This window comes from Pecten maximus, chromosome 17 (genome assembly GCF_902652985.1).
Source record: "Pecten maximus chromosome 17, xPecMax1.1, whole genome shotgun sequence".
Lineage (NCBI taxonomy): Eukaryota > Metazoa > Mollusca > Bivalvia > Pectinida > Pectinidae > Pecten > Pecten maximus.
Genome location: NC_047031.1, coordinates 33,224,801 through 33,296,889, shown reverse-complemented (window position 1 = coordinate 33,296,889; position 72,089 = coordinate 33,224,801). Strand labels below are relative to the sequence as shown.

General features: G+C 37.5%; 3 protein-coding genes across 5 annotated transcripts; all 3 read right to left on the bottom strand.

Annotated features, from left to right (window-relative positions):
* Positions 1-4,002: 4,002 nt before the first annotated feature.
* On the bottom strand, positions 4,003-11,300 carry LOC117315987 (dermatopontin-like). Its single transcript, XM_033870466.1, has 5 exons — positions 10,908-11,300; positions 9,595-9,805; positions 5,601-5,732; positions 4,543-4,666; positions 4,003-4,104 (listed from the first exon to the last, which is right to left on the bottom strand). Exons 1-5 carry the CDS (start codon positions 10,920-10,922, stop codon positions 4,053-4,055), a joined length of 534 nt encoding a protein of 177 aa, XP_033726357.1. The 5' UTR covers positions 10,923-11,300; the 3' UTR covers positions 4,003-4,052.
* A 15,793-nt stretch (positions 11,301-27,093) lies between these two features.
* On the bottom strand, positions 27,094-33,462 carry LOC117315876. 3 transcript variants are annotated; one of them, XM_033870284.1, is made up of 11 exons: positions 33,325-33,462; positions 32,682-32,717; positions 32,256-32,338; positions 31,827-31,898; positions 30,674-30,806; positions 29,857-29,957; positions 29,305-29,376; positions 28,641-28,833; positions 28,140-28,334; positions 27,345-27,555; positions 27,094-27,298 (listed from the first exon to the last, which is right to left on the bottom strand). In XM_033870284.1, the coding sequence occupies exons 1-11, from the start codon at positions 33,344-33,346 to the stop codon at positions 27,277-27,279; spliced, it is 1,140 nt and encodes a 379-aa protein (XP_033726175.1). In that variant the 5' UTR covers positions 33,347-33,462; the 3' UTR covers positions 27,094-27,276. The 3 variants fall into 3 exon arrangements, with proteins under 3 accessions (XP_033726175.1, XP_033726174.1, XP_033726176.1); XM_033870283.1 differs by having other exon boundaries at positions 27,094-27,555; positions 33,325-33,461; XM_033870285.1 differs by having other exon boundaries at positions 27,094-27,555; positions 32,678-32,717; positions 33,325-33,395.
* A 2,991-nt stretch (positions 33,463-36,453) lies between these two features.
* LOC117315915 (WAP, Kazal, immunoglobulin, Kunitz and NTR domain-containing protein 1-like) lies at positions 36,454-53,469 on the bottom strand. The gene is made up of 13 exons (XM_033870337.1): positions 53,407-53,469; positions 51,334-51,379; positions 49,804-49,892; positions 48,960-49,031; positions 48,473-48,593; positions 47,789-47,889; positions 46,558-46,617; positions 44,919-45,069; positions 43,474-43,565; positions 43,010-43,081; positions 42,111-42,252; positions 41,795-41,919; positions 36,454-36,675 (listed from the first exon to the last, which is right to left on the bottom strand). The coding sequence occupies exons 1-13, from the start codon at positions 53,434-53,436 to the stop codon at positions 36,523-36,525; spliced, it is 1,254 nt and encodes a 417-aa protein (XP_033726228.1). The 5' UTR covers positions 53,437-53,469; the 3' UTR covers positions 36,454-36,522.
* Positions 53,470-72,089: the final 18,620 nt, after the last annotated feature.

Genomic DNA, 72,089 nt, shown 5'->3' with positions numbered 1-72,089 from the left:
TTGTGTGTGGATGACCTCGCTTTGATACCCGACATTGGTTTGTGTGTGGATGACCTCACTTTGATACCCGACATTGGTTTGTGTGTAGATGACCTCGCTATGATACCCGACATTAGTTTGTGTGTGGATGACATCGCTATGATACCCGACATTAGTTTGTGTGTGGATGACCTCGCTTTGATACCCGACATTGGTTTGTGTGTGGATGACCACGCTATGATACCAGACATTGGTTTGTGTGCGGATGACCTCGCTATGATACTCGACATTGGTTTGTGTGTGGGTGACCTCGCTATGATACCCAACATTAGTTTGTTTGTTGATGACCTCGCTTTGATACCCGACATTAGTTTGTGTGTGGATGACCTCGCTATGATACCAGATATTAGTTTGTGTGTGGATAACCTCGCTATGGTACCCGATATTGGTTTGTGTGTGGATGACCTCGCTATGATACCCGACATTGGTTTGTGTGCGAATGCCCTCGCTATGATACCCGACATTAGTTTGTGTGGATGACATCGCTATGATACCCGACATTAGTTTGTGTGGATGACCTCGCTATGATACCCGACATCAGTTTGTGTGTGGATGGCCTCGCTATGATACCAGACATTAGTTTGTGTGTGGATGACCTCGCTATGATACCCGACATTGGTTTGTGTGTGGATGACCTCGTTATGATACCCGAAATTGGTTTGTGTGTGGATGACCTCGCTATGATACCCGACATTGGTTTGTGTGTGGATGACCTCGCTATGATACCCGACATTGGTTTGTGTGTGGATAACCTCGGTATGATACCCGACATTAGCTTGTGTGTGGATGACCTCGCTATGATACCCGAAATTGGTTTGTGTGTGGATGACATCGCTATGATACCGACATTTGTTTGTGTGTAGATGACCTCGCTATGATACCCGACATTAGTTTGTGTGTGGATGACCTCGCTATGATACCCGACATTAGTTTGTGTGTGGATGACCTCGCTATGATACCCGAAATTAGTTTGTGTGTGGATGACATCGCTATGATACCGACATTGGTTTGTGTGTGGATGACCTCGCTATGATACCCGACATTGGTTTGTGTGTAAATGACCTCGCTATGATACCCGACATTAGTTTGTGTGTGGATGACCTCGCTATGATACCCGACATTAGTTTGTGTGTGGATGACCTCGCTATGATACCCGAAATTGGTTTGTGTGTGGATGACATCGCTATGATACCGACATTGGTTTGTGTGTGGATGACCTCGCTATGATACCCGACATTAGTTTGTGTGTGGATGACCTCGCTATGATACCCGACATTGGTTTGTGTGTGGATGGCCTCGCTATGATACCCGATATTGATTTGTGTGTGGATGACCTCGGTATGATACCCGACATTGGTTTGTGTGTGGATGACCTCGCTATGATACCCGACATTGATTTGTGTGTGGATGACCTCGCTATGATACCCGACATTGGTTTGTGTGTGGATGACCTCGCTATGATACCCGGCATTAGTTTGTGTGTTGATGACCTCGCTTTGATACCAGACATTGGTTTGTGTGTGGATGACCTCGCTATGATACCAGACATTGGTTTGTGTGTGGATGACCTCGCTATGATACCCGAAATTAGTTTGTGTGTTGATGACCTCGCTATGGTACCCGACATTTGTTTGTGTGTGGATGACCTCTCTATGATACCCGACATTGGTTTGTGTGTGTATGACCTCGCTATGATACCCGACATTGGTTTCTGTGTAGATGACTCGCTATGATACCCGACATTGGTTTGTGTGTGGATGACCTCTCTATGATACCCGACATTGGTTTGTGTGTGGATGACCTCGCTATGATACCGACATTGGTTTGTGTGTATGGGGGGATGGCCTGGCCTCTCTAAATACCAACATTAATGTATGTTGATGACCTTGCCGATACCCGACATTAGTTTGTGTGTAGATGACCTCGCTATGATACCCGACATTGGTTTGTGTGTGGATGACCTCGCTATTATACCCGACATTGGTTTGTGTGTGGATGACCTCGCTATGATACCCGACATTGGTTTATGTGTGGATGACCTCGCTATGATACCCGACATTGGTTTGTGTGTAGATGACCTCGCTATGATACCCGACATTAGTTTGTGTGTGGATGACCTCGCTATGATACCCGACATTAGTTTGTGTGTGGATGACCTCGCTATGATACTCGAAATTGGTTTGTGTGTGGATGACATCGCTATGATACCGACATTGGTTTGTGTGTGGATGACCTCGCTATGATACCCGACATTGGTTTGTGTGTGGATGGACTCGCTATGATAACCGATATTGATTTGTGTGTGGATGACCTCGGTATGATACCCGACATTGGTTTGTGTGTGGATGACCTCGCTATGATACCGACATTGATTTGTGTGTGGATGACCTCGCTATGATACCCGACATTGGTTTGTGTGTGGATGACCTCGCTATGATACCCGGCATTGGTTTGTGTGTGGATGACCTTGCTATGATACCCGACGTTGGTTTGTGTGTGGATGACCTCGCAATGATACCCGACATTAGTTTGTGTGTGGATGACCTCGCTATGATACCCGACATTAGTTTGTGTGTGGATGACCTCGCTATGATACCCGACATTGGTTTGTGTGTGGATGACCTCGCTATGATACCCGACATTAGTTTGTGTGTGGTGACCTCGCTATGATACCCGACATTAGTTTGTGTGTGGATGACATCGCTATGATACCCGACATTAGTTTGTGTCTGGATGACCTCGCTATGATTGGCCTAGCCTCTCTATAATACCAACATTAATGTATGCATGTTGATGACCTTGCCGATACCCGATATTGGTGTACGTGTGTGTGGCTGACGTAACTCTGATACCCGGATTTCATTTTTTGTTGCTATGTTAGACAGGCGAAATCTGGCTCGGATGGGACGTTTCCATTTACCCAGTCAATGTGACTTGATATATTTATTATGGCGCAAAATATACGTAATGACGTAAAGATTAGTGTGATGACATGACTGAACGACATGGCAGAACGGGCCAATTATTTAATCTTACTGATTTCGTATACAATTACATAGCCATGTTGAAATATTCTAACTTGAATAACCAACCATATTCTTATTGCTTTTAATTTTTTTACGGAATGACACGCAAACGCAATGTTTCACAAGTACGGTCGTCGCTAGATCACCTCGATGAGTCGTGCCTTCAGTTTTGAAAACACTCATAATTTAGGTTTCTCGCTGAAAGTTATAATATCTACAAGAAGGTTCAGCTTTTTCCTGGAAATCTTTCTTCAAATGACATCTAAATCGAGTCATATCTTATGTTCACACATTAAAATAAGACAAACCTGAGTTCTGGAAACACTGTAGGTAACGTATTTGTTAGGTTAGACGTTTTAACCTGACGAGTTCAGTTGTTAAAACCAATATATCTTGACAAGCACCACTATATATATGCACTCCATGTCCAGAGCCTTAACCATCAAACCGTATTTGTATCGCCGCCCCTTTGTATTCAAGTTAACTAAATTATATGCAAGTGTAAAAGTTAAAACTTCAAGAATTTTTTTGTGTACCTAATGCATGCCAAAGAATATCTTTACTCAATAATTGAACTGTAATTCCTATATGTGTTACATTTGGAAACAAACTAAACTAAACTGAAACCATAAATGGTCTTTAAATATATGTTTTAAAACATCGTTTACCTCGGATGATGTTTGTGAAAACAAATGCTACAAGACAAAGCCTAGAGTCACGAGGGTTGCGAGTGACGATTCCGCACAGCGTTTTGAGTTCTGTTGTAAGAATCCTTGTAGGACATACCGACTGTAATGATATGGTGTTGGACAGATTTAGGTTACGGATACTTTCGATTGTCGTTAGTAATTACAAATTTGTTGTAAATATTGACCCCGATAACATTTTCTAACATTTTTACAGTTAAAGTTGCTTTAAAGAAACACAAACAAATTGCTAACATCAATCTTAGATTTATTCTGAATGTTGCCTTTTATGTATTTCCTTTTACATTCCTCCCTCCACAAAATGGCAAACTTCAAAGGCAAATATGCGGTCTCTGAAAAATAAAAATTCATAAGCTTAGCCCAATGACAAAATATGTTTCTTCTACCACAACACATTGTCTAGTCACAATACCGTACATGTCCCTTACCACAACACATTGTCTAGTCACAATACCGTACATGTCCCTTACCACAACACATTGTCTAGGCATGATACAAAACATGTCCTCTACCACAACACATTGTCTAGTCATGATACAATACATGTCCCCTACCACAACACATTGTCTAGTCATGATACCGTACCGTTTATGTACGATATTTTGAAGTAATGGACTTATTTCAAAATATCGTATATAAACGGTTTAATATATCTCTACCACACACTGTGTTTATACAATAATTTTAACATCCAGAAGAAAATTAACACACGATACACCAATGGTTAAAATCTGAGCATGCTATAAATAAGTTTTATTTCGATCACTTACTCAGGGCCGTTGTCATGGATACTATTGGTGCCATGTATCAGCTGGTCGTCAGGTACGGTGTATGACAGCGGGCCGTCATACTGGTTGACATACCCTGTGAAATGGCACTTGTCTCTCACGTGACCTATGAAATAACGACGATATTTATTTTTGAACAATTATTGTTCGACGTCATCTCAACAGCTAATTAAAGGTCATTAAAAGACCGGCCTTTCGTTTATGCGACATGCGTGTGTGAAGTGAGTGGGTTATTGTGTTTTGGGAGACAGAGTTGTTGTATTTAAAATTGTTGAGGATATCTAAAAACATTTTAGGAGTTGCCTTCCCTACTACACCAGTTGGAAGCAGTTCACATTCCAATAATAGTAATATGAGATAATGTTTAAAGTACACGTATATTAGCTACTCAGTGTATTTACGATTTCGGCAAACGACCTTGACATTGACAAGAAAAGGAAGAAAGACTGTGAACTGTAACAATCAGAGTTAGTAAGTAAGCAGGGAAAGGACGTTTGAGATCTTCAGTAGATTTGATGTAGTCCTGTCATACCTTTACCTGAACGGTAGGAAACGTAATGGAAGGGTTTAGGGCTTATACAAGGGTCGTCGATGTACCATTAGGATTTACAAATGTATACAAAGGTCCTCGGGTGTACCAGAAGGGGTTATACAAAGGTCGTGGGTGTACCAGAAGGGGTTATACAAAGGTCCTCGGTGCACCAGAAGGGGTTATACAAAGGTCAGGGTGTACCAGAAGGGGTTATACAAAGGTCGTGGGTGTACCAGAAGGGGTTATACAAAGGTCAGGGGTGTACCAGAAGGGATTATACAAAGGTCAGGGGTGTACCATTAGGGGTCCTTATTTAGACTTGCTTATATTATAGTTGTAAATATCATCCCATATATTTGATTTGCTTTAGATATACAGATTTGTTCGCTCTTTTGAAAATCTTTGACCCTTACTAACTCGAATTGTCAAGAAGCCGTTTGAAAATACAAATAACAAATGTGTTGTTGGTGGTAATAAGGGATATATAAATAAAGTAAAAGGTACTCACCTCTAAGCGAACAACATTGGAAGGACCAACGTCTGTCCTCTTTACCGTTGTCATGGACACTACGAATACCGTTAATGAAATCATCTCCTGGACACTCGTACAGAACAGGACCATCAAAGTCGTTTACGTAGCCTGAAATTCGATGATTTGGTATTATTAAAATATATCATCATGCTAAACGAAAACTTAACCTCGTCTGATTAAAACAGTATATTTAACGTTCTCGTGTATTTGTAACAGCGCGTCTAACAAAATGTCGAGGGTCCAGCGAGATTCCAAAACAGAACAAAAGTATACGGTCAGGTTTTGTTTTACATACTTTAACCAAAGGCAACACTACCTTGAAAAACCAACTAGTGGCCGAGCTGTCTGATTTATACATACAATCTAATTTTCAGTTTTTAATATCTGATCATTTTTATTAAAAATACAGATCTAATGCATGTCAAATATCAGCAACATATCTTTATTGCCCACTACGTAAAGGGGGTAAGTAAGTACTTTGGTGGGATCAGTGAGTTTCAGAAAATTAAGCAATTATATATATTAAGCATTAACAGATTGAAAAGAGGAAGAGAAAAATACAAAAAAAAAGCACATCACAATCACTTTTATTATGCTATTGTAAGAGTGTATTTCACACAATAATTTTGAAAGTATAGCTGTGAAGAAATTCACAAATCACATTGTATGAAATTTAAAACCATTATGGGCTTGTATTCGTGTATTAATGTATCAACCAAGAATCAGAGACATGAGTATTCGGTGTTTTCTGTGACATGGGGTTATGGATGCTTACTATTGATGAATGTATGTTGCTCTTTCTGAACAACTTTCTTCTTCCTAGTGTCTCCCTTGACAATGCCTCACTTTTGGCCTTTAGTTGAGCGTTCGCCCCTGTGAGGAAGGCTATTGGGTTCTGTCCCCTAGCCAAGAAATGCCAGGGTCTTAAATAAATGGTAGTTGCTGCTCCTGCTTAGCGTTCAGCATATAAGGAGTGGGACGACTGGTTCGGCCGTTGTCAGTATAATGTGACCGGGTGGGGTGTCCTGCTCGGTGTTTTCGGCAGTATGCTTCAGTGAGGTAGCACTAATAATCGGCAAACGTTCTGGCCTATCACAAGGAGACCTAACACGAACATATCGCAGCCTCCCAAAATACACCAATCTAATTAAAATCTAGCTGATCATTCTCACTACGTTACATGAACATGTAACGTAGTGATAATCACCATCTAGATTTTAATTAGATTGAAAATACACATACGCACTCGCCACACGCATGCATTTCGTACGCACGGGAGGCCGTCCTTAAATGCCCTTAGCCATTAATAGGACGTTAAACAAAATAAACCAAACCAAACGTTAACAAATATTTGCATGACTGCGATTGTATTTAAGCTTTACACTAATCTTGACTGTTACAATTTTAAAAACAAATATGAATACCCTAGAACGTCTGCAAACAATAATAATGTATGTACTTGGACAGGTTCACATACACCGAGAGTAGACTAACAAAATATCAGGCCTCTGGCTTATGTGGACGAAACCATTTCGTTGTTTTTAGTGTGTGACAATATGTTACCAAACATGTCTTTATGGCTTTCAATCAAAGTTTTATGATTGTCGGGTGACATGTATATGTTATCTCTAATGACAAACATGTGGGTAAGGCTAGACGGTTACAGCGCGATATCGGGCGTGACATTACTGCCATTAGAATATACATATGGGGCAAAGAAGTATTTCTGACAGTGTGGACAAGAAAAATGTCAAATTGTCGAGGAAATTCGCCCAGTATTTTTGGTAGCCTTTGAAATAACAACCATGAACCCTTCGACTGGCGTGGGCTGAAGACGGAGGCTAGCTTGACATGTACAAATAATTGTTCTATGATGGAATTCTATATGAACAACGGCCGAGACATTTGAAAAATATCCCGCGCGTGCAAATACCAAAGTGTTGATAGACGTTTCGTCCTAAAATGAGAAAATATTGATACAGCGTTTATGGTGGACGACATTACATAAATACTTGATGTTCTACCGTCCATAAAATGGTAATGGATATAATAAATTTACCGTGAAAAACAGTGAAGAACTCTCAAAATATCATGTTAAGAATAAAATTGGCTAATGTCATTGAGAACAGTTATATTATATGCATAAGGACTGTATAAACACAAATTTACAAGTGCCGAAATGTCACTATGGGATATACTTTAGACTGCCGAGATAAAGTCGACGACGGGATGCGACCAAATTTGATTATTGGTGCAGCAGTGTAATGTGAAAATATTATCGACGATGGGAGACGACCAAATTGAGCACTGTGCTGTTAGGAATGACAAACAAGAGTCCCATGGGGCCTGTGTCGCTCACCTGGTTGGATTAGACCAAATATCAAAATAATATTCGTGTTCATGTTTAATTCGTTTTGTTTGTCAATCTCAAACAATGCTATATATAGTTATGGTGTGGGGATCCCAACTGATTTAAAGAAATAACTCTCTTAGGGTCTGAAAGACCTCAATAATTGTTTTTAGTACATCCATTCATAACTTAATTACTAGTAGCGATTAAAAAGAATTACCCCTATTTCCCCAATTGGGCCCCACCCATTTGGCTCCTCCGGGGTCAGAGTCACATTTTATGCAAAATCTGTTCCCCTTCCCCCAAGAATGTTTCTCACCAAATTGGGTTCAAATCCATTGATAACTTTATTACTAGTAGCGATTTGAAGGAATTACCTCTATTTCCCCTATGGGGCCCGCCCATTTGGCCCCTTGAGGGTCAGAGTCACCATTTATGCAAAATCTGTTTGCCTTCCGCCAGGGGTGTTTCTGACTAAATTGGGTTCAAATAATTTCATAACTTTATGACTAGAAGCGATTTAAAGGAATTTCTGCTATTTCCTCATTAGACCCCATCCCTTTGTCCACTTGGGGGTTAGATTCACCATTTATGCCAAATCTGTTCCCCTTCCCCACAGCATGTTTCTGACCAAATTGTTTCTGACCAAATTGGGTTCAAATTCATTGATAACTTTATGACTTATAGCGATTTGAAGGAATTCCTTCTATTTCCCCTATGGGGCCCCGCCCCTTTGGCCCCTTGGGGGTCAGAGTCACCATTAATGCAAAGTATGTTCCCCTTCCGCCAAGGATGTTTGACTAAATTGGGTCAAAATCAAATAAGAACTTTTTAACAAATAGCGATTTGAAGCAAATGTTGACGGACGACGGACGCCGCACCATGGCATAAGCTCACGGGACCTTCGGTCCAGGTAAGCTAAAAACAACAGTTTAGGAAGTAAGAAAACATTAATACATTGAATAATCATTTAGATGAATTGTTAGATACCAGCATTGGATCAAGTAGAGAACAAACCCTTTAACGTTCGTTCAAACCTCGAGGGTTTATAATTATATAAGTTGGTAATCCAGTATATTTTCCTCGATCGACGCTTCATTTTATCCCTTGTATGGCAATGATCAATAGCAACCACCTGCATGTCGTTCCAACTATAGCTAGGTAGATTGAAATCCCTTGCCACAGGAAAGTCAGGTTAGTTTGGGTTTGGTTTATTTTGTTTAACGTCCTATTAACAGCTAATGTTTGTTTTGCTTGATGGAGCAACGGTGGTTGTTTATTCTGATGTTCAGCTTTGTGCTGGTTTCGCCAACATACTGCATTCTGCATTTTTGTGCAGGAAAAGAGATATACAACATTTGCTGATTTACATGTCAGTGTTAAATGTTAACAACAATGTTGTTAATTTCGCATTTAAACGTATCTAGACTCTGTTTATGGACTACGTTTGCACGTGTTTTGCTGCATGTATTGGAAGCGCCTGTTGCTACGGCAGAGACAAGAAGGTCTAAGATAGGTTAATACAGATGGCTTTGGAAATATTTTGTTTGAGTTTTGCTGAAGACACAATGATGTGCCAATGGTTTTGTAGCATGGATGAAAAAAATTATATATACTTACCTGACCAAACACAGTTCATAACCTCATTTCGTGATGGTAGGCAACCGAACGACCATTTTCTGTCCTCAGCTCGGTTGTCATGGCTACTAGCTAATTGGTGTAACGATGTATTTCCTCCACAGGAAAAATCCATCGGGCCATCAAGTTCATTGACGTAGTCAACGAGAAAACTCGAGACTTTTCCTCCGAAGAGTGATAAGAGTAGAAATATCTGCATTTAACAAAAGTAGAGCTTGGTAAATGTATTTAACGGACGTGTAGAAACGAGATCCTAAATATATATATTAACCATTGACTAACATGTATTGGTTTTATGTGAGACTGGTCTTTCTTAACTTTCCCCTTCTTTCCCCTCTCCATAAGGACTTTTTTTCGTAATTATCGATAACAGATTTCATCTGTTTAAATCTAAGATGGCTGATATTGGCCACTGTTTGTTTTACTTATCAGTCTAAACAATGCCAAACAGGTAGGACCAAAACAAAACGCACATTTGAAATGGCATTTTGAACGACCTTCAATTGTTACCAGAGAACTGACAAATTTTCATTGGTTTCAAAACATTAGACCCTTAACATTGTTGATGTCCCATGGTAGGATGAAACAATGTATATCAACTGGTTATCGACAATCAATATAAGCTTTAAGCTTGTTTTCCGGTTCCAAATCAATGCCCTACAGATAGGGCGTAAGAATTGTACCTGCTGCCCCCATTGCATGATCGTAAGAGGCGACTAAACTTGGGATCTTATCTTTTCTCTTCTTTCTGAACATCTTTCTTCTTCCTAATGTCTCCCTTGACAATGCCTCACTTTTGGCCTTTAGTTGAGCGTTCGCCCCTGTGAGGAAGGCTTTGGGTTCTGTCCCATAGCCAACACATACCAGAGTCTTAAAAAATGGTAGTTGCTGCTCCTGCTTAGCGCTCAGCAAATTAGGAGTGGGACGACTGGTTCGCCCGTTGTCAGTATAATGTGACCGGGTGGGGTGTGCTGCTGGGTGTCTTCGGCAGTATGCTTCAGTGAGGTAGCACTCTAAATCGGCAAAAGATCCGCCCAAAACACACATACGCACTCATCACACGCATACATTTCGCACGCACGGGAGGCCGTCCTTAAATGACCTTTGCTGTTAATAAGACGTTAAACAAAGTAAACCAAACCAAACCAAGGTTCCAAACCATAAATACGATGTATATTTGAATGGATTTTGAACAAAAATATTGCTACACTAAATAATAGTTACTGGTTATAAACAATATAAAGGTACTGGTTATAATCCTTTAGATATTGTGTTGGTCAGTTTACAGTACTCACCGTTAATCTTGCCATGGCTATCCACAGTAAAACATACACAGGAGGTCAGGGACCACAAGTCCAATATCTAACCTAGAGATAAGAAACAACGTAATACCACGTCATTCGCGTGATCTTCCTTTGTTTCGGGGCTGGTCAGGTGTAGGTTAATCTATAGAAAGTAGAAACCATGAACGACCATATGCTCTTACAAACAAGACACAATTATTTATCACAACTGTAAGTTTCGGTCATGTTATCCAGGTATGTCATACATATTGTTGTAAACGGTGACCGGATATATTCTGTTATATACTAAAATCTATAATGCCGACGATTTCAGGTGTAGTATAAGATCACACAAGTATGGATAAAATACGTCCTAATACGACTTTGACCAAGTGCAGACTACACCGAATGTAGTCACACACGGCCGGGCATCACCTTCGGGACGAGGTGACACTATTGTGACGTCATATTAATATATGACTGTGTGGGTAGACGGTATCGTGCCATCCGAGCCGGATTTCGCCTGTCTGATGTAAAAACGAAAGTTTAAGGTTTTTGGCTTATTATCTAATAAATACTAGTTATATCAAAATATCAAATTCGATTAATACATTCAATATGACATAGCCACTGTTCGACCCTCTATATCAATCACACTTGCGTCGTTTACACGTTAACCACTACCAATAGTGATAACATCGTAATTACAAATGTTTGTGTAGTGTAGCCACAAGACCGGTACATCATTTTGAGTTATTGAAGAACAACTTCGATACCTTTGTCAGTATCACTCCACTACTGTACATGTCACAAGACCGGTAGGTACATCATTGGGAGTTATTTAAGATACCTGTTGTACCATAATCATTGTTACTCTGCCATTGAAATGCAGTGGTATTGTTGATAAAGTACAAATGTATACTTTTCATATTGCTTAATGTACTGAATTCAGTGAGTATTTTCGAAATATGTTTGTCATTTTTTAAAGTAAAATATTGTTATGAATAAACGCCATGCTAAAAAGCAAGTATCCAAACAATGCTGCTGTTACATTGATGTTATTCTGTTGTTGATTATAATAATGATGTATCATATTATAAGAAAATTGTTTCTTGTAATTATCGTTATTGTCACCTAGAAACCCGTCCTGATATAAAAACATGGTTGTTGCGAGGATGTTAAACCCCAAAACGGAACAAAACAAATTAATTATGGCACCGTATACAAGTGTTGAATGTGATATGAAGGATGGAATAAGCAAAGAACTACCTTGTGATCTGCTCCAAAATCAGTGTGGACTGACGCCTTACTTATAATGAGAGCCAGTGGAATGTAAAATGTAAAAATGTACCTAATGGTCAATAGTATATAGTCATCGTATATTTTAATAGCATGTCCTATGATATAAAGATCCATTTCACGTAAACAGTTCTAGATACTAAGATCCTAGACGTATTGCTTGTACCAACATGCTGGTTTTTATTCGGTTTCGTTCAGTATCATTTAACGTCCTATCGGTTACATAAAGAAGTGTTCATAATGAAGTTTGGTATGGTTGTCTATTGCCAGATTAAATTGTAAAAAGAAGTTTTGTGATACTGTGAAGGAATGATACGAATATATTGGGTGTTTTTCGTCGATAAAAGCTTTTAGGAAAAGGAAGTAATCAAAATATTACATGTGTCGGTACAGCAGGAAAATACGTATTAATGATGTTTGGAGTAAGAAAGATTACCGTAATTTCTTGCGTATTGCCCGCTTCGTTAGATTGCCCGCACTTACCAAACTTTGGTATTTATGTTTTTAATTCTGTAGATAGCCCGCTCCGTCGCATTGCCCGCGGGTTATCTGCTATATATGTATATACAAATAAACAACTAGAGCTGCGAAAGCGCTCGGGACAAATCAGAAATGTTTTACTGTTTTTATTTTTAATATTTTCAACCAATTACAATGACATACTATATATTTTACTTATATATACCGGGTAGCTATACAAAATGTATATCAATCGTAAAACATGAAAACGTTTACCCTGTACACGATTTGGGGAATCCCCTTAGTACCGATGCGTTATACATTACCTAGCTAAGGATTTGGTGAACAGTGCTAATAAACGTAATTCGGGCTCGGGGTCTAGCTGTGAGTTGTTTTTACATGATTTGTACTGGTCAGAATCTCCAATTACGTCCGTTATTAACTTTATTTTTTTATTAAATTTTGTGAAAATCTGTATGTGTTCATATCATGCTTTTAATATATGTCGTATAGCCCGCAGTTTTCAATGGTTTTTGAAAACATTTCGTCAGATAGCCCGCGTCATCAGATAGCCCGCAGAAGGCAATTTTCAATGTTTAAAATCGTATAGCCCGCGGGCAATACGCAAGAAAGGGCCTGCTTCCAGTAATGTTAATTCTCCATAGGAGCCTGTCCCCGTATAATTTCTTATCTAGCTCAACTACAGTTTTTTAAGAATAATTTTACACCTTTCCGACACCCATATTTCATAATGTCAGTGAAAATGTATTTTTTATAAAGTTGTCATTTTGAGCATCAAAGACAGGGTCATAAATAAAAGAAGGTTATCTCGAAATTGTAATTCGCAACATAGTATAAATTTCTTTTGATAAATATTTCCAAAACATCGTGTTTATTCATAAAACATCAATCAAAAATTTTCTCGGATTAAAATGCACTTGCAGAGACACAATTATGAAGAAAAATGCCATAAAATTACAATTTTCTCCCGTTATATAGTTTTGGATGCAAATTTCCATCACAAAATCGGACAGAGCTTTACTTGTTTCATATGTGTACCAAAAATCAGCTAATTCCATGGGGTGGAACGTTCTCATATCGCCGCCTGAATGTGGTTATAAATTGAAAGAAAAGGGGAAATGAGTAACAACCTTGTCTTAAGCCCTATTATATAGCTTATTATATACACAATTTTATATTGAATATCAGAGCGGATATTTTCATGACAGTTTTATGATATCTAACGACTAAATAAACATCGGTGGCTTGCTATTTTGTTACTTTATCGACGCTTCATTAACCAATCGTTATTGTTTCAAGATGGAGGGTAAATGTGTTGGAGAAGGCTGTCAACTATACTTCAAGAAACATAGTGGCAATAAGAACAGAAGTGCATGCAATGTAAGTAGTCCACAATATAAATGGCTCCTAGATACGCTGGTGCAACAAGGATTGATGTCAGCAAAGGAACAAGCACTTATTTGCCAGAAGTGCTACATGAAGTATCTTCGGAACAAAAATCAGCCTGAACCTGAACCCGAGCAGAACCAGGAAATACGTCCGAAATCATTAATGACCTCCTAGAGGTGTCGCACGTCCTTTCACAGAACCAGTCTGCGTTTGCAATAAGCTTTTTTTCTCTTTATAACTCGGCATGCATGGCCTGGACAGGTTGGTCCAAAGATCAGTTCCTCGAAATCCACTCGCACTGTTACCCATATCTTTCATCTGGTATATATACCAAGACTACACACGATGCTCTATTACTGTTCTGGGTAAAACTGAAAACCAACATTTCCATCGATAGTCCCACAATTTCTAGGTCCGGATCACTTGACAAGAGAACAGTTGCTCGGGCACAATACTGTCTTTTCAGAAGCATTTTTTTGGAGATAAAGCCACTGCCATATTAGATGGCACCTATATTTATATCCAGAAAAGCTCCAACCACAAGCTCCAGAGAATGTCCTACTGTGGCCAGAAGAAGAGAAACTATCTCAAATTCATGAGCATCGCCTTACCAGATGGCTACATTCTGGACACAGTAGGACCACTCACTGGCAGCGAAAATGATGCTACAATTACAAAAAAGTCATGGACAAGCTAGTTACTTGACTACAACCAGATGGCAATGTTGTCGTTGACCGAGGTTTTAGAGATGTCCTACCAGTTCTCGAAGCCTCTGGCCTCAATGCTAGCATGCCGTCATACCTGAAACCCGGTCAAAGTCAGCATTCTGACGTCCAAGCAATTCTTGACAGAACTATCACCAAATCGAGGTGGATTGTGGAATCCTATCATGGTCGTCTGAAACACCGGACGTTCTTCCGAACGCAATTGGTGTCTAACAGCTTTATCAATGTCATCGAGGCTTTGCTTCGAACCGTCACAGCCTGTCTGAATGGTATTAGAGGACCGATCTACCAGCGATCTCCAGAGAGAGATGCCAAAGATAGGCTAATGGCTGAACGTATGAAGGACCATTTGACAACACCGAATGGTTTAGCTCAGAGAGTCAAGACAGATCCGGATCTATCTAGACGGGCAAGGTCCGAGTTTGTCAAGATGGATGCATCTTCCGTACTGTTTCCAAGTCTCGATCTCGATTACTTGAGAACCATTACGTGTGGAACGTATCAGATATATCTGGCTCCTCGTTACATCGCCGAACATTTAAGTGATGACGGAGACTATGAGGTGTGGCTTTACCAGCACTCCCCAGACCTTCTCCGATGTCAAATATATTCTCGACACAAAAGCCAAACGAAATATAACGTTTGGATACGGTTCACCGTTTCACCCGATGATGAGGCCCCAATAAAGGACTAATACTGCCAGTGCGCACATATCCAGTATCTTGTACTACCTTGGGTATTACAGGGCGCTGGAAAACCCTCGACCATTACAACCACAGGTGAAGAAATTCCGACAAAACTTGAAATAGTTTTCCATGCGGCAACGGAGTGCATATGTCGAAAGTATGTTTCGGGCTCGATATGAAAGATCCCCGTTACCATGTGACTAACCAAACTTATAAATATAGGTATTATACAATCGCCCGTAGCTATGAACACTCCCGTAAATGCGAAAACCAACCAAAATCATAAGGAACACGTTTTGTTTGTTGTTCTGTCTATTTGTCAGCCAATGTCTTCAACCACGGGGACATGTGAAGTAGCCATCTTGGAATTTTTTTATGAAAAAGTGTTTCTCTCACTTTTTTTCATATCTGTGTACATATTCTCCACATACCGAGCAAATACTCTAGTGTTTTTGTTAATTATCTAAAGAAAGTCGAAAATCGGCAATTCAACCATAGGCTAATTCAACCCAAGATTTGAAAATGTTTCACCACTTACATGTTGATGATTTTTCCTCTCATCAATAGCATATTATGTACTGTTTAATAGGATAAAAATTGGTTTGCATCCAACGCCCACTAAAGGGTGTATTCTCTAAAAAACACAGTTTTTGTGTCTAAAATGTTATCATCGAAAATGGCATTTTTGAGATTGTTTCTTCCATAAAACAGCCAAATGGCGCGATGGAAACATGATTTTTTGTCACAATCATGCCATGAATGTATTCTTTACGGTGACCATCATTAGATTAGATTTTCATTAATATTTTACATAACATGCACATCTTATCAACACTTAGACAGCTTCTGAAAGGTACAACTTTGAGGAGCGATAAAAAACAAACCAAGTGACCTAAATCTTTATACTTTATAGATTTGTGACCACAACGGCATGGGCAATGCACCACCAACAGGAAAGGACCTGGGGTGGTAAGGGGCATTTTTGGCATCCCCTCAAAAACCGTTCATTTTTGGTCAAGATAAAATATAAGATACATTTCTTGTTCATGTAAATTCATAAAGCGATACCTTGACTGACTTTTGAGATACACCTCTTTGCATTAAGCATGTTTTAACGTCATGTTTTGAGAATGATGATGTCAACGTCGCGGTATGAATGTTGACGTCATATTGCTTTTTTATGTCTCTTTTAAATTATGATGTCGCATACTTCCATGTTTGTTACAAATAAACCAAATGTGTTAGTAGTGTGTATTGAAGTATGAAAACGAGAAGAAATTCTAATTTAAACATTTTAATAATAACAAAGAACATTTTTGTGGAATGCAAATATTACCCCTTTATTAGACATAACAGTGCTATAGTACTAGACTACTGTTGTAGTTTCAGGGTCTGAGCTTATCCTTGACATTTTCCAATATTCAAGTAGAATAATTTTAATAACATTTAACCTTAAGTCATTAATATGCATTTTGAAGATAAAAACAACTTTATCCAAGAGTTAAATCCAAATGTCCAGTTGCGTAATTATACTGAGAATATGTATTTATACATGCAATGTTAATCTTGTTAAAAGCATGGGCAAATGAAATGGACAACATTAGGCAGGTTCCATTGAATCAAACTCAGTAGAAATTGAAATATATATATACAAAGGAATACAATTTATGTAAATGAAAAGACTTTCCTTAAACATTGTGGTGACACTGATTAACTTCAAAACTGGTACTCTTGGTGCTCTAGTTTTAAAGAATCCATAGTAAGGACAATGCTTGGTCTACAGATAGATACAATGTAGACAAATAACATGATTACTATCAAGAAGTTCATACAAAGGATCAATGCTCTTCAGCATGTTTACACAAATAAATGATACTTTATAGCCAAAGTTGATATTTATGCATGAGAAAAGCATCACATTCATGTTCAGTGAAAATAAATGTACATGTGGCTTCTGACAGGCCTAGGTGTAAACACAGATCTACTTAAGCATTAAACTGTCTTTTTATGGATTATATGGTCTATATAGACCATATAATCCATAAAAAGACAGTTTAATGCTTATATTTACGTTTTCTATATTAGTTTCTTTTCGATTTCAACTTTGATTTTCATTATGATTTGAAATCTGACTTTTACCGACGTTTCCACTGTCAGAGGTCAACAAATTGAACAGCCTATTGTGATTCACGTGCTGATTGGCAAAAAAAAAAATTAAAAAAATAGTACGTGGAAATCATTTAAAAAAATACTGAAAACATCATCAGATATTTTAATAACAATATCAATAATATAGGTAGTCAGTATTTCAGAATATACGGATGAATTATTCAGTTTGTTAACGATTTCGGATTTTTTTTTTTTATTTACCATCCGGAACAATTATGCGGATGGAAATTTCACCCGTCATCACGCGCACGCAACGGCTGACAGCATTGACAGAGTTTAGCTATGAAAGTTGAATGTGCAGTGGGAGAAAGTGGAATTCGCCAAAAAACCAGATGTAAACATGTTCTTTGATTGCATGGAAACTTGATTACAGTTTATAGTAGCTACAACAGCACCGGTGTCAGGAATACGACCAATGAGAGAAGTGACAGTGGCCGAGGGAGTTGGACGAGCTTCAGCGACAACGTTGCTTGTGACGGGTACCATGGCTGTTTCAAGTTTAGGATGCGTTAGACACGATAATGCACCAATTGATGCTTTCTTTTGTAAAGAAGAAACTTTTCTATTGTACGACCGGAGAGAAGCCTCGTTCTTATGATTTGACATAAACATGATGTGTCGGGTTTCAATTTTTTTGTCATTCAAACACTGGATGGCGGTGGCGCGCAAACAATGTGGTGTGTAATGATTTTCCACTCTGGCCCCGGAACAAATATCTGTCAACATATGTGTTTATTAAATCTTGTTTTGTTTCCATTTTCGTGATTGTTAACCATTCTTACCTTTATTTTCGTTTTACATTTTAAGAATTTGTTTTCTGGTCTCGTACTCTATCCGATAGCATGATGAGCCATTTGTTTACATTGGTTGCAAGTAGTTCCGGGGGATCCGGTCGCGTATGAATAACACCCGAATGCACGATTTGGGTGTCAGTTATGCATAGAATGGTGTCACGCTTTGGGTGTCAGTTATACTCTCATAGACTGCAAATTTGTTTAGTTTGTTTATATCATGGCTTTGCCATCCAAATGTAAATATAGATATATACACAAACAAGAGTCTACTAGTCTGTATCTTAAACTTATTTGCTTTGCAATGAAAAGTTTTTAAAACTATGGAATATATTCAGTTGGTGTAAAATCAAGAATATGCTCTTACATGTAAGACCCCATTGGATCCAGCAAGCTTTTTGAGTATACAGGTTCTAATTATCAGTGTTTATCAGATATAACATCAACCATCAATAAGGTATGACTCCAATAGATAATTTGTAAAATTGCAGAGAGTTTAAAAAAAAATATCAGCCTGACAAAGACTTTTCAGTGTATCAGAAATGCCAAATATAGCATTCATTTAAAACAAACATACTACTTCTGATATTCATTGTTAGCCTTGATGTGATATGCACACTTGTTAATCTGTAACTACCCGCTCCCTCACATCTGAAGAGCCTTTTAACATTGGTTATTATTGAAACATATAGCTACTCATATTCACATTTTCTCAACACAAAACATATAAGCCTGGTGCATCTGTATAAATGTATATATATCAGTAAATGTACAATTTCAAAGGTGTATTAGTGTACATAATACAAAGCCTACCCATTACATCAGTAAAACTGTCCTCTGCTTCGTATGAACAATTCTAACTAATGACAGTAAAACCTTGTTATTCTTAAGTCATCAGGACCACGACAACACTTTAAATTATCCAAGTGAAATTAGGTTGGGACCTACAAATTAAAACAGGGTCTTTGAGACAAGTTCTAAAAGAGGTTCAACTGTACGGTTTACTTTATAATTCACTCTTCCACATCACTATCTGCATCAACCTGAACTGGTTCTGGGATATCCTTCGCATCTTTCAAGTATACTGTCCAGTCCTTCCCACAGCCAAATTTCAAGTTTTCATTTCTAGCATATCCAAGATACCAAATAACTGAGGTTATATGGGCACATGTACCAACTACTCTGGCTCCACACTTACACTGACAGTACCAACTTTTCACTCTACACTCGTCATACCCTATCCACATCTTGTACATTTTTGACGATGTATGGCGACTTTGGATTTTCCCCATTAGTAGGCCTTCCTCCATGTTATGCACATACAATTCGTAGTCACCGTCATCATTCATGTGCTCTTCGGCGTAGGACTTTTTGAGTTTGAGCTGATAAACACCTAAGGTTATGTTCCTTAAATCTGTCTCATCAAGTCTTGGGAAAGCCAATGCACATCCAACATCCTCTAACTTTTGCCAGCATGCATTAAGCATGTCTAGCCTTTCACTTATAACTCTTTCCATCAGTTCATTATTTTGCTTTGACAAGTGCAACATCTTGCATCCTAACAGAACATCATCCTCTTGATCAGTTGACACCATCGGAGCCAAATATTTATTGCACAAACAGGATACAATCTGTACATAGTCTCTGATGTAGGGTATCTGAGAATTTGGAACAATGTTATTTAGAAATCTCCAAGTCTTCAAGCGTCCATTGACAGACTCTACTACCCATCTCAGCTTTGTCACCAGCCTAGATGTGTTACTTTCCTCTACTGTGTGTTGCTTCTGATTCTTTTTTTAAGAAAGAGGGCATTTCTGATTTGATTTCCATAGCCTCCAAGAAATCAATAGAATCCCGAAAGCCTCTGTCAATGATGAAAATGTCATCTTCCTGTAACCATGATCTTATGGCCTCCTCATCTGTTTTTAATGCATGTTTCAAAATTTCAGCATCATTGTTTTTGGAGTCACTCAAGTATGGACCAAGCACACTGACAATATAACCAGTAGTTGAAACGAAGATCATTGGTTTAACCAAAGGCCTGTGTTTGTGCATGTTGTAGGACCGACGCTGAAACTGAAACTTGGAGCTCTTCTGAATGTAGATGTATGTGCCATCTATGACAAGTATTGCTGGTAGAAGGGGTCCTCCAAATAATGTTTGTGCTAAATGTCTTGTATGATTTGAAATAATTTCCTCCCTTGTAACATGATTGAAGCCAATGTTTTTTGGAACAAAGTCTGTCATTAATGCCTTTCTTCCTGATGTAATTGCTCTTTTTATAGCATCTGGACCAACATTAAACAGAGTGGACAACATTTTGTTTGACATTCCAGATCGCAGTTTGGTCAAGAAAATTCCAAGACATGTCCTAATACTTCTAACGGCTGTATGACGTATGTCTTTAACATGTTTACAGATGTCATCAAACGAGTCTTTGCTGACTCCCATCAGGTTCAGGTAATCTGCATCTGTGAAACAATCACCATCAAAATCCATGCGTTTTTCTTTGTTTTTGAGTGCAGCATCACGCAAACTTGTAACTAAATGTAATAAATCAGTCTTGTTGAATTCTGTGACAGATTTGGTATTCTGTTGCAATAACAATAGGGCATCAGAGGTAAACTTCATGCTTCCTTCAAAATGCTTTGGACAACATCTTGCACCTTGTTTGATGATAATGTTATGATCTACAAAAGTGTTAAATCTTGTAAATGTTGACACTACAATGGACTTTCTCATCCCTTTTCGACATACACAACAAGTGCTGTTTGACGATCCTGCCACAGACGACAACTTGAGAGAAATGTTGCGAGGAGACTTTACTTTGCCTACAACATCAACCTCTTTGGGGACATCTGAAATAGAATTATTGGCAACAATATGTTGAGATGTCTTCTTATTATTAAATTTCATGCGACACTTTCCACAAGTAATGTCACCATCAACCGCTTTGATCATGAAACATTTTTCTAGGTATTTTCTAAATGCTTTGTTGGTTATGCCTCCTACAGGTCTTCTGTCCTTGGCATTAGTCCTCTTTGAGCACACAACACAGCAATAAGGCTTTGTTGCAGATTCCATTGTACCTTAAATAAAGAAATAGGTAATTTAAGCTATCTTAAATTCAACTTTAAATAGCTAAATATAATTACAAATAATTGCTTTAAGTTACTTATTTCAAGTTATTCAGTCCCCTTTTTTTATTAAAAATCAAAAAACATTTGTAAAGCAATGACTTGAATAAAAGTTGATACTTGTAAAGATGCTTATTCAATGACATAATGTTAATCTAATTTAACAAAAAGAAAACTTGCAGAAGCTAACTTTATCTATGAAATATAGGTGTCTCAAGATACAGAAAACGTACTTAAAATATTACCTGAAAGCATTGGATGATATCAGATCAATTATATAGTGTACAAGATGTAGAGAATCACTGGTATACATTAGGCAGTGTACATGGTGTACTGTACGTATCACAGGTATAATTTATACAGTGTACATGGTGTACTGTATCACAGGTATAAGTTATACAGTGTACAATGTACATGGTGTACTGTATCACAGGTATAAGTTATACAGTTTATACGGTGTAATGTATCACAGGTATAAGTTATACAGTGTACATGGTGTACTGTATCACAGGTATAATTTATACAGTGTATACGGTGTACTGTATCACATGTATACGTTATACAGTGAATACGGTGTACTGTATCACAGGTATAAGTTATACAGTGTATACGGTGTACTGTATCACAGGTATAAGTTATACAGTGTATACGGTGTACTGTATCACATGTATAAGTTATACAGTGTATACGGTGTACTGTATCACAGGTATAAGTTATACAGTGTACATGGTGTACTGTATCACATGTATAAGTTATACAGTGTACATGGTGTACTGTATCACAGGTATAAGTTATACAGTGTATACGGTGTACTGTATCACAGGTATAAGTTATACAGTGTATATGGTGTACTATATCACAGGTATAAGTTATAGTGTACATGGTATTATGTATCACAGGTATATTTAAGTTAAATTATATTGTAATACCTTTATGCTCTGTGATCTACATGCAGCTTCTTGTACTCAGGAGAAACATCAAATCAATCCAAATGACTGCGTTCACTTCAGACTGTATATCCATAACTGAAATAAGAAAAAAAAATCAACATAAATGAAAATTACAAGTTATACAGTGTACATGGTGTGTACTGTATCACATGTATAAGTTATACAGTGTACATGGTGTACTGTATCACATGTATAAGTTATACAGTGTACATGGTGTACTGCATCACAGGTATAAGTTATACAGTGTACATGGTGTACTGTATCACAGGTATAAGTTATACAGTGTATACGGTGTACTGTTTCACAGGTATAAGTTATACAGTGTACATGGTGTACTGTATCACATGTATAAGTTATACAGTGTACATGGTGTACTGTATCACAGGTATAAGTTATACAGTGTATACGGTGTACTGTATCACAGGTATAAGTTATACAGTGTATATGGTGTACTATATCACAGGTATAAGTTATAGTGTACATGGTATTATGTATCACAGGTATATTTAAGTTAAATTATATTGTAATACCTTTATGCTCTGTGATCTACATGCAGCTTCTTGTACTCAGGAGAAACATCAAATCAATCCAAATGACTGCGTTCACTTCAGACTGTATATCCATAACTGAAATAAGAAAAAAAAATCAACATAAATGAAAATTACAAGTTATACAGTGTACATGGTGTGTACTGTATCACATGTATAAGTTATACAGTGTACATGGTGTACTGTATCACATGTATAAGTTATACAGTGTACATGGTGTACTGCATCACAGGTATAAGTTATACAGTGTACATGGTGTACTGTATCACAGGTATAAGTTATACAGTGTATATGGTGTACTGTATCACAGGTATAAGTTATAGTGTACATGGTATTATGTATCACAGGTATATTTAAGTTAAATGATATTGTAATACCTATATGCTCTGTGACCTACATGCAGCTTCTTGTACTCAGGAGAAACATCAAATCAATCCAAATGACTGCGTTCACTTCACACTGTATATCCATAACTGAAATGAGAAAAAAAATCAACATAAATGAAAATTACAAGTTATACAGTGTACATGGTGTACTGTATCACAGGTATAATTTATACAGTGTACATGGTGTACTGTATCAGATGTATAAGTTATACAGTGTACATGGTGTACTGTATCACATGTATAAGTTATACAGTTTATATGGTATACCTGTGATACAGGTATAAGTTATACAGTGTATATGGTATACTGTATCACAGGTATACGTTATACAGTGTATATGGTATACTGTATCACAGGTATAGGCTATATAGTGTACATGGTGTACTGTATCACAGGTATAAGTTATACAGTTTAAATGGTGTACTGTATCACAGGTATAAGTTATACAATGTATATGGTAAACTGTATCACATGCAGGTATATTTAAGTTAAATGATATTGTAATACCTACAGCTCTGTGATCTACATACAGCTTCTTGTACTCAGGAGAAACATCAAATCATTCCAAATGACTGACTTCACTGCAGGCAGTGTATCCATAACTGAAATGTGGAAAAAATTCAACATACAATGTATGTGAAAATCTACTCTATGGAAAGGTCATGAACATAATGCTTGTTAAAAAGTATGTTAGAAGTTTGTGCCAGACAGTTGTTGAGAGGAAAAGGAGGCAAATTGATGAATAATGTGTTGAAAAATTATAGAAGGATCAGTGGTCAATCACCACAGGCGAATAGGCTTAAAATTGGTTCATAAATTATTGATCGATTTGGCCCAAATGTATGTTTGAACTCAATTTCTAACAACCACAATAAATGTATAAGAATTCATATATGCTTTAGATTATGAAAACTCGATAGAGTTTTACAAAATGAATTCATACATATACAATTTGTACAATGTATAATGTATTTGTATAATGATTTTTAAACGTTATTGTTAGCATTTTGTTACATCATGCACCGTCACTATTCTAGATATATATTGATCTTTTCAGAGGATCTGATGACATGTGTTAAATACTATACTTCTATACTACTTCTTGTCAGACAGGGCCTGTTTCTACTACTTATTAAACAATGGATCAAGAATAATGTTTGTGTAAGACCATATGAAAATGTCCAGGCACGTATACATAGCTGACGACGGATTTTATTAGCAAGCACCACGAGTGCCCCCCCCCCCCCCTCTTAAATTGAAATAAAGGATTTTAAATTGTGGCAATTTGATCGTAATTGGATACCCTGTGTGATCTATCATTACACAAATAATTAACATAAAAATGGACCATTCATATATGATTTACTGCTTTGATGAAATATCCATACCTTTTTAGTTTTATTATGTTTACAAGTAAATAAATTAATATTGTCTGGTGACTAAAGAAGTTCCAGCGTTAAGAACAAACAACTGACAGTCAAAGATATTGTCACTCTTGAGAATGTCCAATGAAGAGCTACCAAATTAGTTCAGAACATATCGGACATAGATGTACCCTTCCTGAAAGACTCCCCACATCTAGGCATACAATCAATTCAGTATAGGAGAAAAAGATACAATATGATCCACGATATATAATCCTTAATGGGCTTGACATATATATAAATACTGAAGAAATGTTTCACGTAGCTGGATCAAACATAACAAGGGGGCACAGTAAAATCAGTAAAACCACATACAAGAATTGATATCAGGAAAACTCTTTCTCAGTTAGAGTTATTGGTGATTGAAACAGTCTATCGTCAGCAGTGATCATTCATCAACTCACCATCAGTTAACTCATTTAAGAGCAACCTCAACAGGCACTGGAACAATATTGATATCAAATCCAGCCCGTCTTGCTACTAGATTTAAGATCTGAAAAAAATGTATGAAATTAATATAAAGTGCATAGTAGTGTACAGTACTAGTCCTGTCAGAGGGACACGCAAATATATGTGTGTGTGTGTGATTTTTTGTGTGTGTGTTACTGTATATACTAACTTGCATGATTGAAAATCAGTCCATCACCAAATAACACCAATGTTAAGATAAGATATCTAAACAGGTGATCAATGAGCAAATATGCTTGCTTATTAGAAGACCCGACTATAGTAATTGCTAAATCGTTTAACTTGAAACATGAAGTGACCGCAAGCAAAGCGAATGTAAACGGGCGGTGAACAGAGGAACTTTGGTCTGTAACACCGAAGTCGGACTATTTCAATCTCGGACCATTATGTACTCTACCTGGATCGATACTTTTTAATGTAATGGGCCGTGTTCGCATTATTAGTATTACAACTTCGATAATATAATGTACAGTAAACATCGGACGTAACATTGCTAACAAGCCTAAAACATGCCGAAATTTTATTTCCATGTAAAAAGCTAGCTTTATAAATTAAAAAAATGTACGCAGACGAGTATTTTACTTACCACATGATTGGTGATTATTTGCTATAGCATCGAAAAATGGTTAAAATCGGATGGAAGCATTTTCTTTGCATCTGAAACACCGGATGTCGTCTGCTGCTGGCGGGCGTGTTCGATTGTGCTACTAACGCTGTATAAAAACCTGTCGTTTTAACTACCTCTGCATTCGTAAATCACTTTGAAATTTGCATCAGATATAGATATTTAGAAAATAAACGGATGCTATTTATATCTTTTTGTTTTAAGAATGCAGAGATATCAAATTTTATAAATAATATCACGAAAGTAACACATTTTTCGCAACTTCCGGATCTTTAGGACACGTGACTTGCCGATGACGTCATTCTGATCAGCAGAATAAATTTTAAAGTAGCGCAGACGTCTTTCCAAATAATCCACATTCATATGTCATAAAGCAATTATATAGCATTAAAAGTTTATTTTTGGCATTTTTTTCGATGCAGAAATAGACCCTTACTACCCCAGGTCCTTTGAATCAGAGAAGGGGCCATTTTGGAAACAGGCCCTTACGGTAGATATGATATAGATCGTCTAAACAGAAATTGCAAACATAGCGATATCAGATAATTGATTTGGATGTTCGAAACGGTAATCAAGGCCTGTATATCTACAGTTTAACATACGCCATAATACGGCTTCGAAAATATATCATAAATTTGTTAACAGTTGTTGACCATATATTTACGGTAAATCCATTCTGACTGTTCCCAAAACCACCCAAGGTTCAAAAACCAGTATAAATACCAACACAATATAAAAACCTGTTAGTAAGTGGGGTTAGGGGCTATTCTTGTCATACTTGCTCGCATACGAGAGATAACCAGCAGTTGCATAAATATTGTTGTCAAGATACATAACTGGTGAAAAATATGAAGATGTAATATATTTTGTATTGTGTTTTAATCACTGGACATCTAATAAAGTGTGAACGATAGGAAGTGTTAGATATCATACGTGTCAATATACAGCAGCAGAACAAATGAACACCAAAGAGAGGAATGGTATTGAGGATAAAGTTACCAGGTGTGGTTATACAAGTAGTTGATTCAATTACCCGAAATAGATTACCCCGACGTTTCTTAATCGTGCACCCATGAAGATTTGTATTGCTTGCTATAAAGACAGACTGTAACAACAACATATGTCATATCTATACATGTTTATTATAAAACTAATTACCAATAATATCAGTGTAGTTTAATTTCACAGATATAACGTTCGACGCCATCAATATCAGTGTAGCTTAATTTCACAGATATAACGTTCGACGCCATCAATATCAGTGTAGCTTAATTTCACAGATATAACGTGCGACGCCATCAATATCAGTGTAGTTTAATTTCACAGATATAACGTGCGACGCCATCAATATCAGTGTAGTTTAATTTCACAGATATAACGTTCGACGCCATCAATATCAGCATTGCTACCCCACAGGTATCCGCCAACATACTGGCCGGGTAGGAAGATAAGACCATACGGCTGTGACGAGGGTAGGTCAGGCTCACCGTGTCCCCAGTTCGTGAAGGTCAAACTAGTCCCATCTGGCTTCACCCAGTGACCATTCACAATGTGTGCTCCGAAGTAGTATCCCCATATCGTACCTGTGTAAATGGTAGAATTGTACAGGCCATCAATACATTGTTTTACCAAATTAGATAATTATGCTTGGACCACGTATTACTATTGTTACACAAGTACATGGCAACGTCAGTGTTTGTTATATTGCACAGAATTGGTTTGTGGAGCTACAATGTAGTTTCTCGATGGTAGAAGGGAGAATACTCGTTGTTTGTGTTATAACTAGATTAGCACTAAGGTCTGCCTTTAATACGTTACACTAGGGAGGGATACTGACAACAAATAATAAACAAAACCGTATTCTATTTTCTGTTCTGTGGCCTATACCTAAGGAATCAATCATTACGTTGTCAAAGTCTATACAACCAAGTCGCTAATTAATATCGGCAAAGCCTAACATCATCGCTGCCTCAAGGTCACAAATTGTACAACTTGCCTCAGTTATCTGAACACAATACAATTAAGGTGACGTTATTATGACAGCAAGTCATATAAAGATACTGTCTAAGTACATTTTTGATGGCGAAGTCAACTAATGGACGATTTCGTAGTGTCATAGGACAGAAATGCCACACATATTGGTATTACCTACTTGTCACGTGCTTACCTGGTATTTCTCCATTGGCCAACTTCTGTTTAAGTTGACTAATTATAAAGTCGTTTTCATCCTGATCATCAATAGCCGCTAGGTTACCTCCCCTTGCTATACATATTTGCTGGCCTTGACTCCAATATTTAACTTCCGTTGAGAAGTAATAACATGAGTTCCGGAACTGTGAGGTTATAGGTGGGCATCGGGGAGCTGTTTGGCAAATATAACAGCCGTGATATTAAATACTTCTGTTCAGTCGACATGCACCCAGTTCTTTGCAACGAAGTGAAGTACAGATAACTCACACAATTTAAAGCAGCCAAAGGTCTTACGAGTACGGATAAGGCTATTAACAATCAGAATTTGACTCGAGAATCCTGTATATTTATTATCAGGATAAAAGAACATAAAAATCAAGGAAACCTATTATAGAACTAAACTTAATCCACCATCAAAGATCGTAAAATTTAACCATTTTAATGATGTATTTAATAAAAATAAAAATTCGCAGCGTACCAGATGCGTTTGTCGGTGCGGGAGCCGCAGTGGTTACTGGGGCAACAGTTGCAGCAGGCGTAGCAACTGGTGTAGTTACTGGAGCTTTAGTTTGTGCATGCGTCGAATTGAAACCGGAAATGCATAAATCGTCGGTACAACAATGAACGGGTAAGGATCGCTTCCGTCCTACCATGGAAATCCTGTTACAAAGCTGAGAATAAACCAAAACAACTTTTTTGGATTTTTTTTTTAATTTTGAGTTGGAATTTAGGTATAACGGACGGGTGTACGGTAGCTACAAACGAAGGAGCGCAATTAAACAGGGCAATTAGGTGATATCAATTCATATTGTCGGTAATACATGTATACACATACAGCAGTATTTGCAAGATATGGAGCCAAGTTTGGTTTTATGGAATAGCATTCAACGTCACAGTATAATTGTATTTTTTTAAAAATTTTGATTGACAATGAAATTACTAATGTATGTATACGAATTGACAAAAATGTTAAAATCAATTGTTACGGTCTGAATCTTTTTATCAAGCGAGATATATCATGTTTATGACGATGGAAGATGATGAAATCCATCTTTACACGGTTTAATAAAAAAAAATTGAACCATGTTGTTGTGATTACATGAAGGTACTAAACTATAGGCACGTTAATATCACATACTCACATCAACTGTCCCGCAGTAGCTGTTGTAAACATGATCATAAATGACGTCATAAGCTACCTGAACGAAGCAAGCCTGTTGGAGTCGATGAAGCATGTGATGACGTCATTACAATATTGGCAAAGGAAATTCAGAATAAAAAAAAACACAAAAAAAACCTTTCATTTCCATTTCTAAAGCGTTTTAATAACGATAAATCTCGCAATATCATATATAAATGTACTAGTGCATTACAATCAAGAAAAACGAGTAATTATGTATTAATATAATTCTCCTGTACTCCTTACAACTTTCTAAAATAAACGATTTTAGTAATAACACCTTATTGTTAAATACACTAATTGTTGTAATGTGTTAATCAATTATATAAACCTTTACTCGCTCTCTCAACCGAACACAAAATATCCAGTAAAATATATTTTCGCTCCTTGATAAAAACATCTTATATGATATTTCTCTTGAAAAATTGCTATTGAATTATAAATGACCGGTTACGGCTTTTATTGATCTGAATGACCTGAAAATTTGTTCAATCACTCAGAAGTAAACACCTACCTGGTCCCGCCCACATACAGCGACCTCGTTACACGAGGAATCCGTTTGTTGTTGCTTACAGGTATAACATATTGGTCCTCTGGATCCTCGTGGAGGGAAACCTGCATGTAAAATATACTTTTACATATTATAGCTCTAAACAGTTTCCTTAAGATAAAGTATTGATGAAAAGTAATATTAAACGACAGGATTCATTATAATCAATCTATAACGTTCAATAAAAATGATACTTTTGCCATTTTATTTCTTTAATCGCTACCGTCAATATGATGATGGTGGTAACTGTTTCATAATAGTATTATATCCATTATTGCCCCATAATCATAAAAAAGCATTGCCAATAAAAGTGATCCGCTAAATATGAGACATTTGTAGATGTATTTGTACAAAACATAACATAATATAAATATATATTTATTTTTGTGTTTTCAAATAGGTAAACAGTGTGTGTTAAATAAAAGACCAATTGACAAAATATGCTTAAAAAATTATGATTGAAACAAAAATGATATCTTCTATCTTAATGCTAACGCGAAACTGTATTTAAGAAATAAGTCAAAAATATTTTTTTCCTCAAACGGTTTATTAAACCAAAGTTAATGATATAAAACTATTTAACCAATAAACGGTAAATGATACGTGAAAGGAGGTGTGGCGAGTAATGTTGTGGATTCTGTTGTTTTGGCAAGTTTAATTGATGATTCTGTTGTTTTGGCAAGTTTAATTGATGATTCTGTTGTTTTGGTAAGGACAGTTGATGAAGCAGTTGACATTGAAAAGACAGTTGATGAAGGGGTCATTTTGATATGGTCCCTACCCGGTTCTCCACATCCGCCATAGTTACAGTGATCAGTGTCACAACACTCTTGACAAACGAGGATCTCCTGTCCCAGGTTAGAGCGTTTCCCTGCTGCCGACATGACGTCACGTTTACCTAGTGCACTACACATCTGGAACGTAAATAAACAGGGTGACACACAATGGTGATGTCGGCATGCTAGTTTTTACGTGTATTACACAGAAATATATATTATCTTCCACCTGTTTATTTCTTGGACATTGGTATTGCAACCCCGATATGACAGTTAGCACCAGCATTGCCGAGGGCGAGAAATCCCTGTCAAAGGATCAGGTCCATTCGATTCTTTTTCTCAGACACTTAACACAAACCGTTAGTTATCCGTCGCAACATCATCAATGTTCCAAGACATGTATATCGAAATCGATGACCTTATCAATTGGCATATAATTGCGTTACGCTATTGTAAGTAGCGTTATAGCGGATCCAGCGTATCACTATCCAATGTTAGATTAATAAAATGTTTAACCCCCTTGGGAGTGAAACAGGGGAAGTGGAACAGGTGGTTCTTAATTTGCCAAACATGTGGCTTGTCGAGTGTTTTGCAGCTTATATCTCTTCCCCGATGCTTGAGATTCACCTGTCTCACTGAATAATGATTTTTATTTTGCCCTTTATACCGTCATATAAATCTAACATGGATGCTACACCAATGCAAGGACATTTAGACTTGACGTGATTGAATTGTGGACGTGAGGAAATGCAATTGCTGTAGAGTGTTTCAAGACAATCTCACACCGGTAAGTGTGGATATCCATATAGGGAGTGCCAGATGCCCCCCTCCTCACCCCCACCACACCCCCGTGCGAGATATAATCTTTTCCCTAGCACCCGCGTTATAACCCTGTGAAGTACATGAGAAAAATATGTTTTTTAAATCCTTAGCAACAAGATCATCCTGTTAAATAAGTGACATAGATTTTTCAAAACCCTAGCAACCACGGGATCAATTTATGAATATATAAATGGTTGCCGTCAAAACAAAATGATTTTAGTATAAAGGTGATTTTACTTCTTTATGCAGAAAACAAATAATCCCATAAGAATCTATTGTACATATGGGATATATCCACGAGCATCTTATTCATCATATCAACAATATCTTACTTACAAGTCTATCACGGCAACCAGATTTGAAGAATTCATGTCCGTCAACCGTCTCATATTTTCGTAAATAACATTCCTGTAAAAAAGCGGGTTATACTGTAATTATTAACAGTAAACTTTAATGCCACCTATATCGAAAGCACGGAAAAAAATTCTCGATTCTTTATAGGAACAGCTTATTTAGGAATTTGTGTATTTTCTAAAAGGCGTTGACAAAAGCAAAATTAGAATGTATCAACAGTTTCAAAAGTTAATGGATGAATAAATGAGTATAAACAAAATAAAATAGGATTAGTTTTATTAGAATATCACTTATCCATTTATCTGCATGTCCCAACAAATGCTCAAAAAAGTTGTCCATGCATATTGGTGTCAGTTTATAAGATAGACCCATTTTAATTGCATTACATATTTAGATATTAGTATTATTTACCTCGTGGGGACCACACTCGGCGATATATGGACAGTCTCTTGGGTAGGCCATTCTATCACAGGTAAAACATTTCAAGGCGTCCGCTAGAACAAAATGATTAGCGAATAAAGAGTGAGAGAGAACATCATATACTTCCCCCGTACATTTTTTTGTTTGTTTTTGTTTTTTTTTTTTTTTTTTTTTTTGATACAGTTTATGCCTCATTTACATTATAAGGTTATTAAAGGTTGGATTGTTTCAAGCATAACACCTCTGCATCAGATTCATTTGAAGACAGACGACAAAATTATCTGTAGAGGAACGAAAAAAGGTAGGAAGAAAACATCTTTTGTATAGAGATGATTTCTCATATACTTTATAATTAACTTCTTTGTTTCTGTATTCACTCATAAGGAAAAACAATCTGTTGATATAGTACTCACTTACCTCCCCTGAATATGACAGTAAGGCTAATAAAGGCGCCTGCAAATCAAAACATTGAATTATCAATATACCAATATATATATAACAAGTGTGATATTTACGTTCATTGGTTAATGTGCTGTGATCTCGAGTTGATAGAACGCGTGACAATAATATGTATTTGTTTTAGATCCAGTGACACCAATCGCACCTTAAAGATTTGTACGTCTCTCAATATTTTTTTTTCATTCCCCCCGACCCCGTTTCTTTTTAAGTTAAATGTCATACACGACAAATCCATATTAGGATAAAAAATAACAGAAAAAAATGAATACAACATATTGGATTTCCAATTATATTTAAAATGAACGTTATTCTACTTATCTACCTGCCCAGCATAGTATTCTTGTTGCAAATAAACACAATACGACAGTCACTTAATACATGGAAAACAAGTTAAAGTGATATATCTTGCGTATTACTGATGCTATTGTCAACATTTTAACTACATTTTCTTATTTTATTCTAGATCAGTACATTATGTAACCGACGTTACTTTTAATAACTAAATTGTTAATAATAAGTTTGGATACTGAAATCTTCCTTTCTACCAAGATTCCATATTCTGCTTCACTGTTATGTTAAAGTAAAACAATAAAAATCTTACCAAAGTTTATAATGAATCCCATGATGATAGACTGAAGAGTGGCCCAAGGTCTAACATCAAACTTCCTGTAGTTAGGCGAAGGGCGTCCGCAAGATAAGGCATAACCCTGTGTCACTCAGTATTCCACACGGCAAGTAGATAAAAATATAGGTCAATTGTTAGCTGGTCTATTGCCATTGCGTTCTTCAAAAATCATGTTGGTAGTACTCGGAATATAGATACACAACCTACGTCATTAAATGTTCTGATTCCCACGCTACAACTCAAAAACAATATATAACATATCAATTGGATGGAAGGGGAGGGTGTTACTGTTAAAATAGATAACTGATATCCATCACGTCACGTTCGAAAGGTGTACCAGATTTCACTACAAAATAAAACATCTTGCGACTGAAATCATTGGATGATTGAACAACAGATGCAGTTTGAGCACGGGAAAGCTTTGCGGTCGATATCGTGGTATCATTTGGAAATAATAATTTTCCTTATGAAATATTTAGTCAGCCGTGAAGGATGCATGTTGACATACCTGGTGGTTCTGTTATTACTAATCTCATCTGAAATTGTAATTTATATCGGGTTTAGCCTTGACGTGAATGGCGGGTGTCGTCGATAAAATCGACTACGATTTCCCTTCTTGTGAACCTGGTCTTGTCATCCCTGTTCATTATTTCAGGAAACTCAATGTAAATTACATTATATCAGGAAACTCAATGTAATTTTACATTATTTTAGGAAACTCAATGTAAATCTACATTATATCAGGAAACTCAATGTAAATCTACATTATATCAGGAAACTCAATGTAAATCTACATTATATCAGAAAACTCAATGTAAATCTACATTATATCAGGAAACTCAATGTAAATCTACATTATATCAGAAAACCCAATGTAAATTACATTATATCAGGAAACTCAATGTAACTCTACATTATATCAGGAAACTCAATGTAAATCTACATTATATCAGGAAACTCAATGTAAATCTACATTATATCAGAAAACCCAATGTAAATTACATTATATCAGGAAACTTAATGTAAATTACATTATATCAGGAAACTTAATGTAAATTACATTATACCAGGAAACACAATTTAAATCCACATTTATGTAGTTTGCCCCGTTTTAATCGATGTATCTCTGGAATAATTCTTTCATTATTATGTTGTTATGCTTTGTTGCAATAATTAAGTTTGATACATACACGAATGAATAAAAGAGTAAGAACCAATTCCCACATCAGCGTCTCAACAATATAATTCACTTCCTGGCAGATATTCCAGAGATATCATTCTTTTCACCTAGTAAACAGGCACATGAATCTGTCCTAACACAGTAATTATATATATATATAAACACATCACGAGAGAAATGTAGTAAAGCGAATAATGATGATTTTGATAACACCAGGAGTTTACTTGCTCGTTTTGGAGAAATGTGCTTTGAAAGCGACAGATTCCAGTTTTGCTGAAATCTTCGTCCGACAAGCCTTGATGACTAACAACGGATTTGTTTTGATATTACTGAGAACTTTGACCCTTCCAATTTCAGTAACAAGCGCTATTTTAAAGAGGTAATAGGACCGCTGATACTGCCAGATTCATTTTTAAGGATTCTTTTACTTACCTTTTCATTAATAAACGAAATAAACCCACTGATATTATATTTTAATAAATCTTGCTATTCTTAAAGTCGTTGTAAGGACTATCCCACCGCCGACCCCAGCAAAGGGTCCTCTACCATGCGAAGTATATAGTACAGTAGGTTATACAGGTAATATAAATGTAATTCTGGTAATATACACAGGTAATAAAGATAATACACAGGTAATATACAGGTGATACAGGCAATATACACAGGTAATATACAGGTGATACAGGTAATATACACAGGTAATAAAGATTATACACAGGTAATATACAGGTGATACAGGTAATATACACAGGTAATAAAGGCTATACACAGGTAATACAGATTATACACAGGTAATATACAGGTGATACAGGTAATATACACTAGTAATAAAGGCTATACACAGGTAATACATGTGCTATACAGGTAATACCGGTAATATACACAGGTATTAAAGGGTTATACACAGGTAATATACAGGCAATACACGGGTAATACACAGGTAATACACAGGTAATACACAGGTAATACACAGGTAAAAAGGTTATATTCATGTAATACACTCAAACGCTCGATTAATCAGATGCTTTTTGGGTACTACTGGTGAAAAATAATCAAAAATCATAAACGAGGATAATTTAAAAATTCATCCAAGATGTCGTTTCCCATGACGGGTTGTTAAAGACGTAGAGAAAATTGTGATTAGTGAACTATTTTTCCGCAAGGACAACACAGAATAGTTCGCTGCTGTCATTTTATATGACCTCGCTTCAGGCAGTAGGATCGTCTACACCAGCGACCCGAGGGACGATATTCGCGGCAATCAGGTTATTTCTTTCAGTGGACGTTTAGCCTGGTGTAACGGGGAAACAGTCAGAAGACGCCCACAAAAAGATAATCAGTTAAATGGAAGAGCGGAAAGAAGTTTTAAGTGAAAAGATCTTACGTGTCGCATCGGGCAAGCTGATATATCATGATTTCTTCATCATCAAATACATGGAATACGAGGAAGAAAAAAAGATGTTCCGGAGAAGGAAACCAGCAGATAGTTTGAATCTGGCGTTTGAAGTGTATTGTTGCTCTGAAAATCTACAGAAGTGATGTTCCTAATCCTTTACATATAGGTTCAGTAACAATCCTAATAAGGCATGGTTTCCTAGTCCTAGCTATATATATATATATATATATATATAGATGCACACCGGTGTTTAATTCAAGTTTAGTCATTATTTTCTGTAACACGTTGAATATTTATTAACGCTGAAAGGACAATCTAAAAATTGGACAGGACACCAAAAATATAGACAGATATCAATATAAAATAAATGTATTTCACAACCAGGCAAACAATTGATCCCTCTAGTTGACAAAAGTACAGAAAGTTCTTCATCAAAGTGGTAAACTGTATGTACTATGGAAAGACTCCAGTACATGCCGCACAAACAATACATTTTGGACGCATATTTTAAGAAATCTCAATAAAATGATTACAGAAAAAATATTTTATTTTTCGTTTAACATCAAATACAAATATTTTCGGTGTTATCATCACGACATTATGCCACAGTTAATTTTATAGTCTGCGAGTCGATTCCGTTTTCGTTTGTAGCGACGCACGTGTAGAATCCCGCATTTTCACTTGTCACTCGCCAGATGATTAAGTCCGCCATGGACGCCCGGACATAGTTTGATGGCGACGGAAGAGGTAGCTGCAAAGGTAGACAATGCCAATGTAAATACAAATTTAATTTTTTATGATTTGTGAGCCCATCAAAACAGAAAAGAGTTATTTACAAAGAGTTAAAATAAAAGAATTCAAACCGATACCTTTCAATAAAATAGCGCATGTGATGCACTAGAGACAGAAATTAATTAATAACACACAACGACCTCGTGGATTTACAAATGTTATCAGAAGGTAAAATAGCATTAAATTACAACATATAACATCACAGGACAATGAGAGCAATATATACAGACCAAAAACATGATTATCAGCCACGTATATAACAACATATAACATCACAGGACAATGAGAGCAATATATACAGACCAAAATCATGATTGTCAGCCACGTATATAACAACATATCACATCACAGGACAATGAGAGCAATATATACAGACCAAAAACATGATTATAAGCCACGTATATAACAACATATCACATCACAGGACAATGAAAGCAATATATACAGACCAAAAACATGATTGTCAGCCACGTATATAACAACATATCACATCACAGGACAATGAGAGCAATATATACAGACCAAAAACATGATTATAAGCCACGTATATAACAACATATAGCATCACAGGACAATGAGAGCAATATATACAGACCAAAAACATGATTATCAGCCACGTATATAACAACATATAACATCACAGGACAATGAGAGGAATATATACAGACCAAAAACATGATTATCAGCCACGTATATAACAACATATCACATCACAGGACAATGAGAGGAATATATACAGACCAAAAACATGATTATCAGCCACGTATATAACAACATATAACATCACAGGACAATGAGAGGAATATATACAGACCAAAAACATGATTATCAGCCACGTATATAACAACATATAACATCACAGGACAATGAGAGCAATATATACAGATCAAAAACATGATTATCAGCCACGTATATAACAACATATAACATCACAGGACAATGAGAGCAATATATACAGACCAAAAACATGATTATCAGCCACGTATATAACAACATATAACATCACAGGACAATGAGAGCAATATATACAGACCAAAAACATGATTATCAGCCACGTATATAACAACATATAACATCACAGGACAATGAGAGGAATATATACAGACCAAAAACATGATTGTCAGCCACGTATATAACAACATATAACATCACAGGACAATGAGAGCAATATATACAGACCAAAAACATGATTATCAGCCACGTATATAACAACATATAACATCACAGGACAATGAGAGCAATATATACAGACCAAAAACATGATTATCAGCCACGTATATAACAACATATAACATCACAGGACAATGAGAGGAATATATACAGACCAAAAACATGATTATCAGCCACGTATATAACAACATATAACATCACAGGACAATGAGAGGAATATATACAGACCAAAAACATGATTATCAGCCACGTATATAACAACATATCACATCACAGGACAATGAGAGGAATATATACAGACCAAAAACATGATTATCAGCCACGTATATAACAACATATAACATCACAGGACAATGAGAGGAATATATACAGACCAAAAACATGATTATCAGCCACGTATATAACAACATATAACATCACAGGACAATGAGAGCAATATATACAGATCAAAAACATGATTATCAGCCACGTATATAACAACATATAACATCACAGGACAATGAGAGCAATATATACAGACCAAAAACATGATTATCAGCCACGTATATAACAACATATAACATCACAGGACAATGAGAGCAATATATACAGACCAAAAACATGATTATCAGCCACGTATATAACAACATATAACATCACAGGACAATGAGAGGAATATATACAGACCAAAAACATGATTGTCAGCCACGTATATAACAACATATAACATCACAGGACAATGAGAGCAATATATACAGACCAAAAACATGATTATCAGCCACGTATATAACAACATATAACATCACAGGACAATGAGAGCAATATATACAGACCAAAAACATGATTATCAGCCACGTATATAACAACATATAACATCACAGGACAATGAGAGGAATATATACAGACCAAAAACATGATTATCAGCCACGTATATAACAACATATAACATCACAGGACAATGAGAGCAATATATACAGACCAAAAACATGATTATCAGCCACGTATATAACAACATATAACATCACAGGACAATGAGAGCAATATATACAGACCAAAAACATGATTATCAGCCACGTATATAACAACATATAACATCACAGGACAATGAGAGCAATATATACAGACCAAAAACATGATTATCAGCCACGTATATAACAACATATAACATCACAGGACAATGAGAGGAATATATACAGACCAAAAACATGATTATCAGCCACGTATATAACAACATATAACATCACAGGACAATGAGAGCAATATATACAGACCAAAAACATGATTATCAGCCACGTATATAACAACATATAACATCACAGGACAATGAGAGCAATATATACAGACCAAAAACATGATTATCAGCCACGTATATAACAACATATAACATCACAGGACAATGAGAGCAATATATACAGACCAAAAACATGATTATCAGCCACGTATATAACAACATATAACATCACAGGACAATGAGAGGAATATATACAGACCAAAAACATGATTATCAGCCACGTATATAACAACATATCACATCACAGGACAATGAGAGGAATATATACAGACCAAAAACATGATTATAAGCCACGTATATAACAACATATAACATCACAGGACAATGAGAGCAATATATACAGACCAAAAACATGATTGTCAGCCACGTATATAACAACATATAACAGCACAGGACAATGAGAGGAATATATACAGACCACAAACATGATTATCAGCCACGTATATAACAACATATAACATCACAGGACAATGAGAGCAATATATACAGATCAAAAACATGATTGTCAGCCACGTATATAACGCATGGACCTATTAAATCCAGAAAATTACTTTTCACTTTATTAGTGAATAATACAAGAATTATCTTTGTTTCTAGATTTTATTTTTGAGGTAATGCAAAAATGGCATCCCCTGTTTGATAAGTTTCCATTTGATTTTCTGTACGTGGGAATTATTATCCTTTCTCAGGAGCTGCGGTTATCTGATTGGTGTTAATGATTCCTGAATCCCGCGTATTAGGCAGCCATCACAATTATTTTTGAAGCACTAACGTACATGTAACCTTGTTCAAAAATGATCAACAAAAATAACTTTACCCACTCTCTACCTCTCTGTTTTTCAATTTATTATAGCTTGTTAAAGTTATATAACGCATGTATTTTGTATATGCTATGTTATGCTTCAATCAATCAATTTTATTTAATCAATTTATTAATAAATGTTTTGTCAAACGGTGTGAAGTTAATCAATTAATCAATGTTTCGTCACCCCGTGCCCTTATTCGTTCGAGTGGATACTTTTTTGAAGGTCCCAGTGATTTGAGGGAGGGAGATACTCACGGGCACGTCCCAATGGATAAAGGGAGGATATCTTACTGGTACGTCCCAGTGGATAGAGGGAGGATAACTTACTGGCAGGAGTTGGTGGAGGAAGGAGGAACTAATCTGCACGTGAGAGTATATGGAAGGAGGGGTACCTGCTGGTACGTCCCAATGAATGGATTGAGGGGGGATATTTACTGGGACCTATGAGTTGAGGAAGGGGGATACTGGCATTTCCAAGTGGATGGAGTAAGGGGGAACTACATGTAACTTGCACGTCAAAGTGGGTGGAATGGAGGAAACTTACTGGCACATCCCAATTGGTGGAGGGAGGGGGTCTTACTGACACCTCACAGCAGGTGAAGAGAGGGGGATACTGGCACGTCCCAGTGGGTGGAGGGAGGGGGATACTTACTGGCACGTCCTAGTGGGTGGAGGGAGGGGGATACTTACTGGCACGTCCCAGTAGACGGAGAGGGGGATACTTACTGGCACGTCCCAGTAGACGGAGGGAGGGGGATACTTACTGGCACGTCCCAGTAGACGGAGAGAGGGGGAGAACTTACTGGCACGTCCCAGTGGGTGGAGGGAGGGGGATACTTACTGGCATGTCCTAGTGGGTGGAGGGAGGGAGAACTTACTGGCATGTCCCAGTTGGTGGAGAGAGGGGGTACTTACTGGCACGTCCCAGTGGGTGGAGGGAGGGGGTACTTACTGGTAATTCCGAGTTGGTGGACAGAGGGAGAACTTACTGGCACGTCCCAGTGGGTGGAGGGAGGGGGTACTTACTGGCACGTCCCAGTGGGTGGAGGGAGGGGGTACTTACTGGCACGTCCCAGTGGGTGGAGGGACGGAGATCTTACTAGCACGTCCCAGTGGGTGGAGGGAGGGGGTACTTACTGGCACGTCCTAGTGGGTGGAGGGAGGGGGTACTTACTGGCACGTCCTAGTGGGTGGAGGGATGGGGTACTTACTGGCAAGTCCCAGTTGGTGGAGGGAGGGAGATACTTACTGGCACGTCCTAGTGGGTGGAGGGAGGGGGTACTTACTAGCACGTCCCAGTGCGTGGAGGGAGGGGGTACTTACTGGCACGTCCCAGTGGGTGGAGGGGAGGGGGTACTTACTGACACGTCACAGTGGGTGGAGGGAGAACTTACTGGCACGTCCCGGTGGGTGGAGGGAGGGGGTACTTACTGGCACGTCCCAGTGGGTGGAGGGAGGGAGAACTTACTGGCACGTCCTAGTGGATAGAAGGAAGGATATACTTACTGGCACGTCCCAGTGGGTGGAGGGAGGGGGTACTTACTGGCACGTCCCAGTGGGTGGAGGGAGGGGGATACTTATTAGCACGTCCCAGTGGGTGGAAGGAGGGAGGGAGAACTTACTGGCACGTCCCAGTGGGTGGAGGGAGAACTTGCTGGCACGTCCTAGTGGGTGGAGGGAGAACTTACTGGCACGTCCTAGTGGGTGGAGGGAGAACTTACTTGCACGTCCCAGTGGGTGGAGGGAGGGGGTACTTACTGGCACGTCCCAGTGGGTGGAGGGAGGGAGAACTTACTGGCACGTCCTAGTGGATAGAAGGAAGGATATACTTACTGGCACGTCCCAGTGGATGGACGGAGGTGGGGATCCAGTAGCAGAACAATGTAAACCAACATTAACACCGTATGTTGTATTTTTCAGTAGAGGCCCAACATCGGTTATTCTAGGCATACTGCTGGCTGAAATTTATATGATTTACATATATTGAGATGAATTTCAAATGTTGAAATAGGTGAAGCTTATCTCTTGCACCAGTTCTGCTGGGTGATGGTCTTGCTTACTCGCGATATTTGAAAAAATAAAACTGTAAATGTCTGATTATGCTACACAAGTACATCAAGCAATAAAATGCAATGGCGGGTGTACTTACTTATAGGCGTTGTATGTAACCGAGTCACAGTAGGTGGGAGATAGTTACAGTCATCCGAGAAACAACAGTAACCTTCATTGTCTGTCTGAGTGCGACGTCCAATTACAACCCAGTCTGTATATTTGGAATCAAGCGGACATTCCTGGAGGAATGCAAAAAAAATATACAGTAGCGAATATTCTAAATATGAATTTAGTTCTCAGTAAATATCAAACTATACAAATTACTATATCGTAATGAATTTGCTGAGATGAGACAAACAAAATGGCAAGCAGGCCAAGAGCGTCACACTAGTAGTAATACATGTAACGTAAAACTTTCAATGTATTAATTTATACAACGATATTTATAAAGGGAGTATGTGGTATTTAAAATGAGTTTCTATATATTGATACAACGAATGTCCAATAAATAACATTAGTCCAGAGTGGCTAAACAATACGATAGATAGAGGCAAACGACTGTGGTATCAAGCACCTTCAATAGAGCAGACCAACAAGAGAAAGATGTTTTCTCGCCTCTGCGCATAGGCCATACGCACTTTACTCATACTTATCTATTACGAAATGAGGACAAACCACATTGACACGATTGTAAAAAATGTTTACTGTTTAACACATCATAGTAGAGTGTGCAGATTTTAAACAATTACGTGACAGAAATTTCTACGTCACTTCAAGAAAAAAGGTTCGATACAGTCTCTCCTTCATTAATGATAAATTACATGCAATTACTCTTAAGCAAAAACCTATTTGCTGAAAATGTTTTAATGGAAAATTGTATATTTGTCTCCCACGAAATGGTTACTTTTAACGCCACATGTTACAAACTTTAATATGACTTTAGACATTGAAAACAAACAACCGAGTCTGAGTGACACAGAATAATTTCATAGTTACCGCTTTGTGCTTGCATTGGAACACGTAGCTATGGTCGTTGTTCGGCTGACTCTGAATGCTACTGTAACACACCTAAAACATAACACGTTTCCCGTAAAGAGTTTACTCAAAACACCAGCTTACTTCTGAGCGTTTTTATTGCTGTTGTTGCTGTGCTGGTACAATGAAAGATAACACGACAAATCCAGGAAAACCTGAACTGATTCTCATTGTCCACGTACAAAGATCTTTATGTAAAATGTATGTATTGTTTTTCTTAATATTTTCCTTCCCATGATCGCTTTTGAGTCAATATTATGTTCCATTATATGTTTGCATCTTATGTTTGATTTGACCTGGATAGCTTAAAGTTGGTACGTAATGAATATATGAAACAAACCCGGATTCATGAGCACTCGACTTCAGGCTATTTTTCGGAAAAAAATATCCATTCAAAAAACAAAACATAACCCGTGATAACTTACATGATCCTGTGGACATATGTGATGGAAGTGACAGTTCGGGTCGTTACTTTCCGGACACACGAAACATCGTAGAAGTGGTTGTATGGTTGTACCTAAATTATAGTTAGACAGGCTGTTTTAATTTTCTAAATCCCACGTAATGCCGGGGTCAAATATGATATGAACAGGCACCAACAAATGTAAAGAAAGTAGACAGAGATTGATTAGAAGGAAGGAAAAACAAAGAAATCTGAAGTGTTGATATGGTGACAGCAGATCTGTTTTCATATCTCATCTGATCGTGAACTAGAGGACACAAAAGAAAATCATGGACCTAAATAAGCCTACCAGATGAAATAGAGTAAGATAGTACATTAACCTAATAACAAATATGTGCATAATAGAGCTTTGTTCTGACTTAAGAAATATCAAATTATTTATAACTATGTTAGAATAATACTTGAGGTCTTAATATGAAATAAGCATATTAACCTGATCAAAGACAGCACACACTTGACCGTTCAAGAAATGCAACATTGCCAAATTGCACATGCAAAAATAAGGACCAAATTTTATTCATTAAGATGTACCTTGATCCATAGAGTAATTTTAAGCTGATATGATAACAGTTTCTCTTTATTGATATTAGAAAGTGAGATATGAACAGACAAATTGCTGATGATGAAAAACACACTGCTGTATAGGGAACGACCGACCAATCGGAAAAAAGATATTTGAAACATCCCCTGTTTAGAAAGTTCGGCCACTGATTGGCCAGCCAGTATGTAATGAAGTAACACAATAGATATGTAGCCTAATAGGTGAAGTCCGTTTGAATTTTTCCCAAAAAATTCAGTTAATAATAATTAACAGGTAAACACTTCAGATTTCTGAGAATTTGTACTGCGAAATTCACCCATTTTCAAAATGGTTACACTGGAAAAAAATTGAGCTGAAGGACCCAACCTTTTTTTTTTGATTACGTGTTATGCGAGACCATAAACTTTTGTTATAAACCATAATTGCCATAACGAATTCAGGAATTTTAATGATATGCTCAAAAACGTTAACACCAAAGTCTATGGAAAAACAATTGGTTGGTTGGTCCCTATAACCTTGATTATATAAATAGCTATGGTCCTTCAGATTTGCTTTTGTTTATATTTCTCTTGCTTTAAACAGCAATTGTCATTGAATGATGGCCTTCTTTGTGTGCGAGGCGCAGGTCTCTTGTGTATGTGATGTTTTGGAATTCTGCAGTATATCAGTGTTTTACTGCATGCTAGAAAAACTGATGTGGGCTTTATAATGCTATTTCACTGAGGAATACTGCAGAAGACATCTCGGAGGACACCCAACCCGGTCACATTATTCTGAAAACGAGTGAGCCTTCAATCAGTAGAAAAGTACATGAAACTTCAATTCAAATGTTCCATTTAACATACATCCATCATTCTGCGACCTACCTATGGTGGGTGTAGTTACAATATGGGCTGGTTCTACAGTTGTCACGTGGTTCTGGTGGTGGTGGCCTGATGAAGTATGACACTGTCTGTTACAGAAGTCAGAAGTACAGCAAGCAGTACAGCTGTTGTGAGAATGCATACTCTGGCAGCTCTGTGTAACAACGACAGAATTATCATAAAATTATCACCCAACAACTATAAATTACAAACAGATATTGGTAGCATTGATTTTGAATAACATTACATTGCATATGACGCTTGACCATGCTACGTTTAGATTAGTTTTAATCAACGTTTCAATATCGTATTTAACTCATAGAACACCATCAAGTTATTGTACACTGTATATTTGGACACACATATTTATATCTAATTATGTAAATGATAGCCTATACATACAAGAAAATAGAACGTATTCATACAATGTATAAATTCAGTACCAGATACATTAAAGGCCAAATAATGAAAATATAATTACATTATGTTGTTACTCGGCAGTGACTTTCCATGCCAAAACTTAAATACCATGAAGAAAAGTAGGATATTGAATGGTTTCCCGTTTAATATAACATATACTGGACAAAATAAGTTAAAGATCATTAAATATTATCATAATATGTTTGGAGATGTAAAGAATATGTTCCCCTTAAGTACCCCCGTAGTTTCGCCTATGTATGCCCACGTTGGTTTCAGTGTTATATGCACGTGCATCATGAGGGTATGCTGTTCTGGTCTGGTGAACAGTGCTGGTGTCTAAAACGGACTGAACAACCACTACAGGTGAATGTGTTAAGTTTATATTTCTAAAACTGTGTTGATTGAATTTCATGATTCTTAACTTATTTTGACCAGTATATATTTCACGAGTATGGCAGAATATCGATTTGTTCACGATAGCGAAGCACGAGTGAAAAATATCGAAATATTCTGTCATACGAGTGAAAAATGTTATATGAAACGGGAAACCATTCAATTTTCTTTTTATTACATTTTATATACTTAAAAACAAAATTCAAAACATCGACAAATTAATAGTGTCAAAAAGTGCTGGAATCAGTAATGACGTCATCCCTTTTTGACGTTACTCCACGTCAACATGGCGGCTCCATTTTGAAAGGTCTGATTAGCGCAATTTAAGCGTTTTCTGCTGTTATCGGAGAATATGTGCATGAATAGTTAACGTCAAGTAAGTGTTTTGTCAAAAACTATTCTGAATATTTCAAAAAATACAGTAAAATAACCAATTGATTTATCTTCGCCTCGACTGGAAAAATCAGAAAGTTTCAATGCGGTGAATACAAAGGTTTGCTCTGATTGGTCAAAGATAAAAATTGATATTTTCACTGCAAAACTTATATTTCACTGCAAAATCTTATATTTTCACTGCTCATCGATACAGTGAAACTATAAGTTTGAATAGTTTGATAAATGTTTTTTTTTATATTTTACTGGCAAAAATGCAATAAAACAGCTTATTTTTTAAAATTTACTGGCGGACGTTCCCATGAATTTATTTTTTGTGTACTTACAGCTTTCTTCACATTCAAAATGATATTTAAGCCCTTGAATATGTAAGGTTAATTTTTACTCAAATTATGAAATATTTTCGTCATATCTTTTGCGTTTTAACTCAAATTACCTGTGTTGCCTTGCATCCCATCTGGTAATGCCCTGGTGAAATATTATGTATGTAACACACCTACAACGAAAATAAATCAAACTTATTTTGGTCAATATCAGACATGTCTGATTGTGCAAATGGGTTTTTACCCTGATATATATAGGTTTGGTTGTGTTTCTACTGAATCGTCCCACTGCAAGTCACTTCAAATGGCAGGGACGTTGGTAGACGGTTTGTTTCAGTCAAATGCCATTTAAAACATATACCTGTAGACTTTATGTTAGAAATGTGTAAAACTATAAGGAAATATGTTAATTTATAACACACTCTCAGTCTATATCCAAATTTACTTTATAACAATCTGATGCATTACCTAAAGCGATAGATCCTGGTAGAATACTTTTGTTAGGTAGCCAACCTCTGTATACCAATGGCAGAAACGAAATCGACTCATAATACAACATTTCCCCGGTTTTTACAAAACACAAGATAATGTTTGTACGATCACTACTGGAAATGTTTACTGGGTAGTACTATTACATGACACATTATTGTATATTCTACGAAATGTATAAATTAATATGATCATTCGAAGGGATAGTGATATGTTCAAACATGTGTATCAAGCCATGAATATAAAGGAATCTCTCTCTCTCTCTCTCTCTCTCTCTCTCTCTCTCTCTCTCTCAATGATGAATACTATTAGTATTAAATGACTGATTAAAGCCATATCATGATGTATTTGCAATAAGCCATTTCTAAAGGGAAAAGCGTTTATAATGTTAATAGGTTGCATTACATCTTTTGGCTTTATGGCAATTGAAATATGTTAACTAATTGTCAGATAATTTTCGTATTACTGATTAACTTCAGAACATGACATAGATACATGTTTTACTTTCCCTGTCTATAATAAATTATGATTATACGAAGGGATATTTATATATTCAAACATGTGTATCAAGCCATGAATATAGAAGAATTTCTCTCTCTCTCTCTCGCCCTCTCAATAATGAATAATATTCAGTAATCAATTACTGATAAAAGCCCTCTCATGATGTATTTGCAATAAGCCATTCCTAAAGGAAAAAGCGTTGATAATGCTAATGTAAGATGTGTCACATCAGTTTGCTCTATGGCGATTGAAATATGTTAAACTAGTTGTCAGATGATGTTCGTATCACTGCTTAACTTGAGAACATAACATCGATACATGTTTTACTTTCCCTGTACTATACAATGTACTTACTTCTCCGGTTCCACAGCGGTCGATGTGTCTACATTCGTCCGGACTTTTAACGTCTTGACACATAAAACATACTGGTGGGTGTCCTTTTATCGCCGAGAATCCTTTATAAAACAATTCTTTATTTTAATGTTGTGACTCTTACTCACACCGTATAATAACAATGTGCTAACTATGACACCAACAGTCTCAGTATGCCTACGAAATTGTGTTGATTTGATGTGTGTAAATACTTTTTATATTTCTAAATCCAAACAGTTGTTCTCGTTGATTGTATTTCCGTTAGACACTCAAAAAAGTAATACATGTAACAAACATCAAAAGTTTATGATCCATTATTCAAGCAGAATAACTTGATAAATCTATACAAAGGTGAGTAAGTATATGTATGGTGTTAATTTTGTTTTTGTATTATTGTGGATATGTATGGAGATGTTTGTTAATGTATGTGAGTATATGAGTGTAGGTATACAGTGTATGTGTGTTTGTATGTGAAGATCATCCTAGAATGGTATATGTGTGTATGTAATGTTGTTTTATGCTAGAATGATTACTAGTATTGTTTGAGGTGTCTTGTTCTGTACATGAGTAAATGAGGTTAAGTAACAAGATCTGATAATTAAGAGCCTATATCTGTGCACTATAAAGGTAGACGGACTGTTTTGACACAATACACTGGAATCTCACCCGGGGCATTACATCCTCCTGAGTTACAGTAGTCGTCATCACAACATTCGAAACACAGTGTTACTTCACGTTTAGTCGACCGTCGTACAGCTGTCCTGTTGGTAGCAAAGTTGGCACATTGCTAAAAATAACAGATAGAACACACACATGAATAAGATATTACACTGTTATAATGTCTGCAAATTAAACAAAGGATTCGCAAAAGTTCCTGATCACATATACGACTACTACATCGTTCGAAATTAACATTAGAGAATACCAATAGGTGACTGTGGAGCGAAACGAGAAACATGTTCATGAGAAAAGAAAGTTTAACCATCGTAAAAGTCAATATTTGACGACAATATTGATATGTATTCATTAAAAAGTTATGTTAAAGATCCGGAAACCGACCGGGATGAAAAGACAGGTCATGTTTGAATAATCCTGCACACTGCAAATGACTTTAGGACATAAATACACATGTATATACCTTAATTGTACTTACCATAGAATCAACACATCCACTTTGGTATAACACCATCCCACGCTCATTTTCATATTGTCGAAGCAAACATTTCTGTAAAAAATAGTCATCTTAAAGATTACATTAGTTTACCTCAATCATTTGCAACTATCAACATTCCTCATTGCTTGTCTTTGTTTTCATTTTCTCTGCACTGTGTTATTTAAAAAAAATAGAAAAGGATAGTTCTGAACGTTGCCTTTAATTTTGATATCTTTGTAATATAAGCAATGGATGATTTGTTATATATAGCAAAACGATAAGAATGACGCCTGCCAAATATATCGGAACTCTTACTAACACATTGAAATGTACAATTACAAAGACGAATCCTATCTAACGAGCTTATGTCAAAACTTTTGATGGTAATGGTATAATAACTTCAATAAACAAGCATAAGGCATAAAGAAAAGGTATCAAATAAACTTCCTCAAAGGCGAAAATATCATGACAGGTCAGAAGGATTATCCACATTGCGAGATCTAATTTAGGACAGAAAATATAATATCTTACTCTTTATAAATGTGCATAAAACGGAAAGAATAAAAAGATCGAGATTGCTTTGTGGCGCCAGATGTTGTGATTTAATTGATTTACTTCCCTTACCGAATTTGCATAGTAATCACCTAATCTATGCATGAAGTGTTAACGATATATACTAATGTATATGGTGACAAAATCTCTTGAGTGTTGCTCAAGTGACGTTATCACCTAATTTATACATGACGTGAGGACAAAATTTGTATTAGAGTTTCCTTGTTTTAACTATATGCGCTAATGTATATGATGACAAAATCCCTCGCGTGCTGCTCACGTGACATTATACCTCGTGCGGCCCACATTGAACTACTGTATCACATGATGAGGGAACTGCTTCTCTTTGACATTCCATACACAAAGGCCCAGTCCCGTACACTGAAGAGGAATCAATATCTTTAAGATCATTGCATTTAAGTAAGAGTTGAGGATTCAATAATTTTCAGGATCTTAGCATTGAAATAAATTTGCCAATGATACAAATGTAGTTACCAATAAATGCATAACTTAATATACAATCTAATTAAAATCTGGATGGTCATTCTCACTACGTGTAGTTCATGTAACGTAGTGATAATGACCATCTAGATTCTAATTAGATTGCTTAATATAAAGATGAATATTGCATACGAGTCTGAATTATGTACGTTAAATGGGTAGAAACACATTGATATTCTATATTTATGGTATCATTTATCGTCTGTTATGTATAGTGATAATGACCAATTGAAGACACTTTAGATAACAAAATAAATCCTCGCCCAGACATCCTTAGGGACAACATGATATACTGGACGTCAACTATAGTCTAATATACCATACATTCCATTGTGATAAAGCCATTTTCGTTATGAATACAATAAAAACTCTGTGTGAAACCGTGTAAGATTTTACAGAATTTAATAGTATACTTCCGTGATGGTCAGATTAAATGTCGGTATTTCCTGTTGGTTTAAACGATTTCCCTTTCCGGTCACGCAACTAACAGCGAAGACTAAACAAGTATGCTGAGTATTGCAAAAGCAATATATGTCATCTACCGGTTCCAAGTATGCGGATTATTACTAAAGCTATATATGTCCCCTACCGGTTCCAATTGCAAATACTTTAGTAGCAACAGTGACCTTGACTTTGACAAAAAAACAACTTCTTTTGTAGTAACATTCAGACATAACTACAGACAGACAGACAGACAGACAGACAGACAGACAGACAGACAGGTTAAAGTTCAGGGTGGTTAAAATTTCGAAGGTGTTTCTAAAAGAATGAATTTTCTGTATTATAGTGTGCATTGATCAAGATATCGACATTACCGCGAATGCTCAGTATCTACAGAACAGCCCCGCATAAAAAATATTTCGTTTTTTCCGTATAATGAACTCGACCAGGTTACTTATCGGGGATACGGTGAAAATATGGTTACTCCAAAACTTGTGCAATAATTAAGCATTAATGTCATTTTTTTTAAAAGTTTCATCGGCGTATAAAACACATTTTGTTTGCTAACTGTATAAATCCGCCGAAGACGCCGAAAACGAGGAACCTCCAATTTTTACTAAATTGTTTAAACGACAGAATCTGATATTAAAATATGTACATCTTTATAATCTAGCTTATGGTTTGATGTATTAAGTTTTACCGTTATCAACATATTATTTTTGATGAGAATATCTAAAGGAAAGTGTTATGATGAAGCGTCCTGTTATAACGAATCACAATCTCTGTATTACTGAATTGTCTGAATCACAAAGGTTTTGTTATATACACTTTAAAAAATATATTTGATGGGCTGTGACGTAAATAGGTAATTCATACTCACCTATTCCAATTTGATATATTAATACGCAAATGGATGATATCACTGACTGAAAAAAAGAAACGGTTAAAAGTTTGTCCTATATAAATCAGTATGGTAATAATATTTACTATCACACACTGTTTGTATAGCGACTGATACGCTTCCACAAGTTAAATAGCATGACATTACAGATAGCAACGTTTAAACTGATCTGTTCGTTTTTGGGGGTCTGTATACGGATTGATCAAAGTGTTCCCATACCGAAATGTTATATAAACTGAAACCCCACAAACATATGAGCAGAACATCCCATTTCGAAATATAAATAAAAATAGTATAAAACTGGCCCCGGCTAAGCAATATATATATTTAACGCCGTATGTACGTAAGTACAGTAAAGAAGTATTACTGTCGTCAGCTATATCGCTTAGCACAATGAAAATATGACAAGTGTCTGGAGACAACCGAGGAAAGGAGGCAACACATGGAACCGAAGAAAAAAAGGTTTATGTCAGCAATATGTAGGTTCTTATTAAACAAAGCATCGACACATCTTATCTATTTGTTTTAGAAGTGAACATGGAGATAGTTTTAATCAAATAAGGGTGTTCTGTAATGGTAAAAATATCCAAACTAAAAATAACAGATTAGTATATTTTATTGCTATACCAAGTCATGAGTTTTCCTTCTGAGATGTTGGTTCTTTCTTTAAATTATCAAAATATCTAATGCCTTTTATACATGAGAATATTTTTGCGCTAACTTGTATCTTTTATATTTAGTATTTTTATGTGTTAATATATTCGCGTGTTGAAATTTTCGCGGAGATTTACTGATAGCGAAATAAACGAAAATTTCCACACCGCGAATATTTCCACTTTTACAGTATTAATAAAGCCATATTGACTGGTTACAAATCACTTTTGCACAATTCAATTTTATTTGTCCACCGAATATCGCGATTGTGTTGGCGATATATTTACAGTATTAACATTAGTTTTGATAATTAAAAATCATCATCGTCCGTCATTTGACGTTAATTCCTGCAGGTCATTCAATCTTTGAATACAATAAGGGTTGATAATTCGGTCAAAGTACTTTATTAGAGTACGTCGTATGTGTATTTCTGTCCCCCTTTGATAACAGATGTAGTGACCTTTCATTACAAATGGACAAGACAATCAATCACAGCGAGAAACAAGGACCAGGGCCCAGTTGTTTAGAATGTAATTAGGCTAATGACGGTTTAACAACAATTTTTTCAAATCCTGATAAAATGATATCTAGTCAAATTAACTTGGTACAATTTCATAGAACTACGATACTCGCAAGTCTCTTCCTACCTGCCGAGTTGAAGGAATATGCACGTACATACATAGATTTTGCAGTAAAGGAGAAATGAGATTTTCACTAAACAAGGGTTAAGCTAATAACCTTTTGAACAACTTGGCCCAGATATTATTGTCAACATCAACCATATACAATACACATCTCTTATTACTAATACAAAGTAATGTGGTTCGTTGATTTCCTAACATAGGTTTGGTATGGAGATTAATGACCTGAGGAGGGAGAACGGCCTGTTAAGACGTCCATCGTTAAGTACTATTACAGCACATGACAAAAAGCATCACAACGTTATTTCGGAAAGATACTTGTTCTATTAAGTAACGAAGTTCGCAACTTTAATGAATCGACATATTAAAAACGGTCAGTAAGTACTTTGAAATCGACACAGTTTACCGCATATCTATACAGTGTGAAACAGTTGATAAGGAAACTAGCCTATTGATAGCAACCGATTAATGTCCACGAGTGTACTGCAGTTGTATTTTAGGCTTTTGTTTATCATGTAAAATACCGAACATCCTCTGTACTATTTCAAAATATCTTCAATCAACAATGCTATAGACAAGAAGGAGAATGTTAATTGTCAAACGACATTTTATATGGCGGAAATAATTAGCTCACAAATATAAACATAATCAAATATGCCCTATATTTAACCAACATTGGATAAATCTGCCCAATTAAGTTGCATGTAAAAATCTAAATAGTTTAAAACAATTATTGTTTGAAAGTCACATGACTTACCACATTTGGATTCATAATGGCAATCGCCATGTTGTCGTGTGTTGAAATGTACTTGATATCTGAACTTTCACAATAACAATTATGAATCATAGTAACATGATAAGGGTTGACACACTTTAGACCTACGACGAAAATAGACGAGGTATCTGGTAGGGCATGTACTGTTAGTGGTCACTAAGCATGTAAGTGTATGATTGCGTTAATGCAATATTAGGTATATATTATAAACATGTAAACATCTTTTTCGAAATAAAAAAAACAAAAACAACAAAAGTGGTCGTTGTAAGTTATATTTTGAGAATGGCGCGTTGTGGACGGCTTTGGGTTTTGTCCCTTAGCTCAGACTTACCAGTCCAAACCATATCACAGCCTCCAAAAACAAACTTTTTTACCCACCACACACATGCAGCTCGCACAGCGGGGAGGCACTCCTAAATGACAAAAGCTGATGATAGGACGTAACATACAAAACCAAAATAATTCCCTCGAAATCAGTCAATCACTGGCATAATAGAAATCGTTTCGGATACATCTTCATGTATCAGCATCTTAACAAGAATAACACTTATCATTATTGGTAGCAGTTAATTTCTTAAAATAGAAGTAAAGATCAACAATTTGTGACTGAACATGGGTATTTATATCAAACCCACATATATGGTAAATAGTTAAAATTATTAATGTTGCTAAGGTTAATTATATCTTGAGGTACAGGCAGGAATGCTTCAGAAATGTACAATTTTGTTAGTGTAAACAGTTTGGAATTGACGTCTAAGACATGTTATCTACACACACAAAATCTCGATATTACCGTTTCCTTTTTTCTTGAAACGTTTCATATAGAACAGGCAAAGTATCATCACAAACCATTTAATAGAGCTACCACTATTGAACATTAATAAGCTGATAAATGAAAAGCATTAGAAAAACTGATTTGTAATTTTTGTTTTCCTTTAAGGAATTCTTCATTCTTATTCATTACATTAGCTGTAATATTCTGTCACCAATCACGATATCACATTCATAGTTGACATATCCAAGTTATTTACACTTGGTTGTTTATCTATAGTTAATCCCCTACACATCGGTTATTTACACTTGGTTGTTTATCTATAGTTAATCCCCTACACATCGGTTTCGAAACTTGAAATCATAGTTTACTACCTTTGAAAGTGGCTGTCGAGGAATGCATCAATCTTTTGTAAACCCACACATATTAAAAAAATTCAAAATAAGACTATTACATATTATGAACCTTGGACATCCCGACATAAAATAAAGAGTTTTAGTGTTCTCGATGTAAGGATATAGAAAAAATAGAACATAGTATACATAACAAACATTGTATGGTATGTCCGAGTTGTATGCTTTGATTAATTGACCGTCGAACAGCCTGGTGTTATGTTCACGCGTTATCCGAGCGTCTTTGTGGTAAATGAGGAAAGCCTATCCGTCCTTCATAGTTAATTAACGCTGGGAGCAGGTGTTTATCGGTGATATCCGATAACTCCTCCCTAAGACGTCAATGCTATTGTTGTATCTTGTTTCCATCAGAACGTGGTAGCTTATTAACGTCCGAGAAGGTAATGTGGTCGACTTGTCGATAGGTGACAATCCCGGCTAAACACGACTATCAGAAAGAAACTCAAGGTCCGCACATTATTGTTGGCTTTGTTAACTAATACCCAATTAGTTTCTCTTCATAGGGTTTACATCACTAGGAAAATATTACTATCGATTCCAAACGAAGAAATATATGTTTATACGTTATTCGTTTATAAGATTATAGTAGAAATGGAATCACCTGTTAATAGAAACGGTCAGTGAGTAAATTTTACTGAACAGTAAAACAAGCGAATCAATTTGAAACACACCCATTTAGCGGTGTCTTCACTCATACTCACAGTGTCACATTTCAAACTTATACATACGTATCCCGGTAAATCAAGTATTTGTCATCCAATCATGCATTCGTGAACTGATCGGCATTTCGCATTTGATGTGCACACAATGTAAACACATGTCTTTTTTATTGTGTTGTATTTGAGGTAAACCTTTTTTTACGTGAGCCTGACAGGGGACGATCAACACGAAGATATCGAGGACATGTAACAGTTACGTCACAGTTATGGTCTTATCAAGAAAACATCTTCCATAATGAATTCGAAGTTTGTTTGTTCTAGAGCATACAGTTATTTCGTTCTTCTGAGACCAATGTAACGTAGTGAAAATGACCATCTAGATATTAATTAGATTGTTCTGAGACTGGGCTGAGATGTTAAGTTCATTTCTAGATATTTTGCTCCAGCCAACGTCAAGCAGATGCATACTTTATGTAAAACTAGAAATGCCGGAAATAAGATGTCGTGTACCGTGAAACCCCACGATTTGTAACTTCCGCCCAGTTATTAGAAAGTTACGCTAACCACAACAATGGTCTCATAATGAAAGGATTACTGTAACATACTTTTACGTAAATAATAAGATCAGAGGAGGGTAGTGACAAATAAAGGGCTAATTGTAGGTCACTACGACACCCTCTATATCAGTCTATTCTATGAGTCTGTGTGTGTGAGATGGGGAGGGCGAAGGGGAGAATGTGAGTCTGTGTGTGTGAGGTGGGGAGGGCGAAGGGGAGAATGTGAGTCTGTGTGTGAGAGGTGGGAGGGCGAAGGGGAGAATGTGAGTCTGAGTGTGTGAGAGGTGGGGAGGGCGAAGGGGAGAATGTGAGTCTGAGTGTGTGAGGTGGGGAGGGCGAAGGGGAGAATGTGAGTCTGTGTGTGTGTGTGAGGTGGGGAGGGCGAAGGGGAGAATGTGAGTCTGTGTGTGTGAGAGTTGGGGAGGGCGAAGGGGAGAATGTGAGTCTGTGTGTGAGAGGTGGGGAGGGCGAAGGGGACAATGTGAGTCTGTGTGTGAGGTGGGGATGGCGAAGGGGAGAATGTGAGTCTGTGTGTGAGAGGTGGGGAGGGCGAAGGGGAGAATGTGAGTCTGTGTGTGAGAGGTGGGGAGGGCGAAGGGGAGAATGTGAGTCTGTGTGTGTGAGGTGGGGAGGGCGAAGGGGAGAATGTGAGTCTGTGTGTGTGAGGTGGGGAGGGCGAAGGGGAGAATGTGAGTCTGTGTGTGAGAGGTGGGGAGGGCGAAGGGGATAATGTGAGTCTGTGTGTGTGAGGTGGGGAGGGCGAAGGGGAGAATGTGAGTCTGTGTGTGTGAGGTGGGGAGGGCGAAGGGGAGAATGTGAGTCTGTGTGTGAGAGGTGGGGAGGGCGAAGGGGAGAATGTGAGTCTGTGTGTGAGAGGTGGGGAGGGCGAAGGGGAGAATGTGAGTCTGTGTGTGAGAGGTGGGGAGGGCGAAGGGGAGAATGTGAGTCTGTGTGTGTGAGAGGTGGGGAGGGCGAAGGGGAGAATGTGAGTCTGTGTGTGAGAGGTGGGGAGGGCGAAGGGGAGAATGTGAGTCTGTGTGTGAGAGGTGGGGAGGGCGAAGGGGAGAATGTGAGTCTGTGTGTGAGAGGTGGGGAGGGCGAAGGGGAGAATGTGAGTCTGTGTGTGAGAGGTGGGGAGGGCGAAGGGGAGAATGTGAGTCTGTGTGTGTAGAGGTGGGGAGGGCGAAGGGGAGAATGTGAGTCTGGTGTGTGAGAGGTGGGGAGGGCGAAGGGGAGAATGTGAGTCTGTGTGTGTGAGAGGTGGGGAGGGCGAAGGGGAGAATGTGAGTCTGTGTGTGTGAGGTGGGGAGGGCGAAGGGGAGAATGTGAGTCTGTGTGTGAGGGGTGGAGGGCGAAGGGGAGAATGTGAGTCTGTGTGTGTGAGGTGGGGAGGGCGAAGGGGAGAATGTGAGTCTGTGTGTGTGTGAGGTGGGGAGGGCGAAGGGTAGAATGTGAGTCTGAGTGTGTGCGAGGTTGGGAGGGCGAAGGGGAGAATGTGAGTCTGTGTGTGTGTGAGAGAGGTGTGGAGGGCGAAGGGGAGAATGTGAGTCTGTGTGTGTGAGGTGGGGAGGGCGAAGGGGAGAATGTGAGTCTGTGTGTGTGTGAGAGAGGTGGGGAGGGCCAAGGGGAGAATGTGAGTCTGTGTGTGTGAGGTGGGGAGGTCGAAGGGGAGAATGTGAGTCTGTGTGTGTGTGAGGTGGGGGGCGAAGGGGAGAATGTGAGTCTGTGTGTGTGTGTGTGTGTGTATGAGAGAGGTGGGGAGGGCGAAGGGGAGAATGTGAGTCTGTGTGTGCGAGGTGGGGGAGGGCGAAGGGGAGAATGTGAGTCTGTGTGTGTGAGGTGGGGAGGGCGAAGGGGAGAATGTGAGTCTGTGTGTGTGAGGTGGGGAGGAGCGAAGGGGAGAATGTGAGTCTGTGTGTGAGAGGTGGGGAGGGCGAAGGGGAGAATGTGAGTCTGTGTGTGTGAGGTGGGGAGGGCGAAGGGGAGAATGTGAGTCTGTGTGTGTGAGGTGGGGAGGGCGAAGGGGAGAATGTGAGTCTGTGTGTGAGAGGTGGGGAGGGCGAAGGGGAGAATGTGAGTCTGTGTGTGTGAGGTGGGGAGGACGAAGGGGAGAATGTGAGTCTGTGTGTGTGAGGTGGGGAGGGCGAAGGGGAGAATGTGAGTCTGTGTGTGTGAGGTGGGGAGGGCGAAGGGGAGAATGTGAGTCTGTGTGTGTGAGGTGGGGAGGGCGAAGGGGAGAATGTGAGTCTGTGTGTGTGAGGTGGGGAGGGCGAAGGGGAGAATGTGAGTCTGAGTGTGAGAGGTGGGAGGGCGAAGGGGAGAATGTGAGTCTGTGTGTGTGAGGTGGGGAGGGCGAAGGGGAGAATGTGAGTCTGTGTGTGTGAGGTGGGGAGGGCGAAGGGGAGAATGTGAGTCTGTGTGTGAGAGGTGGGGAGGGCGAAGGGGAGAATGTGAGTCTGTGTGTGTGAGGTGGGGAGGGCGAAGGGGAGAATGTGAGTCTGTGTGTGTGAGGTGGGGAGGGCGAAGGGGAGAATGTGAGTCTGTGTGTGAGAGAGGTGGGGAGGGCGAAGGGGAGAATGTGAGTCTGTGTGTGTGAGGTGGGGAGGGCGAAGGGGAGAATGTGAGTCTGTGTGTGTGAGGTGGGGAGGGCGAAGGGGAGAATGTGAGTCTGTGTGTGAGAGGTGGGGAGGGCGAAGGGGAGAATGTGAGTCTGTGTGTGTGAGGTGGGGAGGGCGAAGGGGAGAATGTGAGTCTGTGTGTGTGAGGTGGGGAGGGCGAAGGGGAGAATGTGAGTCTGTGTGTGTGAGGTGGGGAGGGCGAAGGGGGAGAATGTGAGTCTGTGTGTGTGAGGTGGGGAGAATGTGAGTCTGTGTGTGTGTGGTGGGGAGGGCGAAGGGGACAATGTGAGTCTGTGTGTGTGTGGTGGGGAGGGCGAAGGGGAGAATGTGAGTCTGTGTGTGTGAGGTGGGGAGGGCGAAGGGGAGAATGTGAGTCTGTGTGTGTGAGGTGGGGAGGGCGAAGGGGAGAATGTGAGTCTGTGTGAGAGAGGTGGGGAGGGCGAAGGGGAGAATGTGAGTCTGTGTGTGTGAGGTGGGGAGGGCCAAGGGGAGAATGTGAGTCTGTGTGTGTGAGGTGGGGAGGGCCAAGGGGAGAATGTGAGTTTGTGTGTGAGAGGTGGGGAGGGCGAAGGGGAGAATGTGAGTCTGTTTGTAAGGTGGGGAGGGCGAAGGGGAGAATGTCAGTCTGTGTGTGTGAGGGCGTGCGTGTTTTCTGTGTGTATCTAAACAAGAGTAACAACACATGGCCCTTCAAAGAAGTTTTATTCTAATAAAATAGTTGGAAATATGAAAATGAAACATATCTAAAATAATATGTCACCGAGAAAATACAGTTTCATGTAAATAAAATTGAAAACAAATGTTTAGAAAACGTATTGGGGACGAGGTAGACTACCAACAATATCCAGTCACTGAAAGAGGAAAAAAGCAATAACTCCGACTAAAATCGTGTAATCACCACGCTGCGGTAGAAAACACATCTACATTGTATATATCAGGATTAAGAAGCCTACCAAGCTTCAAAGAGACTGGTTTATTGATGTAAACCTCCAGACAAACAAAACGTGACCACGAAAAAGACAATGGCATACGGCGATACTCCCGTCAAACTAAATAACGGGCTCAAATTCTGTTGTAAAAAAAATGCTTAAACGAAAATCTAGAACATCTACGGATACGTCATTTAAAATTGTTACAAAACCGACATTATTTCTAACTGCATGTGGATGGAATTATTATAAATCAAAGCTTTTTATTATGAATTAATTCAAATTCTTATAATTTGTTATTGAGAGGTGTCATTATCACGTGGTATTCGGATAGAAATACTTGTGTTTTTGTGAGAAACCACCTTAACAGTAAACCCGGGCAAATGTGTTACATGAACAAAATGTAGACTAAGCCAGTAGGAATGGACATCACAGGCTTCCTAAAGCCTTTACTTAGTAGGACAAAGAGGATGATTAAGTTTAGGTTTTTATTATTGGCATTTGTGGAGGGACTTAACACTTACCTTTTATAATCCATTCCACTAATAAATTGCAACAAAAGTGACCGTACATCATAACTTACATAACAGATTAAGCTTCCAACAAATACAGCATGAATATTGTTGTAAGTATCATAGATGAATTATTCAAAGAAAATAGCGGTGCTTTCTTTATCTCTATATTATCCTGGTACCAGAGGCTCTATACTGTTGAATCAGAAGCGAATTAAGGAGAATTGATGTCTTCGTATTGACAAATAAAACACTTTGTTATGGAAATGGATATATATATGTATATATGTATATATGGGTCAAAGAAGTAATTCAAACAGTGTAAACAATAAGGTTTGTTAAATTTTCGAGGCAATCCGCCCCTTTATCAAAACACAAAAAATCACAAATACAATCACATAATATATATATATATATGTATATTACGTCACGCTATTGTTAACGTAATCACAATTGATGACGTCATACATATCTAAGCAACGTACAAGAAGCTTTGAGAGGGCAGAAAGGCCTTTCGGCAAAGTCTGTTTTTTGTTATTTTTTATACATTCACCTTCGAAAGGACATATTTCAATTTCTTATATATATATATATATATATATGTTGGAACCAGATAGTTAAATAGCGGAAACTATGACCTCAGTTAAATACTGGATTATACGATCTCGGTAAAGGTCTAAACAACAAACCCTGATATATCAGTCTCACATCGACCCATTGTCTAGTGATGTATAGCACAGTCTGTCGTTTACTCGCTCCATTGTTCATTCTAACGATGTTGTTCAAGGTCAGTCACAAAAACATTACCAGGCTTAGATCAGATTTACAACACAAATAAATGTATTCGCCACTTTATGTAATAATTATCTCGTTGATTGAGACAAGTGCTATTTTTAAAAGAGATCACGGTTAAGATTGTAAGTTCTTACACTGTTACAGCCCATCAACACTGTAAGGCTCTTCAGGGGAAAATTAAATGGTGAGTCAAAGGGGCATGAAACGAGAAAAAATATTTATAAATCTATTTGAACACTCCGTATATAGTTTAAAATGAAAATTAGGTTTTTTATTAATATGATATTGTGTCCGCTTCTATTTGTATCGATCAGAGAGAGCTGTTATCAGGAGCTATCACGTGACTTTTCGGGAAATGACTTGAGCTCCGAATACGTGTAAGTAGAACGACTAACATTATATGCAGGGTATGCGGTCACAGTTTACTTAAGTTTGTTTGGTTTGTTTTTGTTTAACGTCCTATTAACAGCCAGGGTCATTTAGGACGTGCCAGGTTTTGGAGGTGGAGGAAAGCCGGAGTACCCGGAGAAAAACCACCGGCCAACGGTCAGTACCTGGCAACTGCCCCATGTATGTTTCGAACTCGCAACCCAGAGGTGGAGGGCTAGTGATAAAGTGTCGGTTTATTTAAGCATTGAACTGTTACCAAATGGTAGTATACAGTCGATATGAATACAATTTGGGTGACCGATAGATAGAATGTCGCCCGTTAGGGGAATACGTTTTGCGTTTACCTCAGTTTCTAAAAAGACATCTAAAGTTATTTCAACCAAACCTAAAATATATTTTCATTGTAATATAGGTAATGTAATATATCTAAAAAAAAACCTACATAGTACATGCATTTTAATTTTTGCTTTCATTTCGGGTTAAAAACGTTCCATCTTGAAAAATTTCAATAAAATCTGAATTGGGTCTCGAATTGATTAAAACATCAGTTTATCATAGTCCAAACTGAAATTATTTCATATAACAAATCAGATCATTTTTTTTTCAAAAAGAATAATTTTCGGAGCAGAAAAGGCATTTTGCTGAACTTTGAAACTTAGTGACTTTGCGAAAGTTTATATTTGCTTGCAATGCATCTATATATACAGAGCGCTTTCATACTTTCATACCTTCAAATTGAACTAATGAATGCTTCATTTTGGAAAGATGCCTGAGCATTAATGAATTTTGGAGTTTGTTAAAAACTTTTCTATATTGACAAAAGTTGACAGGAGAAATAAAAAATAACGTGTCACACTTGTTTATACATGTATATTTATTTCCCGAACGCACATGCGTAGTCACATTGTTGGGGTTCTAACGAAATAATAACTTTTACAATCTACAGGAAGTTTTAATATACACTCAAACGTGATAACACATTGTATCGATGATAAAATGGAAACTGAACTTATTTAGAAAATATTCGATACATCATGCCATCTGAAGTGTTTGCCAATGAAATATCATGCCTATACTATTGACAAGAGAATCGCCCATCAAATCTCCATTTTCACCCATTTCATTGTAGTCAAGCAGGGTTATCTTGTGCGTTTTTGTTGACCTTCGTTTACCATGGATTGTGGACAGAGCGCAAAGTCTTCCTCTGAAGGCAAAAAACGAGATGTTACCAAGGGAGACATTGGGAAGTAAAAAGAGAATCGACAGAGGATATCAAGTTTCACAAGTACATGTAAAGTCACCTCTTACAAATCATGCATAGATACAGCAGAAAGTATGTCATAGAGACGGGGAAAATGGGAAGTTGCTTAAAGTTGTTATACAGAATCTCCTGTCTCAGACTGTGCCGAACGTACCTGGCATTCCTCTCTTCTCCATGTGGTCCTATATCATATGCCGCTCGAGAATATGCAGCTCGACACGAGTTTGTATTTCAAAGTTACATAGAGTTAATATATATCAATTATTTAAGGCTCAAAATATCATCTCGTTTGGAGTGATTTTAAACGTTTCGTGCACGTTCTGTTTGTGTTAAAGTGGATTATTGATCAATACAGACTACAAGACAGGTTTGAGTGAGGAGAGTTGGAAATAAAACGTTGTGCTCAATTAAATTGCTTCAACATAAAAAATATGAAGAGAATAACGATTCATTTCAAAGAAATAATTAGGGAGCTACTGTTGAACTCGTAATCAGCTTTGCTGTTACTTCTAAAACTTTGTAGCAAATTGCATTTCGCGTCCGACTTTACAAGGACTTTACGATCAATCAATATTTGGCCGACATGTGTAGGAAATTGAACGAATATTTCATGTTGCCTTTCATAAAAATGTGTTTATCCCTCTCTCAGTTTAACATTGACGTTAGCTGTACCAAAATATGATCGCTACGTCTAACGTAGTGACTCTTTCAGCAAATGTAAAATTTAAAATAAACCACATGTGCCGTTAAATGGCCAGAAAAACCGGCTCACATCCTGTGCGAGGTCAATGTATGTACGTTTATAATTTATTATGGAGGAATAAAAAATAATTGAACATAAAATATAAAAGTACCAGTAGTTACCGAAGTCAGATTTTATTCCTATCGCTATGTATGACCATACCTGTTTGTATGACCGAACCTGTAAAAGAACGGCCTATTACACTTGAAGGTCATAACGGCAAAATACTTGTAAGTAAAAGAATGTATTAAATGGTTCATTGAATACTCGAGGCTGATCACCACGCGTCAATTGGTAAGTGTTTGATTCCTTCTGAATGACGTAGATGATGGCTTTCACGATAGTTACTATTTAGGAAATCCTGTGACAATATTAATTGATGGGAAGAGAAGTCACGACACTTCAGATGAAGTAAAAAACTTATTTAAATGATATAAACTTTTCCAAACTCCCCACTAAGGAAACATACCATCAGGAGGGATGGACAATCCATATCGTTCTAAATGTTCAAATTAAACCTCGGCATCAGTAATTGATTATATGGTGAGGATTTCCAAATACTACCGTCGTAAAACATCTACTTTGTTTTGAATTCGCTTGCCTGCGTACCCTTAGTGTTTGGGTCATGTGTATTCTATCCGAGAGAACGTGCTGTTTTAAGTCTTCTTTAATCATGTAGAGCTTCGCCTGATCGTCATCCTTGCTTCGTTCAATATGTTTTTACCTGTAAGATTAGTGACGTATGCTACTTTAAGTTGACGGGTATGTCTTGACCAGATTAACATTTCCATATATACATTAAGTATCGGATTGCCTTATCGGTGTTTCTGTTCTTCGTTCTATTTTGTTCGTAATGCCTTAAACGTGCCTCGTTTCAACTTTGCGTCGAGTGTTCTTCAGGTCACGATAGACCAGAACCAGAAAAGAAAAGATGGTAGCTCGTGCTTCATTTTCAACACATTATAAGAGGAAATCAGCGTTACTCTCTGGTAAGGGTTTTATAAACCCGGAAAGATGTCACGTACATGTACCTACGACAGGAGATTTCAGTGGATGAAAATTATATCAAAGGGTTGTAAAACATTTTGCCTTGGTATTTAAATCCATATGGACTACGATAATCAGACGAAAATTGTAAGTTTCCAAGGAAAAAATTCCAAAGTTGAATAAGTTAATTAAAAAGCACCTTACATTGGTTTGTTTTCACTCCCATTGTAATAATTTAACTTATATTTATGGCTGTTTCCAAACTCTTTTATCATCGTACCGAAAAATATTACTTGCCGATTTTCAACATACAAAACACGCATATCTAACAATAGCAATAGCAGTCATCGGTCTTCATATAAGCGTGTCCGCTTCTTGACCACCTGTTTTTATCATTCTATTTACAGTACGCATGTTCAATCATGTATCAAGTATAGTATATTACTAACGTTATACTCAATGCAACAGAGATTTTCATAAGTCTTATTCATGCCAAATCGTATAGTTATATACATACAAATGGACGATAATTGTGTTAGGATATATGTCAGATACTAAGTATCGAAAGGTAGATACATGTATGTGAGGTACAATAACAAACACACATGTACAAGCGACACCATCAGTGGTGATAATAACCCAAAATATTAAATTACAGAAGGGTCGAACTAAATGTGGAAGGTAAGGCTCAGCTACCCCAGGTATAACTAGTATAAAACAGTGTGGACACTTGATACAGCAATGTCATACAACAATGTGAAAAATATAAATGCCCCGCTGTCACGTGACATTAGTTTCAGTTACAACAACTTTGATCTTGAAGTCAATTAAGAAATGAAGTAGCTAGAGTGATGACACTTAATCGATTGATGATTTGCTATGCATAGAAAATGTCAACTTGAGATCCCGAAGCACAAAAATGTCCGAATAATACTCATACCTGACCTATGTATAAAGTTTTAATAAAATCGGTTCTTAACTATATATAAGTGAATCGGGACTCAACGAGACAGAACGCGACGGGGACGGGGACGGGGACGGGGACGGGGACGGGGACGGGACGGGGACGGGACGGGGACGGGGGACGGGACGGGACGGGGACGGGGACGGGGACGGGGACGGGAACGGGGACGGGGACGGGGACGGGAACGGGTAAGAGGACTGGGACGGGGACGGGGACGGGTAAGGGGACTGGGACTGGGACGGGGACGGGTAAGGGGACTGGGACTGGGACGGGGACGGGGACTGGGACGGGTAAGGGGACGGGGACGGGGACGGGTAAGGGGACTGGGACGGGGGACGGGGACGGGGACGGGTAAGGGGACTGGGACGGGGACGGGGACGGGACGGGGGACGGGACGGGGGACGGGGACGGGGACGGGGATGGGACGGGACGGGGACGGGCGTTGGGAATACTATATACTCCCCCCACTCCCATCCGTGTTACATAGTAAAGCAGGCCAGTTCTGTCACGATATGAGTCTAATATTGTATCGTTCTATTACTCGTCAAAGATGCTAGGGGGCAAAAGCATGAAATATGTGTCGTCCACTTGAGATACGGTCAGAAAGCTTAAGGTGTCCAGATACCCATTTCTACATTACATCCTGTTTGAATACCAGTCACTTAACGCTGGCGTTTCTGTCCCCTTACTAAGTTACCGTGCATATTCGATTTTTCATTAAGTCATCGTCGGTGCCGTTAGATAAATGTATTACGTCCCCGTTACTGTACCACTAATGCCACAGGCCGATCCCCAGAGGTGTCTTAGACCATAACGTATAGGGTTAACGTCTCTCCAATACGGCTTGTGTAGCATATTATTCAAGATGACCAGGGGTTATCTAGACGTGTATCCTTTGTCGATCAAGATCAATTCAAATTGGGCAATCGTGAGAGGAATAACGGAAGTGGCCATTATGTCGTCATTTCCGCCACTTACTCGTCAATCATACGTGGATAACGTACATAATGTAGAAGTCCGAAAATGATACAGTAATGTTTGAGGTAAAGTAGGAAATATACCTCCAAAACGCAAAATCTAATTCCATGCCAGTAGATTAGTCTTTGATCAACAACACAACATCTAGCTCTCTATCACTTGTAACGAAATAGTTGGATTATCTCCCTTCATGTTCCAAAAAATATGTCCTTAAAGCTATCACCGGAAGTAAAATCAACCCAACTTTCAATATAATGTTTTGCATTTGATGTTGATGTTTTAAATTCGCCAATCACATCCATTGCGGGAAAGGTTAAGTTTACGTTTAGTATTGTCCATAACATGATGTCGACAGCTAGGGGGATATATGGACGATATTCCCTGTGTGCGAGATGCATGTGTCTTCGGCAGAGATCAATCTAATTAAAATCTAGATGATCATTCTCACTACGTTACATGAACATCTTACAACATCCCATAACGGGTCACGTTCTGAATACTTCTGAGATGTGTGTATTTCATTTCAGGGCGAATTGGCAATTTGTCGATATCATCAAAGCGAAACATTTCGTCACAGCGTGCATCTGAACCAACCATTTCGGCACAGTATATAGCTATATGATGTATGGGACGAAATGACTTGAAACAAATTGACAGATTATACAAGCTATGCACTCTAGTCATGCTAATTCGGACATATAAAATTCACTTCCAAGATTCTCGAAGTAGTCATTTGATTGGCTAATCCGAAAGGTCATCCTGACGTGACCCCTTATGAGATGTTGTTAGATGTTCATGTAACGTAGTGAGAATGACCATCTAGATTTTAATTAGATTGCAGTGAGATATCACTATAAATCGGAAATAAATTCCGGGTTATTACATTGAGGCCTTACATGACCATATCGCAGCCTCCAGAAACTCATAAGCACTCGCCTGACAAAAGCAAGTCTCTTGCATGGAGGTTGGCTTAAATGACTGAAGCTATTGATATGATTTTAATTACAATACACCAAACCAAACATGAATTAATTAATGAAAGATTTGGTTTGGTGTAATATTGTGTAACATTCTAAAATTGTAAGGACATCAGGGACAGATCACATGACTAAAAAACAAAACCTTCAATAAAAGTAAAATATCAATAAAATACATTTGACAAAGGTAAAGCAGCGCGTGAACAATTTCCTGTAAAGACGTTGTTGTACAAACACACGCTTTAGTTTGAATTTCACTCAGCTATTTGTTGTAAGAAACACCGGACTAGCACGTCTTTAGGACGACTTAAAGGGTTTAGTGTGATTTTATAGCATTTTGACGTAGAGTAAGCGGTCCCTTATAGGTCATTTCGACAGATTTCAAATAATAATCTTTTCAATGATAGAACTGTACATAAAAAAAGCAACCTTGTTTTGTATGAGTGCTAGACGGGTGATACTTCAACTCAATCAGATCGAGTCAAAACAAATTATTCGTAGGATTTCTGTATTGTTTTTTTTATTTAATTAAGAGCAAAATTAACAGAAAATACTTCAGCTGAGGGATTAGATGCATCATTAGACGACAGGAGAAGATACACTGCCAGTATCGGACTATGGACAGAGGTACGGTATTGGTCCTATGAAGTTATTGCGCGTCATTGATTACTGATCAATCAGAAGCTCGAGATTTATAATTAGTGGAATTTCATTATTTTGTCTGTATCAGTGATTTATGTGTTTGTAAATGAAGATCTCACTTCGTTCAAAAAGTTAAGTCTAGTTTATACTGAAAGCAAATTGATAAGCTAGAATATCTGGGGTTAGTTTCAAATGACAAATATAATTCGTACCTCGTCAAGCGATTGGGGATTCAAGGAAATGGCTTCAATACGTATGTAAACGACACTCTAACACAGACGAAGCCCCTGGTAATGAATAGGCTCAATCGTTTGTAATCAGACTGTGTTGATAACAAGAGATAGTGTTGAGCAGACACCCTGTACATCTAGGATTTATTGATTGTTTTAATCATTCCAAGATCATGTTAACAAGACAGGATCAGTCCAGTTGTGTTTACGGTTTCACTTCCATACTGTATATTGATGTTGATGTTTTAAAAAAATGGAATGTCAACATAAGTCAAGTTGTAAACAAGGAAGGATTTTATGGGAACGGAGATAGGAGTTACCATAAAAACCATGCAAATTGATTCTAAATATAATGACGTCACGGTTTCCTTTGGAGGGAGGGATACTGTCAATATTAAAGGTCTCGGACAGAGGACAGAATTGATTCCTGAGTTATAGTGCTAACTCACTGAAGCAGATTGTTTTGTTTGTTTAAGGTTGAATAATACGCATTAAGAAAGATCGTCTAAAGACAGTATCCACGGATGATCGGCCCAAGGACAGAATTGATTCCGAGGTTATAGTGCTAACTCACTGAACCAGATTGTTGTGTAGGACAGAATTGATTCCGCGGTTATAGTGCTAACTCACTGAAACAGATTGTTTTGTTTGGTTAGGGATTATAGTTAAGAAAGGTCGTCTAAAGAAATTGTCCACGGATGATCGACCCACATACGAACAGTGTTGTATAGTGTCATCACACTGAAAGACTGGTGTCCATATTTGTGTTGATATTAATTTAAATAATAAATCATTCACTTCGATTTTTTACATGGAAATCTTCCTTGTACACAAAACGTTTGCAGGGTACTACATCGATAACTGTGACGATGTGTTAGCAACTTTAAACATCATTGAAACCAGCAGGAGAGCTATTGTAGGACTAATTATGGCAATATAATTGTTCTCGTTGAAAACAATAAAAATACTGTCTTTTACTGTGTTTCATGGTATTATCGGCTAGTCCTCCGTTATGGTACAAGACATGTGATACATTTTTTTTTCAGTTTTCAATAAATTTTATTTTTGAGAAACACAAACAGTTACAAAATGTCTTCATACAAGAGGGCTCTCATTCGTCATACTTCATTCATTCCGGATATTCGTTATTATAACTAAATTCAAACAACAAAAGTACCACTACCAAGTGGTTTGGGAGCCACATACATTTGCCTGCTTTATCGATCTGAAGAAAGCATTCGACTCGGGGAATCGTCATTGTTTATTCTATAAACTGCTTCGTTTAGGTATCAATGGGAAATTCTACGGTGCAGTTACTTCCCTTTATGACAATATGTCCTGTTCAGTGCGTGTTAACAACAATCTAACCAACTTATTCACTGTCAACAACGGAGTGAAGCAAGGGTGTAATATTTCACCGACGCCCTTTTCCATCTATATTAATGATTTAGTGCAGGAAATTAAGGACGCGCAACTCGGTATATCAGTAGACGAAATCATCATTGGGATTCTCATGTACGCAGACGACATTGTCCTACTGTCAGAGTCGGAGGAAGACATGCAATCCATGCTGAACATAGTAAATACCTGGTGTAGTAAATGGAGACTGGTTATTAATACTGATAAAACCAATATTGTACATTTCCGCACAAAAGGAAAAGACCGTTCAGACTTCAGTTTTAAATAAACTCGTACAAGTACCTTGGATTCTGGTTGAATGAGTTCTTGGACATGAAACATACTGCGAACGAACTAGCTAAGTCGGCCAGTAGAGCGTTCAGTGCAGTAATATCAAAAAGCTACGCAGCAGGAGGTATGTTGTTCAACGTTTTTGAAAAGTTATACACTACTTTAGTAGAACCAGTATTATTTTACGGTGCATCGCTTTGGGGACTTACTAAATACCCTAAAATTATTGCTGTCCAAAACCGTGCCAGTCGCTTTTTCCTAGGAGTAAGTAAAAACGCAACGTCAGCCGCTCTCCGTGGTGATCTTGGATGGAACTCGTGTGGAACCAAACAAAAAACTGAAGTTATAAGATACTGGCTACGCCTGACGGGAACCAGAACCGATAGACTTTTGTATCATATTCATACTTTATCTAAAGGTCGATCATGGGAATCAAGAGTTAAAACTGTTTTAACTGAACTAGATTTTAATCCTGCTACTTTCGGATGTAATGGTAATAAGAAACTAGTGTTAAAATCATTTATGCATAAATTAGAAAGTGTTGATAGGATGAACTGGTTCAATGAAATTTGGAATGATAGTGGTAATATTAATGGAAATAAGTTGAGAGCATACAGATTATATAAATATGTATTGTCACGTGAAAACTACGTAGAATGTAATATTCCAATAAACCATCGTCGCATTCTAGCCTCGTATAGATGTGGTAACTTACCACTGGCAGTTGAAACTGGCAGATATACCAAACCGATAACCCCTCTATGCCAACGATTATGTATATATTGTAAAAAAGGGGGTGGTGGAGGATGAAAAACATGTTTTAATAAGCTGTGATTTTTATTCAGATATCAGGCATAGCCTTTTTACCAAAATGCAGTTGGAAAATGGCTCTTTTGATAATATGAGTGATACAGAAAAGTTAAATTGTATAATGCAGAGTGCAGAGCCACATTTTCTAGCATCTACCATTTTTAACATGTACAATCGCGGGAAAAATATGCCAATATCATTGTTATAGTATATGCATCATACTGCGTGAACCCTGGTATGTTTAATTCTTCTAAAAGTAATATCTTGTATGTTGTAATATATGAGGGTTAGCCAGAGACTAACCATGTTCTACACTACATGATGTTTTTTTTTGTGGAATTAATTAATTACTAAGTTGAGCAATTTGCTCGTTGATATACGGTACAATTATGGTATTTACTTAATTCAAGGCTGATGTATGTTGCCTGATAATACCATTACAGACTAATGTTAGTCTCTGAACCTCAAAATAAGTGTGATATTGATAAAATGATAATCGATAGATTTTAATAATTGTAGATATCAATGATAATGGATAGCATTTCTGATAGCTTATATTAGCAGCTACCATTTTTAATACAAGTACAAATGCAGGAAATATATACCAACAGCATTGTTATAGTATGTTTAATTCTCCTGAAAGTAATATCTTGTATTTTGTATATATGAGGGTTGGAGACTAACCATATTCTATACTATAGGATGGTACAGTTGTAACTTTCATATATCCAGTGTGAAATTTAATTAATTATTGAGATGAGCAATTTGCTCATTAATATGCAGCACAATTATTTACTAATTAATTTTAGGCTCATGTGTAGCCTGATAATACCATAACTATTACAGACTAGTGTTAGTCTCTGAACCCCAAAAAATAAGTATGTGACATTGATAATCTATATATTTTAATCATTGTATAATTTAACAATAACGGATAGCATAATTGATAGCTTTTGATAAATTTTAATCGTAATTAGTGTCTCATAAGCCAATAATGGCTGGATGTCAATATGTATTTTATTGTTCTTATGTACATTTTTTTAATCAAGTATTGTATTGACATGTGACACTCAAATAAAATAAAACTTGAACTTGAACTTGAACTTGGTAACTAATCATGCGTTTGTAATTCGTGCATATTATGTTGCTTCCTAAAGTGTTAAATTTCACATCTGTGAGAATGCATGCAATAATATTTATGATAACATATTTCCGGAATTTTCTCACCACTTATGTCTCCCTATCTTGAAAATTACATAACTTAGTCCGTTTCCTGTATCTGGATCATGTGGTATTTAATTGGTAAATATTGTAAATTTAGATAATAACTTAAGTTTAATGCTACACTTTATTGATACTTAACTGTCGATTATTATGTGTTTATATATATATGTGTGTGTGTGTGTGTGTTTATTTAACTAGCCCTCATCATTAATTAATCTTCTGAATTGTATATGATTTGTTTTCATTCCTGTACATCGATCGCGACCTGTGATATATTTTATTATTCACAGAGAGAATATAGAATGCAAATTTTACACAGTATTTCTTATTTACAATTTGTTAATTTGTGTACATGTGTGTATTGGTTCTTTACGTCTCAAATTACCAAAAATAGTTTACAAGATCACACCAACCCTTTATCGCGCTTCTACAGGAACTACACATTCATAAGAACGGAGATAGCAAGGATATAAGTCACTGTGTACGTAGTTCCAGTATCGCCATAAGCTGCAGTGC

Coding starts and splice junctions, on each gene's coding strand:
- LOC117315987 (XM_033870466.1), bottom strand. Junction 4,667..5,600: donor CCAATGTTGTTCGCTTAGAG/GTGAGTACCTTT, acceptor GTTATTTCATAG/GTCACGTGAGAGACAAGTGC. Junction 4,105..4,542: donor ATCCATGACAACGGCCCTGA/GTAAGTGATCGA, acceptor TTTATTTTTCAG/AGACCGCATATTTGCCTTTG.
- LOC117315876 (XM_033870284.1), bottom strand. CDS start 33,346: ATGGGATTCATTATAAACTTTG. Junction 29,958..30,673: donor TGGCGGATGTGGAGAACCGG/GTAGGGACCATA, acceptor TTTTACATGCAG/GTTTCCCTCCACGAGGATCC. Junction 29,377..29,856: donor CTGTATGTGGGCGGGACCAG/GTAGGTGTTTAC, acceptor CGACTCCAACAG/GCTTGCTTCGTTCAGGTAGC.
- LOC117315915 (XM_033870337.1), bottom strand. CDS start 53,436: ATGGCGATTGCCATTATGAATCCAAATGTG. Junction 46,618..47,788: donor ACCGCTGTGGAACCGGAGAA/GTAAGTACATTG, acceptor TTTTCGTTGTAG/GTGTGTTACATACATAATAT. Junction 41,920..42,110: donor GTTACATACAACGCCTATAA/GTAAGTACACCC, acceptor TATAAATTTCAG/CCAGCAGTATGCCTAGAATA.